Below are 72,089 nucleotides of genomic sequence, written 5' to 3' on the forward strand. Positions count from 1 at the left end.
TAGCTGCTGTGGAGCTAGGTAGCGCTCAAACTTGTTGTTTCAGTATAAATTTGACACACTATATATTTTTATCTTTTATGAATAATTTTAATTAAACATTAAGTATTACATAAACATTATTTATATTGTTTTGTTTATTGTTACGTATAATTTTAATCTAACGCGGCATAATCAAAATAAGAATAAATGTCTATATTTGAATTAGGTTGAAGTGTTTTCTTTAGGAAATATCAAGTTTAATTCAAAATTTGTAAGAGTAAAAGCAATATTGAGGGTTTTATCTTTATCTATCATGTAAATTTATTTTAAATATAATATGATTAAAAAAGATAATGTTTTAAATGAATTTTAACTCATTGTTTTAATTAGCCGCTGAGACAGTTGCACTAATCCAAGATGCTTTTTCGTTGGCGTCTCTTTCGCGGCTCGTTTCTTGATTTCTCCTCGGTTAACAATAGTCGATTTCCCTCATGGGACTTGAACTAACGCTTCACTGGTTCTTTTATGCTTTTCGTTGACGATTCCGAGCATTTGCTGAGTTTGCAGCAGCTGGCATCGGATTTATTGTTCCTTCTGGATATGTAGGCATATAACTTAGTGCATTATTAATTTAAGTGCAGCACTTTGAATTATCTAATTATTGATAAGTGTTTATTATTTTCGATAGTAACCTATTTCGGAATGTGAGTATTAGACCAGTAACTAAGAATCATATTAAAGACACTATTACAAATTGTCTTTAGAGTGTTTGCCATAACTTAATAATATGCTTCAAAGAAATTATCTCTCCCAGTTTTGATTTACTTAAAAATAAAAAAATATAATTTTTAAAGTGAAAAAGCGGCCTTCCCAAAATCCGTAAGCAAAACATTCCTATTTGTCCTGTAGTGTCTTACAGTTCTTCTTTATGTGATAAACTCACACAGAATCAATTTTACTTACTAACTTTAAAAGTTCCTTTTTATAAAAAAATTTTTCACAATTAGTGGATGAATTAAAAGATCTGACTTTACGACCCGCAACCTTTCTAGTCTGTCCAAGTATGTCCTTATATCCTCCAAATGATTGTGTATCGTTGGTAAGAGATCTGTTTAAGAACTGTGCCAGTATTTCCCAAATTCGTATTGATAATCTATGTCTTTTAGTTGAGTACATAGGGTGAGATGACGCAAAGATAAGAAAAAAATAAATTTGGATTTTTGCCAACATGAAATCTTATTGTCAATTTCTTGCTTTCTAATAAAAAACTAATACTTTTCTTCACAAAAATCCGAATTTGTTTTTTAGTTTTTTTTAATTTTAAAATCCAGACTATTTTGAAAAAAAGTGCGTCATCTCTCCTCTATTTACCCTAAATGTGTGTAAATAGTTTTGAGAAAAAATTTCAACTTGACTGAGCCTCGCCTCACTATGGAGACAGTATAACAAGAAAATTGCACGTCATGTTGGATGATAGATGATTTAGGCGTATGGCATTATGGGATTGGCCGGCGAGATTGCCAGATCTGACACTCCTTGATTTTTATTTGAGGGGATATATAAAGGAATAAATTAATAATATTTTTCCTTTTTTTTAAATTTAGTTTATTATGAAACATAATGGTAATACTATAACTAAAACCATCACTGTTATAACTAAAAAAGTCATTGTTATTTACGAAACCATTGTGATATTTTCATAGGTTACTAAGTAATAAGTGTTATTATAAGTAATACGAAATAAAAATATTTTAAATTATTAAATTTCACGAAAATAAGTATTTATTTATGAAACACGACTACTTAAGTATAGGAATAATATGTTATATAAACTTTAAGGTATTTTAAGTTCCTATTAGAATAAAAAATAAAATAAAGGAGGTTCCATTTAAAAAAATAGACTTTTCGCCATTTTAGTAAATGAAGAATTTTAATTTAATTTTCAATGACTCTATATAATTCTGACTAAATTGGGCTATGAAAAGTTAAACAAGGTTATCTTCTAAAGTGATTTTTAAAATTTGAGCTTTTTAGGTACCTAAATGGTTGAGAAATAAACAATTAGTGTTCCCTTAGTTTTTAACAAAAAATATGCATTTTTTTCTCGAAAACCACTAGAGATAGAAAAGTATGATAAGGAAAGTATAAGAAAAATGATCAAAACGAAACAGGGAATTAAAATATCTAAAAAAATAAAGAGTGTTCCATTTAAAGAATCAAAGGTGTTGCCATTTTTTTCATTTTTATTTTATTGTAATTTTTTTATTTTTTATTGGCCATTTATTTTAAGCGCCCGTTGCAGTGCTTAAAATATTTTGTACCGATAGAGGGTTGTCTATTACCATGGCTACCAAATTTTGAGGAAAATGGTACTTTTCGTTTTTCATATACGGCTATCGTACCATCATTCTGAATACTTTATAGTTGTTATATAACAAGAAGCGAGACCTAATTTATATGGCTGTGATTTACTGATATACTGGAATTTATCTATTTCTACTACCATGCGTAAAGTTCTTCCAAGATTTATAAGGTTTGCTTATTTTTTACAATACCTAAAGTAAGTCTGACATTTACTTTTTAATTTCTCAAAACATTAGCGAATTCTGCGAAGATTATGCTTACGTTGAACAAAGAAGTAGAACAACAAATATAATTATACAAATAACCCTTATAAAGTTTCAAATTACAAAGTCATTTAACTCGAGTCTCTAGCCGAAAACATCATTAAACGAACAAGAATTTCTTAGATAAAATTAAATAAATAAACTGAAACTAACGAGCAAAACAGAAAATTTAATAAACGTATATTTATAAAATATGGTGCATCATCTTCGATTTATATAATAGCCAATTACGATTTTTCTATGGCTACAGGTCTGTAAACAAAGTTGTTAGCTTTGCCGAGTGCACTCGTTTTTATAATGTCTGCTTTCGCAGGTAAATAATAATCTAATCAGTGAGCCGATAAATTGAAACTTCAAAGTTATACGTTAAAATCATTTTACGAAAATCGCAGGTTTTAAAGCATTCAATTTCATTTTAATTCATTTTTAGTTTACTCCAACGACATACATTTACCAGATTTATTTTACGAAATTTTCTTTTTGTATTTATAAGTTTACGAAACACGAAAATGTATTCATAAAAACTCGTTCTTGTTGAGTAAATTATGCTAGTAAAACCATGGCATGTAAACCTAAATTTATTTGTACTCCCGAAAAACTATCATTTTTTCCTATGAGGTAAACTTCAGAACTGATAATCGTAGTTAGTTCTTAAAATTTACGTTACTGGTTTGGTTGGCGAATTAGTAAAAGATGAACGTTTGGTGTTCATTTACGTAAAATGGAATAATTAGATAATATTTTTGAAGGAAAATATACAGAGTGTCCCAAAAAAGAGTGTCAAGCGAGCGCCCAGAGATAGAGTAACCCTAGGGGAATCCGAATCACCCCCATGTATATGATCCGATTTTTTTTAGTTTAGGAGTTATTGCATTTTTTGTGACTTTTTAGTATTATTCGACTTTTATGCTTATTTCTGCTATATTCGTAGTAAATAGGTAAGGCGAATGCCTGATTTTTATTTTATTATTTAGATAAAAATTGACTCTGACAAGAACAAAGATAATTTGATCCAGAAATTAAAATATTGCTTACAAAAATTTTAATTCTAATCTATTTAAATTTTTTAACAGAAAATCTCCATGAGCTGTTAGAAGATGTTGATTTGGAGACAAAGAGAGACATGTTTTTTCAGAACGATGGGGCTCCTTGCCATTATGCGATAATTATAACCCGGTGTTTTCGTAATCTAGGTGACCCAAATAAGACGCTGGTATACTTAGTTTGATTTCGAAAAAAAACAATTTTTGGTGAAAAAATTCGATACGGTATACCCGAAAAATGAAAAATTCCAAACTTTAAAGGTCGATATCTCGGCTTCTATAAGAGCTATCGTAAAAATTCCAACGGGTTTGTCTTAGTTTTGTCGTTTTGAATCGTAGCTCTTCTAATAGCTGAGAAATAGCATTTTTGATGCCCATTTTTGGCCTCAAAAACGGACGTCGAAAACGACTTTTTCAGGATTTTCAAGGTGCTCTCATTCCCTTAGTTCTGCTCGGATCCTGTTATAACCCGGTGTTTTCGTAATCTAGGTGACCCAAATAAGACGCTGGTATACTTAGTTTGATTTCGAAAAAAATCAATTTTTGGTGAAAAAATTCGATACGGGGGGGTATACCTGAAAAATGAAAAATTCCAAACTTTGAAGGTCGATATCTCGGTTCTATTAAAGTTATCGGGAAAATTCCAATGGTTTTGTCTTAGTTTCGTCGTTCTGAATCCAACGAGACCATCCGCAAGGTTGTAGCTCTTCTAATAGCTGAGATATGGCATTTTTGATGCCCCTTTTTGGCCTCAAAAACGGACGTCAAAAACGACTTTTTCAGGATTTTCAAAGTGCTCTCATTCCCTTAGTTGTGCTCGGATCCTGTTATAACCCGGTGTTTTCGTAATCTAGGTGACCCAAATAAGACGCTGGTATACTTAGTTTAATTTCGAAAAAAATCAATTTTTGGTGAAAAAATTCGATACGGGGGGGTATACCCGAAAAATGAAAAATTCCAAACTTTGAAAGTCGATATCTCGGCTTCTATGGGAGCTATCGGAAAAAATTCCAACGGGTTTGTCTTAGTTTCGTCGTTTTGAATCCAACGAGACCATCCGCAAGGTCGTAGCTCTTCTAATAGCTGAGATATGGCATTTTTGATGCCCATTTTTGGCCTCAAAAACGGACGTCGAAAACGACTTTTTCAGGATTTTTAAAGTGCTCTCATTCCATTAGTTCTGCTCGGATCCTGTTATAACCCGGTGTGTTCGTAATCTAGCTGACCCAAATAAGACGCTGGTATAGTTAGTTTGATTTCGAAAAAAAAACAATTTTTGCTGAACAAATTCGATACGGGGGGTATACCCGAAAAATGAAAAATTCCAAACTTTGAAGGTCGATATCTCGGCTTCTATTAAAGCTATCGGGAAAATTCCAACGGTTTTGTCTTAGATTCGTCGTTCTGAATTCAACGAGATTATCCGCAAGGTCGTAGCTCTTCTAATAGCTGAGATATGGCATTTTTGATGCCCATTTTTGGCCTCAAAAACGGACGTCGAAAACGACTTTTTCAGGATTTTCAAAGTGCTCTCATTCCCTTAGTTCTGCTCGGATCCTGTTATAACCCGGTGTTTTCGTAATCTAGGTGACCCAAATAAGACGCTGGTATACTTAGTTTGATTTCGAAAAAAAACAATTTTTGCTGAACAAATTCGATACGGGGGGGTATACCCGAAAAATGAAAAATTCCAAACTTTGAAGGTCGATATCTCGGCTTCTATTAAAGCTATCGGGAAAATTCCAACGGTTTTGTCTTAGATTCGTCGTTCTGAATCCAACGAGATTATCCGCAAGGTCGTAGCTCTTCTAATAGCTGAGATATGGCATTTTTGATGCCCATTTTTGGCCTCAAAAACGGACGTCGAAAACGACTTTTTCAGGATTTTCAAAGTGCTCCCGTTCCCTTAATTCTGCTCGGATCCTGTTATAACCCGGTGTTTTCGTAATCTAGGTGACCCAAATAAGACGCTGGTATACTATGTTCGAGAATATCTGAATAGGCGATTTAGACACAAGTGGATCGGTCGAGGTGGACCAATTCAGTGGCCCCCCAGGTCACCGGACTTTTTGTTTCGGGTTTCTACAAGGAGGTCGTGTACGCTTAAGGGTCAAGAAACTTGGAGGAACTAAGAATAAAAATTAATGAAGCAAAACAAACCGTAAAAAATAACAGATTAGCATTTAGACAGTTAAAAGTTAATTTTTTTCGCCGATGCCGTATTTGTATTGAACAACAAGGTCGTCATTTTGAAAACTTTATGTAATAATTAAAGATAAATAGATTAAAACACTTTTTGCTTTATTTCATTTATTAGTAAACCTTTTTTTGTTTTCCTTTTAACTGTTATTTAGATAAGATGCGATAAGGGTAGCCCAATGAATTTTTTATAGTGAAAAGCTGATAGACCGATAAGGTTTCTTAAATAATTATGTTTTGAAAAAAAAAATGCTGTAATTTTTAAAACGCCTTTAACTTTGTTGAACTTTTTTTACTTTTGTTTTTTATGTCACAATTTATTTATTTTTAATATTGCGGAGGGTTGTTGGGTGCGGTCAGAAATAAAACAGAAACCTGTTTACCTAAATGTCAACGTTTCGACTTATAATTAGTCATCCTCAGGACACTAAGTCTAGGTTTCTTAAGTTATAATTAAAATAGGAACCCACCCAACAACCCTCCACAATATTGAAGATATTGGGTCACAAACACGAAATTATTTATTTTTGTAAGCAATATTTTAATTTCTGGATCAAATTATCTTTGTTCTTGTCAAAGTCAACTTTTATCTAAATACTAATATAAAAATCAGGCATTCGCCTTACCTATTTACTATGAATATAGCAGAAATAAGCATAAAAGTCGAATAATACTAAAAAATCACAAAAAATGTAATAACTCCTAAACTAAAAAAAATTAGATCATATACATGGGGGTGATTCGGATTCCCCTAGGGTTGCTCTATCTCTGGGCGCTAGCTTGACACTCTTCTTTGGGACACCCTGCATAATAGTTAAATAAATATAGCATTTATTAAATATTTATTATACATACTCAAACAAAAAAAATTAACCAGGGTATGTTATGTCGGGAAGTTTAGTCATATATTGTTACATACAAAAAACCAAAAATATCATAAGCAGTAGCCAAATAAAAGAATGAATATAACTATATATATAATACACACATAAATATTATAAGCATATAGGGCATAGAACAAACAAAATAAACAAAAATATTTATTTTCATCAGTCAAAGTACAATTAGTCGCATCTAACATACAATGTTTCTTTTGAAATGTTAGTGTGTTATATGTTTTGTTTTAATTACATATGTAATTTTTCTTATATTTTACCAAGAAAAGAAAAAAAACATTCTTTAGGTTTTTTAAAAAATATACTTTAAATGCTGTTTGAGTATAAAATTATAGTGGTGTATGACACCTAAATTACGAGTATGACTAACAAAACTTAATAATAATATTCATGTTATCACCTAGACATTTTAATTGGTTACACTTTCCAACATAAATAACCATCAGTTAAGTTGTATTAAAAACAAGGTTTTGGGCTTTTAAAAGCTTTTATAGTATTTTAGGATCATTAAGTTTTCTATAGCTAAATGTATTTTTTACAGTCAAAACGATAGTATATCGTCTGAATATGCTTGTATTTCAACATTTGATTTAATATTAACCTCATTGGAATAGATACTGTTTAATTATTAGTTACGATTTAAAAAATAGAATTTAACCAGATTTATCAATTTTTTATTTAAATACTTAGTAATGCACTTTATCATAAAGCAACTTTTGATTTATTCTGTTAAATGTCTGGGAATAATGCGACATAATTAGCACACTTTTGATCATGTACAGGAGTTATTTAGAAATATAATATATTATTTAAGTAAATATATTATTCCGAACATTAATGAATTTTAGTATTAGACCCCTTACGGAGGCCATACTCATTATCAGGGAAATGTTTGTTTAAACAGTGAAAATTAGGAATTTAGTTGTACAAAATTCGTTCAAATTTTCAATATTGAAAATAAGATGCTTGTAAGGTGGACTTCTTCCCCCATAATTAATATTATTAGAAAACATTTAAGTGACCTATATAATTTTAGTTGTCCTAAATCTAATTAATTTAGTATTTTACAGGAATTGTTAAGAAAATTTGAGAAAAAGTTATTTATATCTTTAGGGTCTGCTAAGTTACCGGAAATATCATTATTTTTAATAGTTCTGATATTTAAATATGTTAAAATTAACAATTTGTTGATAATTTTTTCTTATATTTTTCTAAAGCCACAGAGTCTTTATCTATAAGCACACATTTTTTCCTCTTAAAGCGAACCATTGAGATAACAATGTTTCTTAATTTTCTGTATACTTCCCAGTCCCTAGCAAATTATATTTTTTAACATTTTTGCACAGCTTTATTTGTTAAAACGAGTGTGTATCAGTTGTACGCTGTATTTGAATAATAAATAAAACACACTACTTATATTTGGCATATAATAAATTAATTGCTGCCTAGCGCTTTCGGCCGTAGGCCATCATCAGGGCCTAAGACACTTTAAAAAGATACATTAAATTAGCACTGCAAGGAGCATTTTAGAATTAGGCCAAAATCGTAAAAATACAAATCGTAATAAGTCATAAAGATAAAAAGGTCATTCATAAAATGGGACAAATATACATGATTAAAGACATGTCTTTTCTCATGATACAAATAAATTGTCAGATGAAGAAGAAGTTGAAGAAGAAGAAGAAGCGTGAGACTTTCTAGTTGAATTACTCGTGCTTAAATTGAACAAATGAACAAACAAATTAAAAATAAAATAGCTAGTCAGTAGCTTAAGTAAAATTAATTAACCGTCGAAACGTGAATTATTAGTTTTAATTTTGGTGATTAAATCGATGTCAGGCTGACCTTTAAATGTCTTTGAATTGTTGTTTTATGCATGCCAGTTGCTAAAAATTTATAAATTTGTCATTACTAGGTACAGTATAAAATATCATATTATAAAAGCAAAATAAATTAAACATTATAGATGAGATAAGGACATAAATGTCTTTATTTAGCAAAAGTGTTATAAATTCTTTGTTCATATAATGGAAAAAAAAATTATGCTTAAATCAATACAGTATATTACATCAACATCATTTGTTTTCTTGACAATTTTTTTTATTTATTTAGCAAAATTATGAATATTATGATTGATTAACATTTCTGAAATTTATCAAAAGTTTATTAAAACATTTGTCTTCCTAGTAATTATTTAGAAATATGGCAGAATAATTATTTGTGTTGGAATTTATTTAGAAATATAAGGAAACTTTTCTTGGGCATTTTCTGGAAATCTGCAATTTTTCCTGTCAATTGTTCAGTAATTTGAAACAATTATTTATTTTACTTGTCAAAATTCAAAAAAAAAAATTTTCAATGTTTAATTTATTTTTTTAATTAAAAAAAAAATTAATTTTCCTGTCAATGTTGAGAATTTTTTAAAAATTTAAAAATTCATTCGCTTTGTTTGACAATTTTTTGAAAACTAGTTTTCCTAGCAATTATTTGGAAATTAATACAATCTTAATGTTAACTTACTTTTCTCTTTTTGAATAGTGTCGTTGCGTTGAAAAGTAAGTCGGCCATTTTGTGACTGACCTTTTTATTTTTATGACTTATTACGATTTGTATTTTAACGATTGTGCTAATTTAATATATTTTTTATAGTGTCTTAAGCCCTGATGATGGCCTATAGTCGAAAGAGCTAGGCAGCAATTTTTAATTTATTATACGCTGAATAAAAGTAGTGTGTTTTATTTATTTATTTGTTAAGTTCATTTGCACTATGAGATTTTAATTTAAGAGGCGGCTTTGCAATTTTAATTTTTGTTATTGCAGCATGTTTAGAAAATAAGACATAAAATCATTTAACAATTCTATTTTTATGTCAATATCCGACTTATAGGTAATATTGTGCCTGTGCAATGGCAGCTTCATTTACAAATAAATTATAATTACAAGTTTTAAAACAACGCTATTGCATAAGTTAAAGAATGTTATTATATATGGAAGTCTGAATTTTTAGCTTAGAAAACTCTAATTTATGGTCAGATATATTATGGGATTTCATAGACCACCCCCTTTAATAATAAAAATCGGACCCAACAATATACTTATCCTATCCGTCAGTCTGGAGGGGCTAAATAATTAATTGACTAAAGTTAAAAATTTCAAAGCAATATACTAGAGAAATCTTTAAATGAAATAAATTTACATTGGAATCTCCCACACATAAAATAATTTTATCGAAAATTGGAAAAATAAAAGAAATACTTTGTGAACCTATTTAAGAAAAATTAAATTGAGAAGATCTTTAAAAAAATCCAAAACTACTAAATTTATTTTAATTTTTATTTTCAAAAATATAAACTTAACCTGCTTATCTACAGCAATATCAAAATTAATAATTTTCAATCTATAACAATTTTTTATATATGTCATGACTTTATCATTCCTACTCTCAGTGCTTTTATCTTTACGTAAAAAATTTTACCCAGTTATGCCAAACCGGAACAATTTGTAAGCCATTAATTAAAAATTAATAGCACCAAATAGTTTTTTAAAAAACACAACTTTTATTGAATATAAAAAATTCGTAAAAATACATATAAATTTAAAATAGATCTAGACGAAGATGCGTTATGGATTTACCTGAATGGTTACGAAAAGCATAACGAATACTATAAAAAGCAAAATCAAGTGCAAACTAAGCTGAAAATAAAAAGGGTAACGTTATTAATTATTACAGCGTGACTAGTATATAACTCATATCATAGTTAAAAAATGTATTTTAAATTATTTTTCTTCAACCCACTCTTATATGCTAATAAATAAACCCAGTAAATATTGGCCTTACGTTAAAGTGATATTCAGAATCACTTTTGCTCTCAATTCTACGTAGTTGGGAGTTAAATACGAATTAACTACCTATCTTTAATAAAATTGTTATTGCTACATCAAAAATTATGTAAACCCAAAGAAAAAAAACATTATCAATTTCTACAACAATATCTTATGATAAAAAAATAGATTATGCATATATATAAATTGTGCAATATGCCATGTGTTAAGTATTTTTGACACTGCATAGTACCATATTAACAATAGAAAAAATATAAAAATTTCCACTGTATTCGAGATGAAGTGACGTAATCCTATGAGTGTTTGAACCGCTTTTCAAATAAATAATATCATTAAAACACCCGGCATTTCTTACATCGAATTTAAGTTAAATTAAACGAACTAAATGCAATAAATTAAATGAACTTGAATACCAGAACTTTTTAACTTATTCCGATTTTTGAGTGGTGGTGCAATAGCAATTTTAGGCATTAAAGTCTAATAGATTAATGTTTTATTTGCTCTCAAATAAATTCAATATGTATGTTATAATATTTTCATCTCTACTGGTCAAAATTGCAAATATACAAATATTAGGTGACCGTGAAATTGTTCTTGGTTGTCTAGTGCCATCTTTAGTTAGTGATTTTAACTTTTAAGGGTATTAATTTTTTCTTCCAGGAACTTGAGACATAACTGTAGGGCTATGATATTTTCATTTACTGTTTTATTAATAGCCTTTATGACTGCTAAAATAGCATCATCCAACTTATTGCTGATCATTAATTTAATTTTCCTTAAGCTCGTCAAAAGCATGATGGTTTATTGAAACTATCGCAGAATATACAGCACTTAAATGCAACTCCCCATATTAATAGAAATTTTAACAACATTTAAAAGCACGAAACTTAGACAGCAAAGCGTCAACAAACCTCGAGCGCCATCCATAAGTCTATTATTTAAAAGTTAACTTAGTATATTCAATAAGATTCATTCTGAGCATTCTACAGTTATTATAAAGGAGCGGCTTAATCGGAAATATTCCAAGTCCAATCGGATTGGGCTATGTGGATTATTTTAATACCAAAGAGTCTTGATCTAACAATAATAAACTTTTACTTGTAAAGCTACTAACACACAAGGCAACTAATCTCAATAGTTTTAAAAACAAAATTAAAAAAGCGATTCAAGGTAACTTATTGCCAGAGGTCCGAAACCCTTATAAAAGATTAATTAAACGGATTCAACGACACAACAAAAAAATGGCTTATTTACAAGAAAACCCTTTTTAAAGGTATATTTTTTGTACTTTCCTCTACATTCAGGTACTTTAGGAATTTGAACCTGTGAAATCCAAAAATTGAATTAATTAATTTTTTCGCGAGTCGTTTGTCTACAAGGAGTTTTATGGAGCATTATTTTTTTGTCAACTTATAAATAAATAAGTAAACGGTATGTTGGGATGTAACAATTATTCTTATATTATATTTTTAACATGTTATTCATTAATTTTTTTAATTTAGGAAAATCGGGCATCTTAAGTGACAAAGTGTGTGGTAAAATAGTGGTTTTGCTGTATTTGTGAAATAAACCAAAAATAAATGTTACGGTATTAAATCGGTAATGATGCTTCACTGCCCTGATGTGGACCATCTTCAGTCAGTTATTTTATATTTTACTTAATATCTTGGACACACAAATTGCAGCTATTTGTATAGCTAAAAACATACTTTAAAAAATCCTGAGCAATAGACAATTAACAGAGAATCAAACAGCACTTTCAAGTTATAAAACTCGATTCGTTTCCGCATAGGAAGTTTGCTCTAGGAAGTTTGATCGGTTATCACCAATTCAAATTGAGAACGCAAGATATATTGGGTGCGAAAAATTAAAATGTGTCTAAGTTCTAAAACTACTACGCCAACGCCATAAAGGTAATCGCTAATAACTCTACCATAAGGCAAAATATTTGTTAATATCATTTTAATATATCAGTAACCATTCCATGATATGTCCCCGTATTAAATTGAGTGACGACTGTAAAATAGTAATAGGTTATGGTATTATTTTTCTAAAACTCGATTTTTATTAAAATTTACGTAATAATACCTATAATGATTGTTTAAGAATTCTCAAAAAACATATAATTCGTGTTAAAAGATCAGATCCATTTAAGTTATGCATTAATAAGCAAATTTCAACGTTATTATACTTGTCAAACTAAACCTTCTTGACAGTTAACTGCAAATATCTTAATTAAATAAATAAAAGTTTAATGAATGACAAATTACGTTACTTTAAAGATGTATAAGTTGAAATAACGAGTTAAGGTAATAAATGTGGACAAAAATTTAATTAGCAGAGCTTCAGTTCTTCATATAACCCCTTTTTAAATGTGTGCAAATCGTGCCAGTGTTATGTTTTAAAAAAGATCCGCAGCTTTTTACAAAACAAATATTAGCTTGAAAACTGGAGCTTTTTTGCATTTGCCTAAACATTTAAAATCCGAGAGTTCACTTATAAAAGCGTTTATTTTACAATTGAAACATGTTTGTTTTATAGGAATAAGCCAATTTAATCTCTTAATAAGATTTTTATCAAATGTATTGATAAAATTTCATGATGGTGTTTTCTGAGCATAAAAATTAAACTTAATGCCAAAATATTTTAGTAAAATTTAATAAAGTTTGTTTAAATTTGTGAATACATTTAAGTTTTGTCTGCATGATCATTTAAAAGAAGTATAGTATGTAAATTGTATAAGCTTCTATCAAATTACTTTGCAAGACGTTAAGAGAGTTCGAACTGTTCTAGAAATTCCAGTAGATTGATAGATATTATAGTTGAATAGATATTTTGGAATTTAGAAATCAGAATTCAATATGTCTAAAACAAGTGAAAATACAGTTAACTTTTAGATCTTCTTAAAAGCATCTAACTTTGTCTTCTATTTGTGAAATATAATTTACATGGGTAATAAATTGTTATTTCCAAGTTACTTAGGTGCAGAATGTAAAGCATAAAATGTAATAACATATAATAAATCTATGCGGAGCGTCGTTTTGGCAAGTCGAGAAATGTCCGGATTCAAGAAAATTAATTAATTCTGTAAAGTTTGCATTGGTTGAAAATTGTTGCGGTTGTCCGCAAGTTATGCAGTTATGCATATTCTAACTGTAACTAAGTAAACAGAAACTCAATTAAAGGTTATTAACAACGGTTAGAACTATGCGCACGGCAAAGACGTGAAAATTAATTGTTATTACGCTGGGATGATTCGATGAAGTGGATATGGGTAAACAAGTATTCAAAACTTGTGTTATGGTTTTTTAAACTTAAATTTAATGTTAAAATATAAATTATAATTTGACAAATTAAAGTTGCCAAATACATTATGTACATAATTTTAAAAACATAGAGAAAAAACACTTGTAATTTTAAATTCTAGTTGTAAAATTTTGTTCAGTTTAGCAAGTAAATATATTGATTTCAAATATAATTAAATTAGTATGATTATTTAACATAAATATTTAATATATAAAATTAATGATTTTAAACGATCGATCGTCGAGTGTATGTACATTCCTGTTTATTGAGCTCCATAAATAGTAGCATTTTAGAGATAAATACTAAATCAAAATCCGTGAAAATTTTACAATGGACTCATTAATATATCCTAAAAGTTAATATATGTCTTGAAATTTTTTCTTGGTTTTTTTATACAATAAATGATAATACGAGTGTGCGTAGGCTGTACAAGCAGTTTCATAAAGGTCTTAGTCATGATGCATTTTCAAGGTGAAACTATTTGTAAATGGGTTGTTTAACATATCTCGTTGCGAAAGGCTAAGTTGGACTAATCGTGCTTAGTCCAAAGAAAAGATTAGCGTATTAACTAGCGAAAACAAGTCTCTAAGGCAAGATCAAGCCCTGCTTAAGGCTAGGATCTATCTTAAAAACTTTTGGGTCACATCAAGGACCTGCTAAGTGACTTTTAATTTTAGTTGTCGGACTGAAAAATGATAATTGTCGCAAAACTAAAATTATAGAAATCTGTAACGCTTTTAAAGACCAAGTTACACCTGACCAAGTAACTATTTTACTTCTTAGACAGTAAGCATATGCTTAAAAAAAATAAGTATCAAAGAATATTTTAATTTTTTGGAATAATTACTAAATAGTTAAACACGTCTTATATTTTCTGGCAATTCATTAAAGACCTTAAAAGCTTTTGCAATAAGATTTCCTAAGCCTATGTTAGTTCTTGTATAGTTCTGATAAATGTTATTTACATTTCATGTTAGATAATTATGTATCGTATTCGTAAAAGTAATGTTAATATTAGATTTTTGCTTTTTTTGGATAATTTTATATACTAGTTTACATTGTTCTATTTTTAGTATTTTTAGTATTTAACTTATTAAGATGTTATTCTTGATAAAGTGTATCTGTATGAGTAAGCCTATCGTAATTAAAAAGAACTTTAATAAATTTATTTTCAAGAGTTTCAATAGTAGTAAAATTAGTTTGAGCACGAACTCCCCAAACAGGGAGTAAATACTTAATCAGTCATATATCAAGAAAGCATTATAGATATTATTTTTAGTTTTTGCAGTTAAATAATCACGATATATATAGATAACTGCAATCATTAGCATTACTCTTTTAACAACACTGCAGATATGTTCTCGTCAAGTTAATGCTTCATCAATTATTAAGCCCAAATAGCAAATTTTTTCAATTTTTTGAATGTGAAAATCATATAAAGCAATATTGAAGTCATCGACTTGTGTATTATTTGCTTAAATACCATGTATTTTGTTTTATTAGAATTAATTTTTAATTTATTAAAATGCAACCAGTCCATATGTATTTTGAGATCGGCATTGATGTTATTCTCTAGAACAACCTTGCTACTACATGTCTAAACTAACACAGTATTGTCGGCAAAAATGAAATAACGCGCAATGAGATTAGCAAGCGTCAACTTTAATACATATAAGGAATAAAACAATGGTCCGAGTACGGAACCTTGTGGGACGCCATAAGAATTAACTAACACTGAACTATGTGTATCATTTAATTTTACATATTGTTTTATTTTTTCGAGATATGTTTTTGGAAAATCAAAAAGTATGTACTCACCTGAATTCCATTTTTTCGAGATTATTTAAAAGTATATCGGTACTCACAATATCAAATGCTTTTTGCAAGTCGACAAATACGGCCACAACTAATTCTTTTTTATCCAATGCTCGCAATATGTAATCTGCAAAATCAACTGTTGCGCTAAGAGTATTACTATTTTCAACAAACCCATATTGGTAATTATCAAGTGGTAAATATTTATTAATAAAAGACGTCATCCTTTTTTTAATTATTTTCTCAATAATTTTAGAAAAAAAACTTATTACCGAAATTGGTCTGTAGTTATTCATCGAAGACTTATTACCTTACTTGAAGATTGGAGAAATTCTAGTTATTTTTAGTTTTTCTTGAAAGGTTCCAGTAGTTAAAATATTATTTATTAATCTTACCACAGCCCCAGTAATATTCTTTTTCAGAATAATAATGTCGTATGCTATCATGTCCCGCCGCAAAATTTTTCTTTAATGTTAGTATGATTTCATTTACTTCGAATTCAGTTGTTAATCCTACAAAAACAGTATTATTACCGTCAATCTTAGGAAATGAAATGTTTTTTCGTAAATACTCGTAAACAAACGTCATTTTCATTTTTTTTACAATACCCACACCGACATGGGCAAAATGGGCATTCAATTTATTTGCTACTATAACGATGTTAGTTATTTCTAATGAACCAATATAAACTTTGTTAGGACCTTTACGAAAAAAATTATTAATAAATTTCTATTGCTTTTTAACATATTTCCCTGTTCTGTCCCATACCTTTAAGCCCACATATCTAAAGCCCAAGGAATTAAAATAATTCGGATACAAATATTTTAGTGTAAAAAGGAAGAATCGCTGTACCCAAATAAAAGAAGGTGAATCTGTTATGGAACTATTTTTTTTGCTGTATATAACTTTTAAAAAAAAAAAAAACTTTTTCTTTCCTTTTTTTGTTTTAGCACTTACAATACAAATAATTTCTTTATTTTCTTTGGCTAAATAAAAAAGCCCTTTAGTTCAATTTAATTGTATGTTCCAGCACAACTAATTTAAATTGAACTTTATAATAATTAATTTATTGATCGCGCTAAAAGTTACCCAGATTTATTACCACTGGCCGCCTGGTATATGGCCAGCGCGCAAGTAAAGTACTAAGCAGCGCGACCCAGCTATTTTTGGGTCGCGCGTCATTTGTTGAGCGTAATACATATAGCCATTAAAATTACATGATCGAACTACAACCTAAAATCTATAAACCCAACAAAATTGTGGAATTGAGGAGTGATACTGTGGTGGTTGGCAGCAAATAAGGAGGTACCTCCAGAAGCGAAGGGAAGGAGATCAAGGTAGGCCTTATATTTTCATATCTCTGGGTATTCTCGCTTTTTTATTATCTTTTTTTTGGGTGTTGCGAAATAAAGCGGTCCACTATCGAAGGAATTAACTTAGAACTAAAACTATTATTATTTTTAATCTATTTTCGCCACATTTTTGGTCACTTCTAGCGCGGATTGAGCAGGAAAATAAGATTTACATAAAATTTTTAATTCTAAAATTAAGCCAATTTTTTAAAAAAATTCTCTTAAAACACAAAAAAAGCATAAAATAGAAGAAAGAGATATATATAGTAAGAATAGTAAGAAAGTAGTTAGCATCTAAATAGTACACTGTTAACAGTAGTTAGCATCAGCAGGCACAACATTTCCCTCTTCCAAAGTCGAAACTTATCAGAGTACCGATAGCGCATCCGACCACGAATAGTATTTATTCATTTATTTATTTCGTTCACTAAATAAATAATATACAGGGTGGCCATTTGAAAACGAAATAGAGTCTATTTTGGGTCCCTCAGAACATTTGCGAAAAAATCCTCGGACCCGTCAATTTTTGATTCAAGGGGGAACCATTTTTTTGCTAGTTTCGCCCCCCTGAGGGCAAAGCCCTAGCGGGGGTGACAAGGGCCCCCAAAATTTAAAATGGAACGGGGGTCGAGTGATATCTTATTTTGAAGGTATTTTTATGTGGATTATAACCCTAAAGTTTTAAATCGTTACTGTTTGCCTAGTCGATACAGCGGCTAATAAAAGTTACAAAAACATGTCAACATTTTTTATGAAAAAAAATGCTTGTAAATTTAGCAATTAAATAAATACAAAAAATTTTGTTCTCCTTCATTATGAACCGTAATTTCTGTTGTTTTTTTTTTAATACCCGTAGGTATCTATGCTAATTCTGCAAGGGAACTCTTGGTTATTGTTGAGACTGTTATTATAGCAACATTTTGAAGTTTAATAGTGGTTGTCAATTACTGCTGTCAGATCATAGTGTGTCAAACAAATAGCTCTTTAAAGGTAGTTAGTTACAACATTAAGTGTGATAATGGTTTATTCACTTGCTGAAAGAGTTAAAATAATTTCTCTTTTTTTTGCGAATAATGAAAATGCTAATAGAACTGCCCAGCTCTTTAACACACTACAACACCCTAATCGACAGGTCTATCGCAAGTACATTTTGGAATTGGTTCAAAAATTTAGGGAAACTGGGTCTGTGGCTAATAAAAAGCGCAAAATGGATAATCCAGTGGTGAATGAAGCTTCAGAAGTAGCTATTTTAGGCCATATTGTGCAAGATCCTACACTGAGCACAAGGAAGTTATCAACCATGTCTGGTATTAAGAGAAGCAGCATTTAGAAGATATTAAAAAAAACAAGTTTTATCCGTACAAAATGCATCTCGTACAAGAACTAAACGAAGACGATTTTGATGGGCGAGTAAAATTTTGTGAAACTATATCTGAACAAGCCGCCAACGATCCACACTTTCTATTTAATGTATGTTTTTCTGACGAATGCTCCTTTCCCCTTGAATCAAAAATTGACGGGTCCGAGGATTTTTTCGCAAATGTTCTGAGAGACCCAAAAAAGGCTCTGTTTCGTTTTCAAATGGCCACCCTGTATATATAAGGTATAGTAGGTTTACCGGCTTTACCGAAAATAAAATCAAGGCTACATGCATTAAGTGGATTCATCGTCTATTTGGTTGTTTTGTTTGCCGCGCAAATTGCTTTGATTTTTAAACATATGTAAATAATAATTAATTTTGAGATTATTCGCTTGTAGTCACGAACTTAATAAATATACCTGGACTGCCAATGCATATGAACACGATACCCAAAAATTACCACTGCTAGGTGGCCGCCATTTTTATAATGCTTGTGTCCTTTTGATGTTGGCCACTCTGAACATTTTTAGTGTTGCCAACAAAAAATATATTAAATAACGATAATGAAGTTGACGACGCTGACGTCTGACGTGTAAGTATAGCGGATTGCCTAGTTTTTGGCGATTTGTAAGCGGCGCTTGGGTATATCGTCTGCAACAGGCGATATAGCTTTCTTCTCATTTAAACGTATTTGATTCACTGTTTCTCAAAACCGAATTACTGTTAATTGTCTGTCTGTGTTTATGATACAATAATATATAGAGTTGTTTATTTTTACTATATAAACCCTTGCTAATTACAAACCCTCAAAAAACCATCTATATTTTGATTTATATAGATGATTTTAATGTGGAGACACTGTACATAGACGGAAAGTAAAAGTCGTAACAGTAAAAATAGAAAAAAAAAGTGTTTTTAACTGAATTTGTTAAGTAAATACAAGCAAAAATTGAAATAAATATCATCATTTTCATGGTATTAGCATTTATAAGATTCAAGTTTATCAGAATAATAAAACAAATATTTTAAATTAATTGAAACTTTCTTTCATAAATTTAAGAAAAATTCTTAAGATCTAACGCAACTATCTTAAATTCTTAACTAAGCATAATGTCCAACTTTCTATTTTGTATTTGTAAACATAACTTTTCAAAAACTTTAATTGTTTTGTAGGGAAAATTGGCATAACCGAAATTTTTCAGTGGCCAACATCGAAAGGACATAATCACGCAAAATAGCGGCCCCCTAGTAGTGGTTATTTACTTTTCATTGAATTGGCAGTTCAGGTTTATTTATTAAGTTCGTGCTTGTAGTCGATTGGAATATATTATATACAGTGTGGTGACTTTAACTGAAATAAATTCAGTTAAAACTAATCAAAATTTATCTCGCAAAATTCCTGGGACCCGTCGATTTTTGTTTATTTTTTTTTTTTCACATTTTAAGATAGTTTTTATATTTTTTCACCTATAGGGGGGGTCCAAATTAACCCCAACATTTTTTTTCAAATGGAAAGCCACTTTTTTAAACTCTCATTGAAAAGAGCCCTTTTTCTTGATTAAATTGCCCTATTTACTTTTGTGATTATCTAAAGGAGAAATACGAAAAAAAAACCATTAAATTATTAAAAGTTGCGTTTAATGTATAAGATGCTCAAAATGAGCACCATTTACTTGTTGGCAAAGCCCAAGACGATAATAAAATTCGTTTCTGACATTTTCTAACACTTCTGGAGATACTTGTTGATAATTTCTTGCCTAATACGTTCTTTGAGTTCGTCTAGGTTTCCTGGTTTGCTCATATAAACTTGACTTTTCAAATGTCCCCACAGAAAAAAATCAAGTGGGGTGAGATCGGGAGAACGTGCCGGCCACTCGATTGCACCCCTTCTACCAATCCATCTGTTTGGAAAATTGTCATCTAAATACTGGCGTACATTACGGGCATAATGTGGGGGAGCACCATCTGGTTGCATCCAGATTCTTTCATCATACAAATCTGGATCGAACTGACTCGGATATAAGGCACGTAATACTGGAACTAGTTCATGTTCAAGAAGTTCTAGGTATCTTTTCCCAGTTAAAGTATCATTAAAGAATATGGGCCCTATAACTTGCCTGCCAATTATGCCAGCCCAAACATTAGTTTTTTGGGGATATTGTGTATTAGTTTCCCTTACCCAGTGTGGATTCTCGTCAGACCAGTAGCGACAGTTCTGCTTATTAACATGGCCATTTAGGGTGAATGTAGCCTCATCAGAAAAAAGGATCCACTCCGAAGATATGCAATTTTCGTCAATGGCGTTCATTATTAATTCACAGAACTGAACTCTGCGATCTAGATCGTCTTCCAATAACTCTTGAACGGGTTGCATTTTATCAGGTCGTTTGTTTGCACTTTTTAAAATTTTTAGCACAGATTTATGATGAATAGAGTATTCGCGAGCTACTCTTCTGGTTGCAGTTACCGGATTTTCTTCCATCGCTAACAATACATTTAATTGGGTGTTTTCATCGATTTTAGAAGACCTTTGTCTTGAACATCTTTCACGTGCCCAACTTCTCGAAATCTGCTTTCGATTTTACTAATCGTACCTTGGTTAATAGGTGGCAAATCTGGATATTTCTGCCTGAATAAGTGGACAACCTCTAGCTGAGTACGACTTCTGTCCCCATAACCAATCATCATTAAGATTTCAATCTTGTGGGATTCGGATAAATAAGGCATTTTTTCAATATAAGTTAACTTATTTAACAACTGGTTGAAATTCACTTTAACAGTGACACTACAACAATGGCAGGAAATGTCTCGATACCAATAAAATAAACAAACACGCCAAAAATTTACCAACACAAAATATTTCTAGACTTTTAATAATTTAATGGTTTTTATTTTTTTTTCGTATTTCTCCTTTAGATAATCACAAAAGTAAATAGGGCAAAAATTTAATCAGGAAAAAGGGCTCTTTTCAATAAGAGTTTAAAAAAAGTGGCTTTCTATTTGAAAAAAAAAAGTTTGGGTTAATTTGGACTCCCTCTGTAGGTGAAAAAATACAAAAACTATCTTGAAATGTGAAAAAAAAATAAACAAAAATCGACGGGTCTCAGGAATTTTGCGAGATAAAATTTGATTAGTTTTAACTGAATTTATTCCAGCTAAAGTCACCAGACTGTATATTAAATAATTTACGACATATATACAGTTTATAAAGTTTAATAGCTTTTTAGCTTATATCACGGCTCCAACAAACAACTCTGAAGTTTGACAATAATGAGAATAATAAAAAATTATAAATAAAAGGTACAGCTACATGATAGCTCCAAGAGAGGTTTGAAATTTGTAATTATTGAATTACATATTAATTTATTTATTCTATAACCACTCTTTGAGACTTTGTACAGGGGGTCTTAGTTACGTTTAAACGCTTATCAGCGAAAACAATTTGCTTTTTAGCATTCACCATACATAAAATAAAATAAAGTACAAACTTTATTTTCCTCCTTTTTAGCCATCTTACAGTAATACACTTAAACCACAAAGGCATTTTATTATTTACAAAAAAAATGGCTTTGGACAGAATTAATAAATGTGCCCTAAAAAGAAAGGCTGGGCTAAACAGTATTTTAGAATTACATGATGAGATGCAAAAGCTTGATAAAGCTGGTGAGGGTTATTTTCTAGCTCGGTGTGAAGGATTATTAGAACTTTATGACAATTTTCAAACGATTCAAAATCAAATAATAGGGTTGATTGACAATGAAGGATTTGAAGCTCACGATGCAATTCGAAAAAAAAAGGTAGGTTCAACTTATTGTAAATTGCAAGCCGAAAAAAATGAATTAACTTCAGTTTTGTCCAGCACGGCTGTTTCTGCGCAACAGGGTCAACAGCAGCAAGCTATATCTCGGCCGGTTTTGGATCGCTTATCCACCTATCTTTAACGGTCATTTAAAATCCTGGCCAACTTTTTTAGATATTTTTAATACCTTAGTGCACAATAATTTACATATTTTAGATGTAGAAAAATTGTCGCATTTAAGGGCTTCTTTAAAAGGTGAAGCAGGCCATCTAATTTCTGATTTAATGTTAACGGATGCAAATTATAAAATAGCTTATAATAAAATTTCTAATGCCCCTCAAGTAAAATGCCCCGCAGCTAAGAAATTAAGAGGTTTGGTTGACACTTTTAATTCAAATGTGGCAGATCTCAAAGCAATTTTCAAAAACAAAATTACTCTACTGGCATTGCATGCAATACAATCAAGAATTTATACCTTCGGAATACAGGATTTTCTTCTAAAGATTTCCAATCAGAAAGTCAAAAAGTACAAGGTGGCCAGATAAGAATGCAAAGTGCTATATTTTGGAAACTATTCGTCGTAGAAACGTGAGGATTGAATTCCACGTATGCTAAGACATTAATAATATTCTTTTCCCTTGTTCTAGCCGAGTGTCATCGCAACTGAGGTCGAAAGCTACCAGTATTACGTAAATTTCGCATTAAACGCGGAAAAATTCTTGCATCGCGTAAACGCCAATTTGTATACCCTTTGAGTCAATGCCGCATTTTGAAGACATTCAAAATATACCGCAATCATATCGACAGCTTCATCATTTGTAAAAGGCATTTTAATAGTTTTAACGCTTAACTTATGTGTGCAACAAACACAAATTGGACTGCCTAACTTTAATATTTGTTGACAAGTTGATTTTAGGCATTTGTTTTTTCCTCCATGGCCTATACTCTTCAATATTCTGCCTACCTTGCACTTGCATTTCATATGCATTGATTATTATGCCCCTACGCGTTTTTTTTTCATAAATTTTTTGAACAAAGAATATTTTAATTATTTAAAAATTATTAAATTAAGACATTTTATCATTGAACCTTGAAAAAAGACAAATAAATAACAATAAATATCGGTGTAATATCGTCTTATTAAAATTATATGATAACTAAATATTCTTTCTTCGATATTTCAGGCTATGAATAAGATATCGAGATACGGTTTTCACTGGTCTATTTAGCTATCGTTTGACTTCCTTTTTATGAAAAAAAGTTATATTATTGCATTTAATTTCTTAGAGAATTGTGCAATTTTCTGTTTTTAGATCAAAAAACGCGCTCTAGCGGCATGAATAAGAACTAGACATATCACAGATAAGACGAATTTCACGGAACAATAAATGTTTTTTCGAACGAGACCAAGTTTGTTAAAATCCGTTTAGTCGTTTAGGAGTTACAGCTGTTTATTTAAAAAAACATTGAATTACCCCCCACCACTTTATTTTAATAGATACGTCACAAAGTGTTAAACAAAAATTACTTGCGTAAAGCTGAGCTTTAAAGAGCATATATTTTTTCGTAACATTTACTGAGTAGATTTCAGTAAAAACTCACTTAAATAGTTTAAAATGGCGGTTATGCCTCCTGGCGACCATCTTGGAAATCTAAAAATATTTTCCACGTTATTCTTTTAGCCACTTTAGTCATAACATTTTTTACCGCAAGTCTCTACGACGAATAGTTTCCAAAATACAGCACTTTGCATTCTTATCTGGCCACACTGTACAAAACTCTGCGTATCCAACGTTAATGCTTTTCTGGTTAAGACTTTTTAAGATGCTTTGCAGAACTGCTCTTTCTCTTTACAAGATTATCCAAAAGTAAGAGCCTACTATAGTTTGGGGCAACTTTGAAGGTTTATACGATTAATATTTTTTTAAATAATTTCCTGCAGGCAATATTACAATTACAAATAAAGTACCAAGTTTTGTTAAACCCAATACTTCTAAATTAAATACACTCCAAATGCGTTCAATAACTTTTAAAACAGGAAGTCACACTGGCCAATCCATAATATTAGCATCTAAGATATTTTTAATACCTGACTGTAAAGTAATTAAAAGTTATAGAAGCTATTTATTAGCTTTGTTAATTTAATAATACTTTTTATTAAAAGAATTTTAAATTTCCTATTTAGGTAATTAAAAGTTTTGGCTATAACGAAGTCGTAAATATTTTCTGTTATAAAGTGCGAGTTAAAACGATAATTTATAGAGGATTCGCACAAAATGCAAAGTGTTTTCGTCGCATTTGTACTTACCTATAATTATAACACCAGGAAATGAAAATGTATGCAGGTAAGTGTATAATTTAGGGGCCTGTACGTCTTCTCTTTATTAGTATGTATTTATTCTATAGTGCATTTAATGCAAGTACAGTAATTTTATTTTTGTTAGGCCTTTATAAAATAGAGTAGTTTTAGCTTAACATATAAAAAAATTTACAAAACTTTAGGACAATAGTGTAGTATAATTATAAGAGTGGAAGACCCCATAAAGCAAACTTCTTAAGAAAATTCAACTATTTAAATGTATGGTAAAATATTCATGATTTAAACACATTCGTGTTAGCAGGCGTTACAACTAGCATAATTTAGGGCGTTAAATTGCAACCTTTAAATCAGATTTTGCCGCTGTTAGAATATCACCCTGATTTGGGTGTAAAAGGGAGCGATTATTATGTAGTATGATAATGGATACTTGTCAAATACGAGTACACCGATCCGTTTTTAGAATATTCTGAGTAAGCATTGTTTTTGTTATACGAGTTTTGTCAGTAACGTCTTTTAAATATGTTTTAGTATGAACTAACCATAGCCGTCATAAGGAAAAATAGCTTTTATCAGCTAATTTCTTCGTTTTTAATATTCCAGCGCACGTCTGGAAGTGCAGTATTCCCGCGCACTTGGTTCAAATATTTAGCAAATATTTTTGTCAGCGACAGAATTTGCTGAGTTTGTAGAGTTTTTAAAGTTTTTTTAGCGGCATAATATTCCACAGACCACAACGCCTTATTGACTTTTAGTAATCGGCCGCCTAAATGCCCGTTGTCCCCAAAATTCAAATCCAAAGGTATTATTTTAATTTTGTATAGAAAAATTATGAAACTTATTTGTTTATATTAAAATATTTGTGAACCAAAAAAAAATGTATGATACTCGAATCTTTTTTATCAAAATACTTAAATATTTGATAATAAATATATAAATGTTATATGCATTTGAAGTATGATTACAGTTTATATAAAAGGCATAGCCTATTTAGAAATATTGCTCACAATGTAAACCAGATTTTTTTTTATGATACTCGAATCTATTTAATCGAAATACTTAAATATTTGATAATAAATTTATAAATGATATATGCATTTGAAGTATGATTATACTTTATATAAAAGGTAAAGCCTATTTAGAAAAACTGCTCACAAGCTAAACCAATCAAGGTAAGTTCAGTTTATTATTTTGTATATTTCGAGAAACATTTTCATTTGTTTTTATGTACTTTTATTTTACATTTGTTTATCGACTTTTCGTCGTTATAGTTCCTTGATGCAATAATAGCTCTTATTAGTTGACTCTGTATATAATTTGTAGTACAAATATTTTGTGGTAAACGTGAAAAATTTTATGGATTTTTTGATGTTTTAATGACAGTTATACTACTAGTAGCTTTAGCAAATTGAAAAGACTCGCTTCTTAATAACATAATAGCTATTGTCACTTTTCCATGAGAGCTTCCACAATATTTTCAGATTTCTTAATGACAATCGATCTATTAAAGGCTTTAGGTATTGCCAAATAGATTTATTGATATTCAATTCGGAACTTCCAACATAAGATTTCCCAGTCTTGTTTTTCAGTCTTATGAGATAATTTTCTTAAAAAACTCATTTAGAGTTTTGTCCAGCAATATCTTTATCATGAATAAGTTAAAATTATATTTTGCATAATTTGGATTACAGTAAGTTAATGTTATTACATTATTATCCCTTATGATACTTGCCTCTAAAATAGGTTCTAACGTCGAACATTTAAGTCTAAGGCCAATTATTATTTTATTGCAATCCTACATAATACGTGAATTTAAGATTTAAGATAAAGATCGTTTTTTAAAAGTTTCATAAAAAATACATTATCTCACGTAATCATTGAATTTTATGAAAATTTAATATTTATTTTATTGATTTTTTAAATTTGTTTTTATTTTTAGCCTCAATCTTACAATAATATTTGTCTGACATGATGGTTTACGAAATATCATATATGATTTGCATCATGAACAATTTTTTTTATCTATTTTTGTTGACAGATTTATCACACAAGTTTTATAAATAAACATTTTTTGTGTGCCTTTTTTGTTGCTAATTTGTAAATTAATTTCATTCAAATTGTTTTAACCTAACCTATGGTTAGAGAGTGGTTGGAAAATGTTTTTAACATTTTTTTTGAGGGGGAACAACACAAACAATTTCGTAGAATCAATTCAATACGCAGATAGACATCGTTTTACAACGATGCAAAGCATTTAATATGTGAGCCTTGGTTGATTTTATAGTCAATGTTTTTAAGTCATACCACAAAATACACATCTTATTATTTGCCAATAATCGATCAACGAAAAATAATTTTCAGTACATGAAATTTTGTGGCAAAATTCAAAATATGAATGTAGAAAAAATTAATGAATACATGTATTCAGTAAGTAGTAATGCAGACCAATCTTTAATATACACAGTCGATATCGATTTAACAATGTGCGACTGTCCTTATGGCTCTAGCGGTAAGTTTTGTAAACACCTTTGTGCTGTTCAAGAAAAATGTGGTATAGTTTTTAAAAATGCTCCGTTATTAACTACAAATGATAAAAAAACACTTGCTAAGCTAAGTCTCGGATATGACGTTTCTAAAGATTTCTTTGAAAATATGGATGCTAGCTCTAAGGAATGTGATATCAAAAATAATAACAGCAATAAAGAAGAAAGTCATCATGAGATATCTTCAATAACCATTATGCAAACGGAAGATGGCGAAGTTATTGAAAAGAAACATTTGTCCGCTATTGAAGAGCTAAATTTAAATTTCATAAGGCTTACAAAAATGGCTACAGAAAATAGATCTGTTGATTTAACAAATTCAATTATAAAATTGAATGGCGTTAGAAAAACGCGATATTCCGCAAATATAGGAGTGCAACCTGGATCAATTAGCAGGCGTAAAAAAAGACCAGGCCTTACTTCTGGAGCCAAAAGAGTTCAGTCGGGAAGACCCTCAACTCAGAAAGGAGCAATTACTAAAAAACGTAAACGAAACTCTCGTTTATTCTCGTATTACTCTTTATCACAGAAAATATCCCAAATGCTAAATCACACGGTAGACATTAACTAAAATTTTAAATGACATTTATAGATTTTTAAACGTAACAAGATAATATACAGACTATCCTCGGCGGATAGGGTTAAAAGAGCACAAATGAACCAAAAATTTCATTTCTCGGCAAGAAGTCATTCTTGATAAAAAAATTTTGCTTGTAAAATAAATACGATTCACAAAGAAAAAATTTTGATTTTTTTGTACAGGGTTTACAAAAATAACAAAAACATGATTTTCAGAAATATTAATTTTTAATTTTACAAATAAAGTAATATTACTGAAGCTTAAAATAGCAATAAATAAGAATAAAATCTAATAATTTACTCTTCAAACGCTGCCTCTCCATATTCAGTATTTCTTGTTTTCCCAAAATGTTGACAGCCTTTAAAATTTTAAAATAACATTATTTTAGTGAAAGTGTTGTTCTAAATACATTTTTCTATGACGTTTTGCTTTAAAACAAAAAAATAATGGTACTTTATTCGGGAAAAAAATCACGTTTTTGAAGTTTTTGCGAGCCCTGTACAAATAAACCAAATTTTCTTTTTGTGAATCATATTTGTTTTGCAAGCAAACATTTTTATAAAATATGACTTTTTGCCGAAAAATGAAATTTTTGGTTCATTTGTCCTCTTGTAAATCTTATCTGTGACAGTCTGTATACTATAAGCGTGTTGTTTTAAAAAGTTGATTTTTTCACGATCGATAACTGTGACATATAGTCTTAAACCAAAGGACCCCACGAGAAAACAGCTCTAAACTTATAAAAAATATGTTAAAATTATTTTTATTTAGACTTTTAGTTTATTTAATATTTTGTTTATAATTAACGATATTTCAAATATGTACGTATTTCTTTGAAAAATAAATTTTCTTATTTTGGTAGTCTCATTATTATTTACAAAAAAATAGATATTATATTTCATTATAAAATGTTTACTGTTGTATGTGCTATTTTATTTTGGATTATCATGCATCATTTTTCTTTAATGACGACTGCAGAAAGCAAATTGAAATATCCGTTCGTTAAAGTGATACAGTAAAAATATTCTAACTTATAAAATTTAATTAAGTGGCTGGGGTGCATTAAAAATTGGTATTTAAATACCGCGACTATATTACTTCCAAATTTTACTACGATTGAGAGTATTACGATTTGGGCGATGTGCTGAATCGCAGTAAATAATGGCATTTAAGCATACGCATATTTGCTAAGCCATTCTCCACTGCGTTTCGGAGCACAGTTGCTCTGTATAATAGCACAGATTTAACCAGCTAACGCAAGTTGCTTGCGTTAGCTAGTTAAATCTGTGATAATAGTAAAGAATGGTAATACGCGTACCGGATACTTTGGCCAGCCAGGTCACCTGATCTTTCACCGAATGACTTCTTTTTGTGGGGTCATTTAAAAAGTGTCATTTATAAAAGTGTAAAATTTGAGAATCTAAACCAGTTACAAAACGCTATTTCGTTAGAATGTAATAAAATTTCCCAATATCAACTTAGTAACGTTAGAAATGAATTTTATGATCGGTTAGGATATTGTTTAGCTGTTAATGGGGGGTTGTTTGTACATTTGATTAATTGATGTTTTTATGTAATTCTCTATTATTTTTAAAAAAGTTATTGTATTTTATTTTATTTTTCCACACTTAGTTCAATATTAAGTGTTCTGTTCTCTCTTTTCTCGGATCTATTTTCGATCTTCTGAGTTAAACATTTACAATTATTTATTGCAATGTCTTTGGACTCGAATTTACTAACAATAGATTTAATGGTTGAAATGGACCAGATAGGCTTGATGGGAAAATAAATTGAAGATATTTCAGATACTGCCATTGGTTTAATTAAATTCTAAATATGATAAAATTATTTTTTAATAATCGATAATAATAACAATTATTGTTATTGGATTAACTTCATCGTTATATTAAATAAAAGTTTAGATAAAAAAGTAATGTTAACGTGTCTTACTTTGAATATATGGTTGTGAGATTGATAAAACGAAAAAAAACACATTTTTTGTATTCGGCTGTACGTCAGATTTGACAAACCCTTATAACAAATTGTTTGCTGGTGGCTGGTGTCTGGTTTTACCTGAACCGAAAATTTGGTAATTTTGCAATTACATTCAATTAAATAATTCAAGATTCGCTTATTAAAAATTTTTTTAAACTTTGCACGAGGGTTTGCCAGATTGGTCTCTTCAAATGTTATCTTACATTTTTTCTGTAAAATGTACAGGGAAGCCAATAATTGACCCCCTTAAAATTTACATGGGATTTCCTATGTTCCGCTCGGCGACGCACCACCTGGTATAAAGCTTTTTGCAACAATTATATAGCTTTTATGTCTGCTCCAAGATCTATTAATTTATTCCAAAATAAATTTTATATACAATATAATTTTTTTTTTAATATTTTATATTATTGCAAGCAAGATTCTAGGTGCCCCTTCTAACAATTAAAATCTCTGTATGAATTTTTAAAATTAATTTTTACTGTCAATTCTTTTTTATTCTGATCAATGTGTAACTAATATTTTCAAATGTAAGTAGACCATTTTCAATAAAAAGGGTAAATATTATATCGGTCACTCGTATTTACATTAATCACCACTCCGCCAATCATTCTTGTTTACCAATAATTAATAATGCACTTCTTTGAACTGATACAAAAATTTTAAAACATACATTATTATGTTTAGTGATTATTTATAATATCCTTAAATATATATATTAAAAATGTTTTTGATTTTTCACTAAAAACCTTTATTATAGCTAATAAAAGACTAATCTTAATATCTTTGCACTTAGAAAAACGTATATTATGATAAATAATTAGCAAGTATTGTTTCTAGACATAATGTTGCACCAAGCATTGTTAGCTATTCTGCTGGTATCAGCCACTTACGGCAGCCATCAAACTTACCCCGGAACAACAACCAGGCCAATACTATCAGACGCTGAGGCAGCACTTTATACGAAAGAAATATTTTTGAACGGATGGTCTCCTGGTAATATCCAAACCACTAAATATGATTATCTAGTAGGTTCTGACGGATATAGTACCATTCAAGAAGCTGTCAATGCTGCTATTAATGTATGCCTTACCGCCTTTTAAATAGTATCGTGTAAAAGTGGTTAATTTTTAATCTATTCAAGGATGGAGGTACTACAAGGAAATATATAAAAGTTGAAAAAGGTACATACAAGCAGGCGGTTCTTATTCCAAAAACAACAGTTCCAATTACAATTTATGGTACTCCAAATACTCCTACCGATGTTCACATTATTTTGTCACAGTCTGCTGCTATGACAGGTAGTGATTATGCCACACAAGTGAATCCTGATGGTACTCGTTATCAAAGCGGAGATCCAGCTTGGTCTATGTATAACTATTGTGCTTCTAAAGAAACTATTGGTACGAATATTTATTATAACTTATAATTTTAAATTAATTATCAAAAATTATATTACTTAAGGATATGAACTTTATATATTTACCTTTTTGTAGGCACAACAAGGTGCATCGTGCTGTACAATCACTTCTATCGCAGATGTTGTTTTTGCTTTTCATATGCTTCTTCTTCTCAGGCTGTTAATGTCAACGAATGGAAATTTGGGAATCGAATAATAATTATTATATGTGTTGAATGGAAGATTAATGAAATGTCTTAGAACATTAGCCCCCTTTAGTACTTTAGCTTTCTAATCTTAAATGAGTTTCCAGTTATCTTCTTGGTCTTTCCTTTATCTTCCATTAAATTATTAACTGTGAAGGCAATTTAGTTAATACAGTTACTAGTTCAAATACATTTTAGAGATTTTAGAGACATTACAACGCTTATTTGCAATGGTATCTCATAAGGGTTTTTAGTCGTCTTCTTCATCTCTCCTTTAGCTTTCATTAAATTATTTTAGGAATAATGTACATTTCAATATTGCGAATTCTGAATCAAATTTATTTTAACGTTTTGAGAAAAAAAACTTATTAAGATAAGGCTCTTGCTTTCTTCATCTAAATTTCATTCTTGGCATATATCTTGAATTATTTTTATAAATGTCGATTTTTATTAGTACGACACGAACATCACTTTAACATTATTTTGGCAGCCACATTGTAATTTTTTTAAATTTTATTTTATTTCACTGTAACTTCTCTTTTAAAGCTTTCGTTTTGATCTTTTAATAGTTTCTCTACTTACAAGCTTTGTGACAAAGGGTTTCCAGAATTAATATTCTTATACTAATCTTTGTCGCGCTATTCACTATATTGTTGAATGAAATTTCTATAATATTTTCATTGAATCTAAATTCACACTTTGCTTTATCCACTCCCCTTGATACAAGAATTCCATGTTCTCAAGTTCTCTCGATTGTTTTTTATTCTACTTTGATGGCCCCACATTTCCCAATAATATTGCCTTTAGCTTACTTACATTTTAAATGGCTCAGAGAACAAGCGGATCATATAATAATTATTTTCACTGCAGTTTATTTACACAATATGAAAAAGTTCCTAATATACAGGGTGTTTCAGAATTGTGAGATCAAATTTGTGGGGTTGTTCAGTGCAACAGAAGAATCTATTGGAGTATAGGAACCCATGTCCGGAAATGCGTCACTACGACCCTAAGACGCGTTAAAATTTATAAAAAACATTAATTACCTAAATAGGATCTGCTGCATTTATTTTTATCTTTTGTACATGATACTATACCAACAATTGCTTAAAATCAACGCTTATCAATGTCAATTCTCAATGTCATGTTTAAAAATTTGATAGCTTACAATTTTTAAACATTTATTGCTAGTGGAAAACTTTACCAATCAAGAATTGCCGGATATGCATTTGGCATACGGAGCAACAAACTGCAATGCACTAGCAGCATCGAGGTTGTATTATGAACGTTATCCCGAATAACAGCATCCTGGATACAAAAAGTTTATTGCGGTTCATCGGCGGCTCGCTGAGACAGGCATGTTTAAGACCAAGTTGCATGATACTGGTGTTGTTCGAACCGTAAGAATGGTCGAATTTGAAGAGGAGGTGCTTCAGCGAGTTGCCGATGAACCATCAAATAGCACACGTGACGTCGCTAAGAATATGAATACGACTAACGCTTCTGTCTGGCGGGTACTACACGAGCAACAACTCCATCTTTATACCACTTTCAGAAAGTTCAAGGTATGACGGCAGCCGATTATCATCCTAGAGTTCAATTTTGTCGCTGGCTTCTGGATCACATCATTGCACAACCAAATTTTTTACGATATATTTTGTGGACCGATGAAGCCTCTTTCACAAGAGACAGTATTTTTAATAGTAGGAATAACCATGTTTGGGACGAAGAAAATCCTTATGTAATTTTTCCAAGAAAACATCAGAATCGTTGGTCTGTCAACGTATGGGCAGGCACTGTTGATTATTATTTAATTGGACCATACCTTTTACCGGATCGGTTAACAGGACCTATTTGTCTGCATTTCTTGGAGAAAGTTCTCCCAGAACTCCTTGAAAATGTTCCACTAAACGTTAGACAGCCAATGTGGTTTCAGCATGATGGAGCGCCAGCTCACTTTGCTGTACAAGTACGCGAGTATTTGGCTCAGCGGTTTGGACACCAATGGATTGCCAGAGGTGGAGCAGTTTCTTGGCCTCCTAGGTCACCCGATTTAACGTCGCTCGATTTTTTCTTGTGGGGACATGTAAAGTCTTTAGTCTACGAAACTCCAGTAGAATCAGAGCTAAACTTATTTGGACGAATAACAGCAGCATTTGAAATCATTCAAAACGAGGATCAAATCGGTGTATTGAGGTTGGAGGAAGACATTTTGAACAATTGTTGTGATGGTATCATATACAATAGGTTAAAAAAATGCATCATATCCTATTTAGGTTATTAATATTTTTTCTAAATTTAAACGCATCTTAGGGCCGTAATGGCGTAGTGACACATTTCCGGACATGGGTTCCTATACTCAAATGGATTCTACTGTTGCACTGAACAACCCCTAGAAGTTTGATCCCATAGTTCTGAAACACCCTGTATAGGGTAACGTTTCTTTATCGTGTAATTGGAAACAAAATCTTATGCAGTATTTTCTTGGGAGTAAAACATCCCTATCGAATTTTTCTATGACCCTAAATGTACCAATTTATTTGCCTTAGTTGCTTCCATGGATATAAGAAGTATATCATAGATGTCAGTTATCTTTTCTCCTATAAAAATTAAGCTAAGTATAGTTTTAAATTAAGCAAATAATAGTAGACATTGTTGAAGCCTTTGCAGCAGTTAAAGTTGCCGCCAAACATAATTTATTTTACTTTCCTGTCAAAGAACTTGCTTAAATCCTTCAAAAAATCTGACAAACAATGTAAATAGCAGTTGGCAGGTAAATATTAGGAGTTTTTCCCAAAATAAACTCTGTCTGGCGGCGACTATACTTCTGTTTTTGATATTAAGGTATTAGCTACAAGTATAAATCAACCAATTTAATTGTTGATGTTGTTACTTACTCTTAAATATTTAATCTTAGGTACCGCTTGTTCTGCCGTATTTTACTCTCAAAATGATCTCTTGGAAGTAGCCTACATAACCGTAGAAAATCCTAGTATTGCCGCTCAAGCTGTAGCTGTTTCTACTTCAGGTGATAAAGTTCACTGGGATAACGTATATTTGTATGGATTTCAGGTATATATTATCTTTTTATTATACAAAGTTATTTTACGTTTAAAATATACTTGATACTTTGTGATATAATGAAACGTCTAAATGTAAAGACCGCTGGCCTGAGAAAATATGATATTGGCAGTGTTAGATACGGAGCTATGAAAAAATGGCCAGTTTTTAATATTAAGTACGGCACTGAATCAAATATCGGAAAATTTGTTTTCAGCAAGAATTGAGTAGCTGAACAAGAAAATAATTTAAATAATCTAATGATTGCAAAGTATTTTAAAAAAATTAAAATTCAAAAGCTTTTTATTAATTTAGAAACATGCAAGTACAGAGTATGAATGCACTTAAGCTCCAAAGAACTTGTCTTTGCTAGTTGTTTAGCGTACTAAGTAAATAATTAATTTTCAAATTTAAATGCGCCTCCTTAAAAATACTTAATAATGCTAAATCGAAATATATTTAAAACAAAACTAATTAATTAAAAATTGATAAAATTTTAAATTTGTCTAGCTATAATGTTGAAGATAATAAAAGGGTAGAAATAGATATTATACCTGCAGTTTTATATGTATATATTTTTTCATCCTACTATAACCAGCAATTCTTTAAAAGTATCTGAATTGTCTTTGTTCACTGGAATATGTTTTTGATTTTTTATAAATAATTTTTAATATGCATTTTTATATTATGATTAATTTTTTTGTGTCATAAGCAAAACTCCATATAAGCAAACTATATCTAATTAGTGACTCGATCAAAGAGCGATAAACTTGTATTAAAGTGTTTTTACAAAAAAGTTTTGAGTTTTTAGTTGATACAATTTATAAAGCAATTTACGAATTTTGTTTACTATAACATCGTTATGAATATCCCACTTTTAATGCTGATCTATTTGTACCTCTAGGTACATAATACTGGAAGTTATGTTTATATCTGTATTGCAATTTCTATTGCAGTTCTTTGATTATGTATTATTAGTTATGTATTGACTGCTTTTTATAGTGTCAGAGACTAAATAATAATGTACCGTTTACCCTGAATGTGATGACTTGGGATTTTAAGTCGCTAAAAAAAATCAAATGGAGTGAAATATGGAAACCTTGCTGGCCAGTGAGTGAATAATTTGTTTATTTTAGGTACTGAGTAATTATCTGATCATCCACAGTACTCACCCAAATGTTTAGTGCATCACTCGTATTGGTTGTATCAGAGAAAACTTCTAAAATTCATTCGCAACCTTAATCCGTTCATTGCAATTTTGCATTTCCATTTACTTATTTTCTCCCAACTGGTAATGATGAGAGACTCTATATATATATATATATAGTTAGGGCGGTTTTGGAAATCTTAGCTAAATACGTGAAAATTTCGAATATTACTGCATGGGTTAAGTGAATTCCAATTCTTACTGCAGAGAACTATGTTCACGTGATTATATGACACAGGTTACAAAATGCCATGAACAAAAAGCTTTATCTTGCCCAGCACAATTCTATGTTCGACTGTATCACACGCTTTTCTCAAGTCCAGTATCTCTGATCTTACAAAACCATATTTGAATTATAGATATAGAGATATTTAGGGCAATACAGAAAAAGATTAATTATTGCGTGTTGAGTCTCTGTTACTTTCTTTATATATACTTTGCTATTTTTATTCTTACAGAAATCTTTTCGTTCCATAAAAAGCTCCATGCTGTAATTCTGGTAATCTTACAGAATACAAAAACTAAACTATAGCAATTTATCTTGAACCAGGAGTTGATTTTAAAATTAATATAGTTATAAACAAAAAAATCCATTGAAGTAATCTTCAAAGACATCCGACATTACGTCTAAATCGGATACCTTTAAAAGCATATAATATGTAACAAGTATCATAAAAATTCCATCTTTTTTAGCAATTCTATATTCGACTTTCTGAAACTCTTGCCTCAAGCCCGGGGATGATGCTATCACTTTTTTATGTAAAGTGTGTATACCCCTTACTACTCGTTATTTCATGATTATTTTAAATAGAGGGAACACTAATATTACCTCCAGTCGCTTTGGTTCATATTTGAGTAACCTTTGATTCCTCTATGTCCAAGAAAAACATACTAATTCCCTGGACAATTTACGTGCTCATAAAGATCCAATGTCAACAAAATATTTGTTCATATATTTACCGATTTTCTCGTTATTTTGTATTATTAAGGTTTCGACAGATCGATTTTATTTAAGTAATTAACTTTCCCTGATAAACGGCGTGACAGGTTTATAACTCCTGTATTCAAAAATGGTGACAGGGATGATATAAAAAATTACAGGCCCATTGTTATGTTATCTGCTATCCCTAAGCTTTTTGAGCTTATCCTCAACAAATATTTTACTTGGCGTTGTAGAGGTCTCTTGATCATCGAGCAACATGGGTTTTGGCAGAGTAAATCTACTTCTACAAACCTTGTATTATATCATGACTTCATTGCCAGGGCTTTCCAGAAGGGTCATCAGGTTGACTCCATCTATACTGATATCTTGAAGGCCTTTGACACAGTTATCCACTCATTACTTGTTTTTAAATTAAGATTCTATGGTTTCCCTAAGTAGTTTCTTTCTTGGCTAAATAGTTACCTATATAAAAGGATACAATTTATTAATGTAAGGGGTTCACTTTCAGTTCCTATTTTGGTCACTTCAGGGTTGCCTCAGGGGTCACATTTGGGGCCTCTACTCTTTAATTTATTTATTAACGATATTTTTAGTATTATCAAATTTTGCCAATTCCTATTATAGGCAGACGACCTGAAGCTATTTTTACTTATTTTAAACTTGTCTGATTGCCTGATATGCCATAGATTCTCCATATTATTGGTATGTCTCTAATGGCTTACATCTTAATAAGGATAAGTGTTTTATCATTTCTTGTACTACATCTTGAAAAGTTGTGCCATTTGACTACCACATAAATATTAATATACCTTTAAGAGTATTGCTAATTAAAGATTTGGAGGTGTTGTTTGACAGTTCCCTGACTTTCATACCCTATATAGATAGTTTTTCTAGTAAAGCCCTTCGTACTCTTGGTTTTATAACTAGAAATACTCAAGACTTTTCAGTGAGTTTCACAACTTTTCACTCTTTTCAAGAGTTTCACAACTCTGAAGGCAGCTTTCAGAGTTTTATATCTTACACTTATTCGTAGTGTCATGTCTTATTCTTCCATAGTCTGCTCCCCTTATTATGCTAACCCTATTTGCAGTCTTGATAAGGTCTAAAATAAATTTTTCAGGACTTGTGCCTTTACTCAACTGTGCCTGTACTTTACTCAACTGGGGAAAACTATATATTATTGTATTAATTTTTTTTTGGCCAAGGTTAGTTGATGGTTGAATAATTATATACATTTAGGGTTAGGGTATTATTTATTTTGTCATTTTGTTAGGATGGGGACATCCTGTAAATAAATAAATTTTTTGTCATTTTAGGATACTCTATATGTTGGTGGTTCTGGCAGAATCTACGTAAACAAAGCCACCATTAAGGGAGATGTCGATTTTATTTTTGGATCGGCCATCGCTATTTTCGAGAGCGCACAAATTATATCCAGAGATGACAGACCTCGTACTACTTCTGTTGTATTCGCACCCAATACTCCATATAATCAGAAGTATGGTATGTTGGTAATAAATAGCAATATAACGGCAGACAGTGGCATCGAGGCGAAAAAAGGATGCAGTTTGGCCAGGGGATGGGTTTCAAGTTCAAGTAAGAAAAATGTGATTTTTGTGGTTGGGAGTTACTTTTAGAAAGCAATTACCTCCTTGTTATTATTACAGAGTAATTTGCTTGTAAAGAGCGCTTGGCAAATGGTTAAATAAAGATGAGCAGCAATTTCTCCATTTGTCAAACACATATAGATTAGGAGTTCTTAATAGAATCACTGACTCTCAAATTTCATACATTTCAACATATTTTTTAGCTGCTAATGGTCAAGTAATAATCAGAGAAACAGAAATCGCTGATGTCATTAATGTGGATGCCCCCTATACTACCGATACTGGTGGAAATTCCTTTTCTGGTAATATTGATGAAAACAGGAACCTGGATGATACTTCCTATAACAGATTTTGGGAATACAAGAATACTGGAAGTGGAGCTTAATTGTTTATCTTTGCAATAAATTTTTTGTTTGGAAACCACATTTTAATTTGAATTTCCATGATTCCTTATGTTGCTATTTTTATTTACAACACAATAAAAGAAAATAAACCGTTTTTCGATATTGGCATGGCCCATAAAAGAAATAAAAATCGCGATATATGTAATATGACCCTATATTTCAAACTTTTCATTTAACTACCATATTGCATGCGCTGCCATTACCGCGGAAATAGAATCATATATTTTCTAAGAAATATAAACTTACACCTTTGTCATGTTTTAATGCTTCATATTAAGATATGAAAAAGCATAAAATGAAATGCAGCATTTTGAGAAAATAATAGTCAATTTTATTATGTTAAGTTAACAACCATTCTAAAAATTAATCCTATGGTATATCCAAGTGACAATTAATTTTAATAATTTATTTATTAGGGTATGAAATCACTATTTATTTTCGTAGATGTTTCGTGCGAAAATTATTATTCTATTTATGTTAAAATGGAGCGCATGCTTATTTACCCGATTATTCCTATGCTGATTTCTATTTTATTAAGTACTTCGTTTTAAATAATAGTTTTATACTAAGGTAGGCTTATTAAATTTACGATATAGCACATCCATGCGGTTTGTCTGCCGCCGCTTATTCCATATTAGAATATTTGTTACCCATACGAATTATCTGAGACAACTTTTTCGAGATCATAGGAGCTGAATCCTTTTGAATTTGAGAGTATTTGGTTTAACACCTAATTGATGAAGTTCCTAGAAACCTTATAGAAATGGTCGTAATGTCGCCTATAAGAATTTCTTAATATTCCAATATTTCTTTCTGCAAAGAATTGACGTTAGCTTTTTAATTATTCTGGCTTTCTGACCAAGCATTCTCTCTGGTCCAACTTCCAAAAGATGTTCTGTTTCACAAAAATAAGAGTCTGCACACTTTTAATTTGCATATTTTTATCTGTATATTTCTGCGTTGGCATTGAGATCTACATTATTGTTACATGCAGTTAATATGCCCTGATACAGTATTCCAATTCAACATCATTTGGGATAAAAATGAAATCGGTCTGAGGGACTTCCTTTTTTACACAAACCCTTTTTGACATTTACGATCCCTGAACTTAAATATCTCGCCCTCTACATAGTAGAGAAAGGTTAAAGTCTAATACTAAAATGCTTTAAAAATATTTACTAGTTTTAAACATTAAAAAAAAGAACATATAACTAATATACATAATAAAAGAAATGTTCGGAATTCTTGGAGAGAAAGTAGTAAGAAGTATTTCATGGTTAAAAAATTTTACCACCAAAGATGCTATAATGCTGCATATGTCACAAACTCATATTTTTATTAAACAGAGTAGAATATTAACTCTTAATAGAATATTTACCGTACCTGTTTTTTCTAATATTGCTAATGCTAAAATTTTTAAAAAATGTCTATGAGGGTATCGCGCATCGGAAGAAAGGTTTATGGAACATTGGAAGAAATTTCGGAATCTGACTGTGCAGAAATTGTTAACCTAAACCATTAAATATAATAAGTAATATTGAAGAACCACTCTTGCAGTGCAATCATGATAGATATTATTATATTAGCTAACTCCTGTTTGATCAACATTTACTAATTCAATCTAACTCTATTTATAATTATTAAGACATACACTTTTAAAGTCTTAAAAGAAGCTCATGTTTAAAAGCTTGCAAAAGTTAACGGTCTAAATAAGCTCGTTTAAAGAATAAGAATTTTTTTTATATTTAATGAAATTATTAATAGAAATATGATATGATGACGACATAAATAAAGATAATACTCATTTTCTTTACGTGAGCTTAATCTAGGATTTGCTCGGTTTGTCAAGATTTTTCATTTGAGTCAAAATTTCCAAATTTTGCTTATTACCGATATAAGAATGCCAAAATCCCGTGAGAATAACAGCTCGATTATCAATATAACAATCATAGAGTGTAGTTGGTTCAAGTTACACCTGCGATTTTTAGAATTGCGTAAATTTTTGTGTTGTGGTATTTTCCAAAGGTATGTATTATATTTTGGTGATTTATAGTATTAATTAATTGCTTTCAAATGATAAAAAATATGGAAATATGCTTAGTTGTAAAAATCTTAGTGCGTGGTTTTGCATATATATATTTACGAATTATTTGACCGCGCCAAGTGCATTGCTGGGCACCCACAAACGGCAAGTGAATTTTCGACACCAGGTCAGGTCATATATTGAGCTAATACTAGTAATGTTAATAAAATATCCAATTCCCAATCATGTGAATCATTTCATTCGGAGTTTAATTCTTCTTTTTATTCAACACATTCTGTAAACTTTAGTGGCCAATAGTGACAACCTGTGACAGAAAATTCTGGTCTCCATTTTCATAGGAATACCCATTGAATAGAAGGGGCTACCTATTTGGTGTCGTTTCCTCCGCACCTTACAAGCATATTACAATCAAAAATAATTATATTTCATTATTTTGTTACAGTTTGTCATGGAACCGAAGCCTGGAACATCAAAGGACAGTGATGATCCCCCAAAGAAAAAGTTGAAATACGATCAGAAAAAACCATTGTTTTGATTTTTCATTTGTTTGACGACGAACTTCTTATGTTTCTTGAAGAATCAGATGAAGAAGACCCCTTTGTTAACGATAGTGACGACGATCCCGAATATAATCCTAGCTCCGACTCTGAAGAGGAGCAAAAACCACCCTTAATATCTCCTACACGAGTCGCTCCTAATTCACCATTGACGATGCCAGTAGCTACGACCTCGGATACGATGAAGTACAAAGCCACATATTCCTTTTATTGGTGTTCCCGGTATCCAAGTCAATATGAATCGAAGAGAGCCCATTGATTACTTTAACTTATTAGTAACAGAAGACCTATATGACATATTGTGTGCCAAGGCTAATGCGCATGCAGTGGAGTTGCTTTTCAAGAGTGAAGGCACCCAATCACGAATTAGTCGTTGGAAGGATATTACCAGAAATGAAATGAAAACATTTCTTGGAGTTTTGTTTCACATAGGCACAATTTGTTTAAATAGGATTAACGATTACTGGAAAAAACATTACTTATTTAACATAAAAGTTTTTTCAACCTTTATGAGCCGAAATCGGTTTCTGCAAATATTACGGTCATTGCATTTTGAAGATCTGGACAATCAAGCAGCTAGAACACAACTGGGCAAAATACTTCCACTTGTTAACTTTTTCAATAATAGGTTGCAGGTTATATATTATCCAGACAAACAATTATCATTAGACGAATCAATGGTGCTATGGCGGAGAAGATTAAAATTCCGCCAATAGATTAAAGGCAAACGACACAAATTCGGGATCAAGCTGTACGTCCTTAGTGAACCAAATGGATTAACTTTTAAATTAATTGTATATTCAGGATCTGCTGATGCTCAGTTATCTGGCTCTCTACATACTGAAAAAGTAGTAATGTCTCTTATGCAAAAAAAACTTGGTGTTGGACACTCAATATATATGGATAATTTTTACAATAGCGTAAAATTAACCAAAGAATTGTTAGATCATAGAACATACGTCACAGGAACCCTCTGAGCCAACAGGAAAGAAAATCCTTCTGAAGTTTTGTGTAAAAAGTTTAAAAAAATGTGATCTGGTTATGCAATTCAATCCAAGTGGAATTTGTGTTATAAAATAGAAGGACCGCAAGGAACTTCTAGCAATTTCTAGCGAATTTAATGGACAAATGGAAGAAGTTACTACACAACGTGGTCAAGTAGTGATGAAACCAAAGTTAATCAATGAATATAACCAATTTATGGCAGGAGTTGATCACTGCGATCAAATGTTATCGTATTATCCTTGCGAACCCAAGACCCTAATATGGTACAAAAAGCTGGCTATCCACATATTCCAGATAATGCTTTTGGACTCATATTATTTGTACAAAAAAGGTACTGGAAGCCGCAAAGCTTTGTATGAATATAGATTAGACGTGATCGGAGCCCTGCTACCACCCCCGCCAGATCCAATACCTAAGTTAAATGAGTGACAACAAAAAAAGAAAAGAGTCAGTGTACTATTGCCCTCAATGTCCTGGTGGCCCTGGACTTTGTCTAATGCCATGTTTTAGATTTTTTTTATGCATAACAAAGGTCCTTCTATTACATTTGACTAACATTTTTACTTTGTTTCATTTGTTTTGGTGTATATAATTCAATTTATTAGGCATTTTATTATGTGCAATTTTTATGCATGAACTTTGAATAAAATGATTATCAACATTTTGCATTGTTTGTACATTTTCCTCTTATGTCCATAAGAACGCGCCGAGCGCGGTCATGGGCACCTAATCTAGAATAATATGAACTAGTGCCCACAACGCGTCTAGAGCGTTTTTGTTTTTTTCCTATATAAAATTTGATAAAAAATATTCTTAGGTACTTTTTAAATCACAACTTATTCATATTTTGCCATATCTGTAAAAAAAATATCTACCACATTGCAAGACTCCTTTTATATGGGCAGTGAATGTGTTAAGCATTGAATTTAATTTAGCATGATATTTTAGAATTTAGTATTTAAAAGATATATATAATTAAATATTTATAAAAATCGTAATGAGTTATAGTAAATCCCTTGCTTATTATTTCATTATTCGCGAAATACTATAAAATATTAAAATAAATGGAAAATGTAATAATTAATAATGCATACATTTTACAATGGATTTTGTAAAATATAATGCATGTTGCTAGCCGATAGTTTATTTTTGCTTTTTTACTGGGTGTTTTAAAAGTTACCTTGGTTTAAGTTTTCGTAGTATAATAATAATGACAATTTAACGTACTTTTGAAATGGAAGTTAATAGGTATATGTCGTATTTTGACAATGTTTGATCAAAAAGCAGCATAACACAACGACTAATTATAAAAATTTGGGTTTTTATGTAGTAAACAGCTATAAATGCGGAATTAAACAATACCTCCCTAATTATATTAGGCCTGACCTAATACACTAGCACCTACTAGGAGAATCAATACTAACAGCACCACAAATTTTTTTTACAACGTGCTGAGTTTGTGAAAAGTTAGTTTAATTGATGTTTTGGCTTAATTTGCTTAAAACTAAAAGTAAAGCTATCCACGATACAAACCTAAAGCTCAACAATAAATGAATGTTTATTGACTACGTTGTTAACAAAACTTAATGACAAACAAAACTAGATGCATTAAGAGAGTTTCCAACTTTAATTTCGCTTCGGCAAAGCGCATTAAATTCAAAACCAGAATGAGAAACCTAAAATATCAGTGGTTGCTGTTATTCAGCGTTACATTATGTTAAAGTAAAGTAAAATTTTGTGCTGAGCTTGCTAAGTAAATATTACAGGTAGGTATTGGTAATTTAATATTGCCTACTTTATAAAGACTAAATTCACATTTTTTACTTAGGATTAAATAGATATGTGCTCTTTGACCGACTTTTAAGCTTTACTTTTCTATACATATAAAGGTTTAATTAAGATCGTTGATATTTACAAAAGATTCTAAATTGAAATAAAAAATTCATTTTTCATGAAAGTAAACAAAAATGCAAAAAATATCAGTGTATATCTTGTAGTGATTTTAAACAGATCTTTATTTCTGAAGAGCGCAATTATCGAAAAATAACAGCCGGAAGTGCACCACATAAATCGGAAATTGCATCGGAAGTTAATATTATGTATGTAACTATAGTATTCTTATTCTTGTTATCATTGGTTAACGGATACAATAAAGTCAGTTATGAAAGATAAGACAAACTTGTAATCGAATTGACATTAGTACATACAAACAACTTATATCGCTATTAAGGTGTGAAAAAAATACATTTTTGGAATATTGTGAGACTAACAAAGATATGAAACAGCTCTGAAAAAATTTTAAAAGTATGGATATTTAAAATTAAAAATAAGAATGAAATTCCTGTCAATTTAAAAAAACCTAATGATATAAATCAAGATTTCTCCTTAGTCTTGAGTAACTCTAAAAACTGTACAGAGCATGCCTCGTTTGTTAGGACTAATAAATCAAATGAAAAATTTACTTTTCACTTTCAACTTACGTCGTTGGACTAAATTGTTAAAATAGTTAGCATTCTTAAAAGTAACGCTGTTGGTTGTGATAATATAAACGCAAAAATGCCTTAATACTATCTACCTGCTAGATATAAGTATATAACCCATATTATTAACTGTTTTTATTATAAATTTATAATTAGTTGTTTGGAAAGTGGTTTCTTTTCAGACTTGTAGGAAATCTCGCATATAACTCATTTACCTAAGGAGTTATATGCGATCAATAATCACGATATCAATAATCCCGAAGCATATTCAGATTTAAGACCCATTAGCATACTTCCTACAATTTCCAAAATACTAGAAAGGGTAGTATAAATTCAGCTTTATGAATATGCTTCCAAATATATTTTAAGTCCTCTGCAGTATGGCTTTCAAAAAGAACATACCTAGTACAATGTCCGCATTATTAAATCTAATAGGCGATATTTATAGGTCTCGCGATGTAAACAAAGCTTCAGTCTTAATTCTTTTGGATTTTTCGAAAGCTTTCGACACTCTGGATCATGATTTGCTTTGTGCCAAGCTCGAATACTATGGCCTTGATCCGACTTGCATTAAGTTTTTTATTAATTATTTGAGTGACCGGTATCAGAGAGTCGTGATTGGGGATATGGTGTCGGATTTGGTGCGCATCACTTCTGGAGTGCCATACTTTTTATAGAATAAATAAAGATTTCGAAATATATCAATATTCAAAGAGAAATAGCCTTGTGCTTAATGCAAAAACATGTTTAGCTTTAACTTTTTGTCATCCAAAGCACCGAGAAATGATAGCGAGCATTACAAATCTAAACATAAATTCTGAAAAGCTTCCATATGTGAGCAGTGCTAGAAATCTTGGGCTTATAGTTGATAATAACCTAAATTTCCGCGAACATATCTCTTTTGTTACTAAAAGATGCTATTTCATTTTAAGACCACTATATAGCAATATTCACATAAATAACCATCCAATCATTGATTACTGCTATTTAGTATATTATGCCTCTTTAGACTTACTAAAACCAGATTGCAGAAAATTAAAAATACTTGTTGTAGATTTGTTTGCGGAATAAGAAAGTAAGATCATGTTTCTAAAAAATTGGTTGAGCTGGAATGGCTTAAAGTTGATAAATTGCATATCTATGCCTATTCAATTTTTATATACCGACTACTTCTTTCTACATCACCCCAATATCTCTACGATATACTTAAATATCGCTATAATTCCCACAACGTTGCCTTAAGATATAGTCATAGATTTAGTATACCTCGTTTTCGTCACGCATTTTTTAAGAATAGTTTCTCATACATCGCCCCGTCTACCTATAACTCACTAAATGATAACTTTAAGAATATGAGCCTATTGAAGTTCAAGAAATCGATTAAATCCTTTCTTCTATCTAGTGAGTGGTTACTACCTGCTATGTGTGTTGTATTTCTTTTAATTGGCTGTTTTAGATATGTGACTCTCGAATATCGGTCACTTTTAGCTAAAAATATTATTTACCTGCTTAATATTTTATTTAATAAGTGTGATCTAGAACCTACTATTCAGTGGACGAGGAAGTCAATAAGGATGATTTAACATTTTTAATACCATTAAAAAATGTAGCGCGTCGAGTACCACTCCTTGCAAAAGAACTAAGGGAGGAATTTCCAGAATTTTTCTTCACGAATGGTGCAGTTTCGTGGCAATCTGACTATGCTTAGAGAGAAGAAACTTAGAAAGAGTAATTATTTAATAATAATTTTATTTTAATAAGTCCCTTCCCATCAGAAATGAAAAGCTTCTAAAAGCAAACCAATTTGTTTTATATAACTGTAGCACCTACAATTAAAAAGATTTAAAAAAATATTAAATTTACTACATGTAACTACTTATTTTACTAAAGAGATAATAAAATCTAGTTCAATTATCAGATGACGTTTTATTTTATGAATTACTATACAGTTTCATACGATCAATAGAGCTATGATCTTGAAATATTTTAAAATTTGAACAACAAAATAAATAAAATTTGACGAAAATAGATCAAAATAAAACACAAGCACAGCACACATATTTATGGGAAGAAATGAAACATTTGCACTGCAAATATTTTTCTCAAATTCAAAATACAATATTCAACACACACATTTATTGATCTGGATGCGGCTTTAGAGACGTCCCACATGTTCTGAAAAAGACATGACTTTTAGACATTAGGCTGCTTATAATTAACTCGCATTTTCCTTTAACTTGTTAGTTCTCTTTTATTTAATTTGCTTTGTATTGACAATTTCTTTCACTTAAAATAATAAGGCATTAAAGATAACTTCATTGATTGATTGATGAAAAATGTTTTTGTTATAAAAAAAATTTGTAATAAAAGCAAAATAGTAGACGAAGGTCCTGTTCACAATCTTTATTTCAAAAATCCCGACGCGTTTTGGTTGTTAAACCATTGTCAAGGGAAAACTATGTAAGTAAAATATAAAAGGGTATTATAAAACTAATAAATTAATTAAAAACATGGTAAAACTTACACGAGATTATCAGAAAATGTCCATAAAAAGGTTAAATAAACGGCACACACATAACATTACAATACATTAATCTAAAAACATCTCATCACACCGTATTTACAAACAATAACAAATTTTAGTTTTAAAAAAATTCCATATGGGTATTACATTATACACAGATATTTAATACTAGTACGAATAGAGTCATCTAGAAAACAGTAAACTGACAGGAATGTGGTAAACTACTTAGTAAATAAATAAATTTACAATCTTAGCCGCTTCTCTTCCGCTTGGAGCCTGTCCAAATTAAAAAAATGTCATCCAGATCAACCGTCTCTGACATATTAAAATCTTGTTGATAAGATTCTATTGTGTGTTAAATAGTTTTTCTTCAAAATCTGATATAAAGATATCAACCAGTAGGGGAGACAAACCAGATCTCATTGGTAAACCATCCAACATTCTATAATATCTATCATTAAACCTAAAGAAATCTAAATTAAGGCACGCACGCAACAAAGAAATAATTCCTGTTTTAGTTCTGGGTGTTAAGTGTAGTTAAATTTATGGTAATCTTAAAAATTATATGAGCAGCAAGTCAACCTGTAAAATAAAAACCATTTTACAAAACAAAACAAACACTAATATTATAATTTAATTTTATTTATCGCCCTTTTAAGTGGCGTGTTTATGCTATAGGTGTTCGCCCTGTTTTGCACCAACAGTTTTATTTTCCTTGGGGTTTACAGCATGACCTAGCTTGTTTCATTGAAAAAGCCGCTTCACACCCGTGATATTTTAATAAAACCGCCTAGATTTCCACGACCCCCCTTTTTCCACAACATTTAGCAATCATAAGGAATTTTTTTATAATGCATGATGTATTTTATGCTGAGAAATGCTATGTAATATTTAATACTTACACAAGGTGTTTTGTAAGATTGCAACAAAGTTCTGAAACGTATTTCTTGGATAAAATAAAGCAAAAAAGTTCCTATGAACATATGTCCTAAACGTCTTTGAATTACAAGGTTGGAAAGTAGTGAGAAAAATAACATATTGTCTTTCGATTTATTTGGTACACCCTACTCAGGGATTTCTAAGCAATATCAAGAGGTGAAGGTGGCTTTGTTTTAAAACAAAGAAGAAAATACTACTAGAGCTCAAATTACCCTTTTCTGTTAAAGTCAATGCAGAAGCTGATTGATCAATACCTAAAAGAAAGCATCCTGGTTGAAAGACCAACTACATTTAAACCAATATGCCTACCAGAGTAGCATATCCACAGACCTGACCTATTATATAACCTTATGAAAAATTTGGTGGGTGGTTTGAGAAATAGATAGATTGAAAGCCATGGTTTCAAACCCTGTGTATTCAAATGGATAGAATCAATACACGAAACTGCCTGATACAATCGAAAAAGCCAATTGTATAGTTCACATCACATGAGTGATGCAATTTTTACACATGCACACAGACTCTTTAAAATGCATGAAAGGACGATTCTTTGGAGAAGAGGGGAAGTACCTGTGGGTGAAGAGGAATAACATCCATTGCTAGGCTCTCTGTCTTACCAAACTATTACTGCCGTCTCTGCTAAGAGATCGAGAATTTGGCTAGTAAGGGGTCTTTTAACGGGGCACTTAAGCATTCTTGTTTAAAAAAAATTAATGAAAATTTTTTACAAAGAATAGGAATCGAGATGTTGGACGGTTTTTTTTAATGTTGTACATTTTTTAATGTTGTAATGTTTTTTAATATGTATTAAAGTAACCTTTCACATTACATGGCCAGTGTTACTATGAGGAAACCATGAGGTTGAGGTTCGAACTTGACCTAAGACCATACCATTTGAAAAGAAAGCCAAAACGCAATTTATGGGTATAGTAAGTATTCTCAGTTTTACAAGAATTGACAGTACAACGTTGCACCGCTTAGATTTAAGTTGCAGCGAGTACGGAAATCAATCTAATCCCAAAAGGCAAAGTATTGAAATAACAGGAATAACAATGGCGACAACCGCCCAGTATCAAAAATGCCGATACCTAAAAAATTGATTCTTGAGCATGTCGTACATGACCAATGACAAAGGACAGACAGATAGAAAAATCACTTTAGTCAGAGAGCGAGAGAAAAACAACCTGATTCCAATAAATTGCTTAAAATTCAAAACGAAGAACAGCTAATGCCATCTAGGAATTTTTAATTTTCTATATTCTCTTTCTATATTCTCTCTATTTTCATATAACATTAAATTATTACATTATAAAATCAACCAAAAAAATAAAACGCTACGGTATTTCGGGAACACATCTTTTTTACTTCAGAAAAAGAATTTTCCCATTAAAAGTTTTTCAATATCGCAATTTTAGAAAAGTCAATTTTTTCCTGAAAGAAACGCTAATTGGACTCTGATTACTCATCATCATCTGATCATTTCAAAAGGTGGACGCTACTTTTACGAATTTTATGATATTTTAAGCAGTGTCAATCAATAATGCTAGTATTCCCAATGAGGTAGAGAGAAAAAGCGTTTTCCTTCATGGTTTGACAAGAATATTATCAAAAAGCTTACAAAGACTTTTAAGTCCTTTTTTATTTAAATATATTCAGAGTATACCTTAGCAACATCAACAGTTTTTTGTCTTTGGCAATATACTTGTATTGAGATCCTTCTGTCCTACTAATTTCTGGAGCTTCCAAAGTTTAATTGGTGTTGAGTCATCCGCATACCGCTATTCTGGTTTTCCTTTGGAGATGATAGATATCGGTCTTAGTTCATCCTGCAGTAAGAAAATAATAAATGAATGCAGTAAATCTGTGTATGGACTTAACAATGCCTGCTAGTAAGATTTGTTTTTAGAAAGCATCTAGTTTTTTCAGTTAACTTAATTGTTTCGTATAATTTAGTGAACTTTTCTTTGGGTTTGTTTTGTTTCTAAGTGTTTATAAGCCTCGTTGCCCGTGCGAGCAATCTTTTAATGATTTGAAAATTGCTTGGCTGCAATTTGCTTCCTTTTTTCCTTGGTGATCTAATTGATTGATCTAATCCGAAGGTTAATCTTTTGTCGCCAGAAAACTCTTTCAGTATTTGGCATTCAACCATTTAGTCTAATTGGTTTCACGTAGTCTTGACTAGCAACTTATTGTTGACAGTGGAGAGCGAGAAGTTGATATTTATTTCTTTTAGACCTGCTTCCAAAATTTGATTTTTGCCTCAAGGAATTAAAACCTAACGTTATAATAATATAAGTCTACTTCTTATTATTATTTCTTTTCTTTTTTGTTTTTATTGTTAATTGTTAGTTTTTCTTCTTATTAAGCTTCTGAAGATTGGAGGAGAAAAGTGTCTAAGTCTAATTTTGAAAAATAATTACCTAAAATAATTATTAATTAACTACTCATTTTATTAAACATGAGAATCTTTATACAATGCTTTAATAAACCTGCAGTTAATTTAAAAAATACTATTACTAACGATAAAACATCACAAACAGCACGTTAAGAGTTCAATCAAGTTTAATAAAAAAATCAAGAGGTGAAAGACCGGTTAAAGTTAATCTTGGTAACATTTCCTAATTGGCAACGGTAATTGAAAGCCTGTTGATAGAGTGAGATCGATTTAACATTTTCTTGGCTTAATTTGCTAGAAAAAGATTGAAAGTTAATCCAATCTTTCTTCTAATGTAATTAAATAAACGAGACGCTGAAGCTTGGCGGAACTTTATGGGAACATTTAGATTTAAAGGCATTATACACGCTGTATAAATGTAAATTAAAGGCTGAAATATAATTATGATGTATACTGGAATATTCATAATGGTGTAGTTTATGACTTTGCTAAGATCTTAATTATAAGATATGAATGGCGTTATTCGTAGTAACCCTGTACCCTATTATACGTTTTTTTCTAATTTATTTATACGTACGCATCTATTAAAATTCTGTCAAAGATATTTCATTTAGTCACAAGTATTGAGTATTTTCATTTAGTCCAAAAGATATTTGTATCATATAATAAAAAAAGCTCAATTTTTTTCTAGTATTTGGTGGTCTAGAAAGTATAAGATCCAATCCAAGAAATCTTTCCTAAAAATATTTTTAAATTTAACTGAGAATTGGCTTTGCCTCATCTGACTAATGAGGAGTTGGCAGCTAAACTAGAACATTTTTTACCCATGGAGGTAAGCTTGTCCCATTGACAAGCTTTTCTAATGATTTTATTAATGGTAAAGAGTTGTTTCATCAAGGAAGGTCTAATTCAAGGCTGGAATCTAGAACACAGATAGGTAGTAAAAATTGCTTTACATTTATACCTTCATATTTATTGTTAGTAATTTAGTCTTGTTCAGAACTTATAAAAGCTAAGCCTGATTGAATTTTTGAGAGATTTATCAAATAATGAAATATTAGGAATCTTAGTTTGCAGAATTGTAGCAAGAGAGTTAATAATGTCTAAGGTACTAGGAAACCATAAACTGGCATTGGTTTCAAAAAGTGAGGAGGTGATAAACTTAATAAAAACGGATCTATAAAATTCTTTATTAGTTTCTTATAAGAACAGCTCATTTCTTCCATTTATTCGTTCTGCAATAATGCGTCGATCATCCCTCGAGAGTATAGAATCAAAATATTATTCTTTTATGATAATCTAGAACCAACTAAGATCATTATGATTAGAAGTGATGTTTTTAATCAACCAATAGGCTCATTTCTAACAACGTGAAATTGTTAATACTTAAAAATCAAAATATTAAGTTTGTTCATTTGTACTTAAATTTAGTGAGGGGTTTTTAACTAAATTTTAGTTATTATTCCAACATATTTTCATCCATTAATAAACTAATGAAAATTAAATATATTTAGGAGTACTTTGCGAATTTTGTTTAACTTATGCCTCGCTGGCAGAACAACTTCTGGTAAGTTTTGCAGCAGCTAAACTATTTTAATTTAACATTAATATCTATCAGACCAAATAAGGCTAGACTGGAACTTTACTTGAGTAAGCTTTGAGAATTTAATAATTTCTTAATTTTTTGTTGCTAATTACTTATTATTTCTTTCTCAATAATTTTAATTTTTTTAATGAAAATTCAGTTTTATATATATATTAATTTTTTCTCCTTTAAATAAATAAGACTTGTATGAAATTAAGTTATAAATAAATTTAGCAAGATGTGGCTGAAACACTATTTATTTACGGACAAACTCTACCAGAGAAAAAAATTAAGTTAAAAGTAGAATTTGTAGATCTGTAAATTTTTTAGTGTTTACAAAAAGCCTGCAAATTATAGTGAAAGTAGAATACAGTTACAACCAGTTATATACATGGTGACAATTTAAAAATTTGAAATGGCCATATGTATTAAGAACGAAAAACCGAATAAAAAAACGCTGAAAACAGTTTATATGAAATGAAGGGATAGTAAAAAGCATATTATAGATTTCTAAATGGGGAAGTCTTTATCTGCAAGAAAAAATGCATGTAAATCATAAGTCAATAGTTAAATGTATTATGCATTTCGGCTATGTAAATAGCCATTCTCAGATATAGAAAATCATAAAAACATAAGTGATATTGATAATATGTTCTCTATAATATAGATATCTGCTTCTATCAATTATTTTAATATATGTGCTTATAATACTCATTTACTTTATTTATTTTTATATATCTACTACCTAATAGGGAAAAATAGGACATCTTATGAAAATTTTAGACAAGGTCACTCGCTTCTCGCCTTGGAGTCCAAGCAAGGCATTTTTTTAATTTAAAGCGATACAAGGTGATTCGGATAGGTAGGAAAATTACACTAGGAAAAACATAGGGAGTGTTTTTAACTAATTTATATTTTACATCTTATGTCCAATTGTATCTATCTTATTCTAGACTAGCATAGTATAGTATCATAACTTTACTATTCATTATTGCAAGTCTAGTTTTTATGTATTTAGAAATCTATATATACACAAAGCAAAATAATAGACGAAGGGTCCTGTTTACTTCACAATCTTTATTTCAAAAATCCCGACGCGTTCCCATGAATTCAAAAACTCCTTTATTATATGGTATGGAAAAAATTCACAAAAATAACTTTCCAATTAAACCAGTTGTTAGTTTTATAAACTCAGCTGCCTATTATTTAGCTATTTGGCTAAAAGATTGCTTAAAAAATGTATTGTCGTTTTCTAGTAAATTTAGCATTAAAAACACTTATGAACTAATTGACGATCTTAAAACAATTTCTTTGCCAGACAATTATCATAATTCATTAGGTTTAATGATAGATATTATAGAATGTTGGATGGTTTACCAATGGGTTCTGGTTTGTCTCCCCTACTGGCTGATATCTTTATGTCAGATTTTGAAGAAAAACTATTTAACACACAATACAATCTTATCAACAAGATTTTAATATGGACACGGTTTGTGGATAATTTTTTTTTTTAATTTGGACAGGTTCCAAACCGGAATTGCAGAAATTCCACGTTTTTCTCAACCCTTTAAATCCGAAAATTCAATTTACGGTCGAAATAGAGTGCAATAATAAATTAAATTTTTTATATCTAACTACTAATAGGATAAGTAAGAGCTTATAATACTCCATATATAGAAAACCAACACAAACCAACAATGTCATTCCTGCAAAACTAAACCATTTCTTTGGACATAAACTGGCAGCTTTTCACGCATTAATTCATAGACTCTTTACGATCCCTCTTTCACCTTTGGAATTAGTCTTAAAAGAACAGAATACTATCTATCAGATTGCAATTAACAATGGATACAAAAAGTATTTAATAGATAATTTGATTAGAAAAAAATTCAATAAAATATTATTTCAGTCCCTCTCTAGTGAGCCCCTTGATCAAATCAGCCATCCTTACCAACCTCCGAAATATGTAAAAATTTCCTTTATTGGTCCGATTTCTTTAAGAATAGGTAATTTACTTAAGTCCTTAGACAACAATATAAAAATTGTGTATAAGTTCTTTCAAAATATAAGAAATCTTTGTTCAAGATTAAAAGACTTTGTAAGCCCATTAAAAGGCAGTGGCGTTTACCTCTTATCATGCGACTCTTGTCCAGCCAAATATGCTGGTCAAACCGGCAGAAATTTCAAATTAAGAATTAAAGAACATTTAAATTCTCAGAAGTCGCCTAATGATAAAAGATCTGCTTTTGGATTGCACCTAAGAGAAACAGGTCATTCATTTAATACAGACGACAATTTCAAAGTTTTGCACAACCTAAATAAAAGCAAAAAATTAAATATATTAGAAAATCTAGAAATAACAAAACTAGAAATAAATACACAAGTTAATTTTCTGAACGAACGCCCACTACCGAGAAGCGGCCAAAATTGAAAATTTATTTAAGTAGTTTCCACATTCCTGTGAATTTACTGTTTTTTAAAATGTTCTGTTAACAGCATTTAATCCTAGATGTCCCTATTAGTAATAGTATTAAATATCTGTGTACCCATGTAAATTTTTAAAAAACCAAAATCCGTTATTGTTTGAAAATACGGTGTGATGACATGTTTTTAGATTGATGTATTGTCATGTTGTGTGTGTGCCGTTTTTTGAACTTTTTATGGACATTTTGTAATAATATCATGTAAGTTTTACTATGTTTTTAATTAATTAGTTTAATAACAACCTTTTATATTCTACTTACATAGTTTTCCCTTGACAATGCTTTAACAACCGAAACGCGTCGGGATTTTTGAAATAAAGATTGTGAAGTAAACAGGACCCTTCGTCTATTATTTTGCTTTGCATAATGGTACTTCACCCTTAAGAAATTTATAGTAATCTATATATACACATTCTCCTCCTCTAGGCAATTAACGTGTTATACATATAAAATGAAACCATGGATTAGTATGCTAGATTCGAATAAGAGAAAAACTTAAAAAGACTGTCCTTAATAATCAGTACAACATATTGGAATAAATTAACTCAACTTATAAAATTTTCCACAAATAATTATTATTCGGATCCGTTTAATGAAAATATATTTAATATAAAAAAACATTAATGACAAACTCGAATCAAATTAACTCTAATACTAAATATAATTTAATGGATGAAAGTAGTGAATCAATTTTCAAAATCAGTATTTATTAAAAGCGTTAGCTTTTTCTCGCTGCAAACATTTCAAAAACCTTTCAATAAATACTCTTAATAGCATGTTTTTTACATCTCTCATGCAATAAAATATATAATTTTTTGTAAAAAATTACATGCCAACCGGAGCAGATCATATACCTGCAAAAGTACTGAGAATTAGTATTTCATATTTAAAAACGTCACTTCTTTATATTATAAATTCTAAATTTACAACTGGTTATATTCCTTTGAAATTCAAGACATCTATTGTAACACCTTCGGTTCGAAATCAGAATTGTTCAACTACAGGCCTATATCATAATTTTACAATTTTTTTTTAGGAAAGTTCAAAAACAAGATTTGAAGAATTTATAAATTCACATACAATTCAATAAAAAAAAGATTTACAAGTAAACTGGAAGATATTAGAGCGAGACGGGACAAAAAACGTTGGTGTCCCATCTTTTTGCTAATTCTCATAGACAGAGAATAAATGGCAAAAACTGGTGAAGGCACTAGTATGGAATAGCAAATCTCAGCAGAGTACCTCAGGGTACAAATTTATACACCATTATTATTTAATATATACAGGGTGGCCAACTAAGAATGCGAGATACTGCAACTTGGAACCTGCTTATCGCAAAAGCTTGCAGTAAAAAATGTTATGAATAAAACGGCTCAGAGAAAAACGTAGAAAATATTTTTTAAGTTTCTTAAATGGCTGCTAGTAATTGCGATTTTGAATCTAAAAAAGTAAAGTTTTTGTGAACTTCGATATATTAACTTAACAAAAAAATCCTTGATCTTTAAAGTAGCGGCCCATCTGAAAAAAAAGATTATCAAGTAACGATCTACCATTTTAACTCAACAACTTGCGTAACATTCACCCCGAGTCTATTTAGCATAAGTTTCCTCCAGAGGGGATTCTAACTTATGGGTAACACCACAGATTATAAATAAAGGCAACGAGTTAAGAATTTAAACCGATTAGTCTCAAGAAATAATATTTCTTTAGCAAAGAGAAACTGTAGTGATAAAAAGATTCAAGCCTCGGATAATATAACAAATACTATTTTTTTATTATGCTGAACTTAATAGTACTGTTGTTTATCCAAAAAATACAAGAAAATATACCATTAAGTAAAATGACGAAAAATTGTACATGCTCTAGAAGTTGGATTGAACTTTTAAAAAAGAGAAATTGTATTACTGGGGGTCAGGGGGGGAGGGGAGAAACTATTGGAGAATCTTCGTTCATTAGTAATTATCACCCAAAAGGAGTAAGTTATTGGCCATATAATCTGTTTTCCGTAATTTACAGCAATAGCATTTTTAATCAAGTCGCCATGACCTACCTTTATAGATTCGAAACAGGCGCAAAGGAATTGAACATGGTGATTTCTGACCAGAAAACGAAGTCTCTGACCGAAATATAAAGAAAACCGAGAAGGTGCAAGTTAGCGATCTACAATAAAAGCGTAGAATAGATGTTTTGTCCTTTAAATAACTAGGTATTAATATCACAAGTAATAGAAACCTGAAACAAGATTCTAGCCTCGGATAATATAACAAATACTATTTTTTTTTTAATAGTTTCTAAATCTATGTTTAATATGCCAACGGTAATGCAATCTCTGATATTTTAAATATTACTAAAGGCGTTAACAAGTTCTTACAAAGAACTTTGTTCTAAAATTAACTGAAAACTTTATAGTACCAGCTAGTGATGTACAAGATTCTTGTTCTAGTCTTGCTTTTTCTTGTTCTTGCTAGCAAGAACAAGACAAGAAGTACTAGAGCAACAAGCAAGACAAGACAGAATTTACTTAAACAAGAAAACAAGAAATTTTGCAAGAAACAAGATTTCTTGCAATAGTTAGTGATCAAAAGAACTATACTGTCAAGTAAGTATTTTTTTTTAAATATTATTAAACAAAATGAGTTAAAAAAAAAACAAAATAAATAAACATTAGATTTATTTAAAAAAATAAATGAACAAAATGGGTAACAAAATAAAGGTTTATAAAACAAAAAAAAACATCAATATTAAGAATTAAACAACAAACGTTCAACTCTACCGTTATAATACATTTTTTTTTTAATAAACAACACTAGATTACTAGTAAATATATTTTTTATTATTTTTATGGTATTTAGGTACAGTGCTTTCACGATGAAAGAAACAAATTTATTTAAAATTCAGGATTTTGTTATTGTAAAAAATTTGACACAGGTTGACTTTTGGGTTTTATCAAGAGTTTTTTGCAGTTTAAAATTTGTATACAAAAAAATATGCAATTTTGAGCATCTTGTAGATATTTTGAAAATTTTGACAAAAATATGACATCAAAAAATACACATCAAAATTTTTAAAATTTGCGTAGAATTTAAAAATAAATTGATATTATAATCGTCTCACTAATAAACTTTAAGACTTTGTTATACCTTTTTTTGGACAACCAAATTGGTATACAAAATTTTAACTGCAAAAACGCGCAAAAAAAACTCGACGTGCCCAAATTTTAAATAAATTAGTTCCTCTCATCGTAAAAGCACTTTCTAATGAAAAACTAGATATTCTTCCATGAATTAAGGCACAAAAGACACCTGGCTGATTCAGAGTTTAGCCTATTTCGATGTTTTCTAATTACTAATGATGCCTTTGAGAAGAGTCTCTCTGCGGGAACTGATGTTGCCATAGTACTTAAAATGTCCTTTGCCATTTTTGATAAGTTGGCGTAAGAAAATTCGTGTTTATGCCACTATTCGAGAATATTTGTATTTTCTTCTGCCCTCTTAGAAGATGAATATTCGTCAATTTCCTGCCTCCAGATAGTTGGTAATAAAGATTAAAGAAAGAAAAATTTTTCCAAAATCCAAATCGTCATCATCATAATTATTACCTTGAATATATGTAGATGTACTAGGTTTTGAAAAATCTAGATTAATCCTCTTTAATTTGTCCTTGATTATAGTATAATAGTTATTTTTGTAAATTTCTTCAAATTGTTTCACAGCAGTTTCCCCTAAATCTTTGCCCCAATCTGCAAACGAAAAAGCTTCTTTTTTTAGACGCGGATCCAAAATAAGGGAAACGCAATATATCCAGTTGGTTTTTTTATAATGTTTTAAAATTTTGTCCCTGGCCTTTTGTAGAGCTAAAATAAATTTTTCATCCATGGGGCTTCGATCATTTTTATCATTAAGTTTAAATGCGCATTTTTCTAGTTTATCAACTAGTAGGTTTATACCAACTATAACCATTGATAAAGTGCAATATTGGTCTCCCCCAAGTTTATCAGATAAACTTTTAAAAGGCTTTAAGTATTTTACAAGATTTTCTATCAAAAGCCATGTTTGTTCGTCAATTTTATATTGAGCAAAATCTTTATTTGTATCACACATAATAGTTAAAGGAACCTTATATTTTAAAGCCCAGTTAAGCATTTCGTAAGTTGAGTTCCATCTCGTTTTCACATTAATTATTGGTGATGAGTTTTTTAAATTTACTGTGCTATAACATAAGTTAAATTTGTTTTGTTGTTGTTCAGATTTTTTAATTTTTTTTAGCATAATTCTAAGGTTATTTGTAATGTTGCAATTTATGATTATATTATCGCTTTTTAGTAAATCTGATTGTTCATCTGTGTTAAATTCGTCCTCACTATTGGACTCATTGTCTATGCAATTATTGCCATTATTTATAACTTTTATTAAGTCTTGAACAGCTAAATTTAAAACATGAGCAAAACAGATAAACTGTATATTTTGTTGCTCTAGACCCTCAGTACCACTTATTAAGAGCGATCGTGTTTTTAATCACTGAATAAAATAAGTTAGTGAGTGATTCCCCGAAAAAAACAAGAACAAGAAGTGCAAGAAGTCTTGCCAGCAAGACAAGAAATTAATATGCAAGAAGTTTGCAAGGCAAGAAGTAGTTTTACTTCTTGTTTTGTTTAGCAGGACAAGACAAGAAGTTGCCGAGCAAGACAAGAAATCTTGCATTTTACATCACTAGTACCAGCGAAAATCAATATGGTTTGCAATAGCTCATTACAATCTATTTTCTTTTTTCCTCTCACTAAAAGTGAAATCCTTGCTCTTTTTAAATATGTTCCTATAAAAAAGGGGTGCTGTCGACATTCTATATTATTTATTGTAATAGTATTTTGATGGAATTCTTAGAGCTTTTACCTATCTTATTAACTAGTCGTCCAGTATTATATCTCTTGATAAAAAAGGCGAAAACTCCCAAGACGTTGTATTTTCAATGTTTTGTGTAGTCCCCAATTTGGATAACCAAAGATGCAATAATATCTATGTATACCACGATTTTAAACGACTTTAAATAAAAATCTGTTGGCATTTTTTAAATTATATCAAAGCCTTTGATACCATAACCCAGACCATTCTTTTGAATAGAATATTTTATTTTGGTATTAGAAACTTGAGAGCTAGGATCGTATTTACTAATAGGAACCAGGCTATTAGGATGGAAAATGGGCATTAAACTACACTCTCGAATTGGGCTTGGGTGGAATTATTGTTATCAAAGTCAATCAGGAAATTATTCTGGAGCTCAGACTTGACCTTTTTTGTTATGTAGCTTTATTTGTCCAGGATAAAACTCTCCACTATTAGGCCAGTAAGTGCAATGCAGCTTCTTGGTATTATCAAAAAGTTCTTTGTGCAAATAGCCTAAAAACAAACTTCATGGTCCTAATTAATTCCATGTTATCTAGGATAGGCGCCTAGTTGTAAGCAAAGGTTTTTATAATCTAATCCACCACAGCCAGCTAAGTTTGAATGACATTTATGATGGGCTGAGCAAGTGCATTCAATTTGCAATAAGTTGTGTCGATTCAGCTTTAACATTTTATATCTAAGGATTCTGGCAATTCCTTTACTAAAAAAACGTTTTACTAAGGACTAGTTTATTTCACGCTTGCATATGGTTTATCTGCTTTAAGAAACTAAGATTATATCAGAAAGGCATTATTTGTTCACGTTTAGGGTTCTATTTAAGGAATCGTGCAATGAAATATTTTGAAAGAAAAAAATCTAACCACTAGTAATATCTATATTTTGCAATGTACTTGTAAAGTCTTTGAACGTTCTATTGATTCGTTAATGCATAGCGGCCTAAACAAAGATACTATTCGCATTAGACATGCATGTTAACTCTGCATTCCGTTTGCTCGATTAGCTCAGTTACATGATGGTCCTATGAGAATATTCAATTATATGCTTGTAGTATCCTTTTCACTATTCTATATCCGTTTTTGCATTCAAAATTAATAATATCCAATTACCTTTTTTAGTATAATAAGGAATTTTTTAAATTAATATATTTTAGGTATTTGTATGTATTTTTTAACTCATAATTCCGATAAGAAATTTAATACATTTTATTATGTCTACAGAAATAAATATTTTGAGTATTGATTATACTATCAAGTGAGATCCCTGATGTACCCCAGAATTACCGTAAAAATTGTATTGGACAAAATACTTAAAAAGTATACAAGTGCAACCCTCCATATATAAATACGGTGAACAAGTAATTCCTATCCCCATATGATTTCATCAAAGACCAAAAACCTTTTAAATTATTAAGGATTGAGAACTCTGTCTAATTTATATAATCTTTATGATATTTCCTTCTCAACAACTTATAGCAAAGAAAAGGACTAACTAAGGCTTAAACTGTTGCATAAAATAATATTTCATAGAAACAAACTATTGAGTATAAGGGTAAAAACTGCGATAAAAGACATTTACCATTTAATTTAATTACTAGCCAGATAAAAATATACGTATGGGTTCTTTTCAGCTAGTCCGAGAGCATCGTAAAATAAAGTTTATTTTTTCAATAGGAAATGTTTTTAAAATTTTTATTCCATAACGAAAAAAAGGATTTTCATACGTGATCAAATTATTGATGAATATAGTATGTTGTGTATATAGTAAATATTTTGTTGAATTACCCAAAAGCATATTTTTTGTTGTTGTTTTGTTTTTGTTCATCCTTTCAGCAGTGGCGCTTAAATCAATAAAATGCCACCAATTTTTTTTAAATTTTTATATCACGATTCCTGGTTTAAGTGCTTTCCGATCGAATAAATAAAATAGTTATTTACGTAAAAAGTGTATAAAATGATCCTTTTTTATAAATGCGAAATTTGCCCCATGAAATTCCCACAATTTCCATGAATAAAAAAAGGGGATTTTACTTACGTGTAACATACGAAAATTTGTCTACTACTAAAGAAATCATAAAAAAAATCAATAGTATCAAATTGCTTTATGCCCTAGTGGGTAAAAAACTTATTTTACGCACTAATGCTGTAAAGTGAATACTTTATGCCCTATAACTAAAAAATTGTCCGGAAGAAAAAGAAAAATCCTGATAAGACACAATATCTAAAACCGTCTAATTGATTAATGATTGGCAGCAGTTGCATAATAACTGTTTTCTTTTTTTATTAATTTAATAAGATGCGACATTAGCATGTTTTATTTTACCATATTTTTCCACTTAATTTTTATATTGTTCGTTTGATTTAGTAACTATATAAGTTAACAGAAAGCTGTTAAATGTAAAATTATAGGACTTACTTTTGGTATTTTTAACTCTAGATTACAAAAGCTCTAGCTTTTGAAAATATTTCAATTAATAGAAAACAATTAATAAAAAAATTATAAAAAATAATAGAAAGCGATTGTGAGCAAATGCGAGGTAATCGTTAATATTTGGAGGTTAAAATATTAATATACCTGTGAATCTCTAATTATAATTTGTTATCGTTTTATAGAATTTTATTATCAAAATTTCAACTGTCTTTATTTTTTTGCTCTAGTGGAACTTCTTTTCATTTTGAGACGATAAAATAGAACTAGTTCCTGTAAAGTAGTTTTTTTTTAAGACATATAAACATATAGACTTTTTCATAAGACATTTGATATAAGCAAAAATAAACAAGACAGGTGAAGTCAACGAACATTTATAGACAAAAATGTATCTCAAAATAAAAACTATAACTGAATAAAACTGCAAAGCTCTATAGATATTTCCACAATACTTAATAATTTAAACCTCCACATTAGTTACAACGATAGCAAACTATAAAGTAAAAGCGACTAAACTAAACTATAAAGAAAGAAGTTTTAATCGTATCTAACGTAAGCAAAGTAATATTTATAGGGCATTTAGTTTGAGAAAACAGGAATAAAATTTACGACAAAAGTTTGCTAGTAAAGTAAAACACCAGTGGTTTGAATTAGATTATTTTGTCAGAACTTTTTTAGAATTATTTTATAAATATATTTGTTTAATGTTAGGAATTAATTATTAATATTTTTATGTATTTATATTTCAATATTTAAATATGCCTAAAATTATTTACTAGTTCAACAATTTTATATTCAATTATTTACATCAAAACAAACATTAATTCAAATAATTTTCCACTTTAGAAGTCAAAACCATGTTGAAGTAACGTTAATTAAATTAGATGCTTGACATCTAATTTGTGTGCAATGATTTTCTCTTCCGTCCTGGTTCTACAGTGAATCATAAATATTTGTTTAATCTAGATTCGTTTTGTGTTAATTTACTTGACACAATAATTTGCTAACTATACCACTTTTGCTACATCAAAATAAAATTTATACGTAATATTTGAGAGTATGCATAGTATTTGAGTGTATTTTACTGCAAAAATATTTATGAAAATATCATATATGAGAATTGTGTTCCTATGGTGTGACACTAAAATCAATTGGACCTCTATCCCTGTTAAGAATAGTTTCTCGATTGTTATTAATTGGTTTTAGTAATTTCAGGTTGTCTACTCCTACAAAGCGACCAGTATTTAAAGGCTACTTGACTTTGAACTCTTGTATATTTCACATGAGCTACATGTTCTTTAAATCTGGCATTAATTGATCTTTTTGTTTACCCTATGTATTTCTTATAAATAATTTAGTTTTCATTTTATCTCTTAGGTTTCTTAAAAGAACTTGGTGCTAAATGTGCTGAACCAATAAAAAACATTTTAAAAAAATTCTCGTTATTCATAAAAAAAGTTCTCGTATTTATTCAAATCATTAGTTTCCAAATGTACAACCAGATAGTACAAAGTTTCTGGTAATGGAATGCTTGGAAACTGTTTTCCATCTATTAAATTTACCTTTAAACAAGAACCAAATAATAAGCTTCATTTCTTAGATACTCTTTTAATCAAAAATAATAATAAATAAAAGATAAGAATTTGATAGTGAAACTAACGGCATAGGGTATTTTGAACCCTACTATTAAGCAAGCTTGGAAATTCTTATCAGCAAAAATTGCCCTAATTTGTGAACAATAAAAACTTCAGCTTTCACCTCTTCAATTTTTTCTGCTTTAAAATCGAGTTTAATTTTTCGGTTCTGTTTTTTGTCAAAAGTTTGTTCTTATAACCATTTTAAAATCTCTTGCCAGTTGTACTTATTATACCTTACAGATGTTAGTAAGATTTTGACTTTTTTTTAATTTTTTCAAATGAGTTTTATGGAGCGACTGGAAGAAATAAAAATTGATTTACGTTGAGCAATAAAACAGCTTTTAGACTTTTTTTGGAGCCGTCAATTAAAAACTGTAGAACATATATTTTCTATTATTAAATTATCTTAGGATCACATCCCTTAACACTTAAAAAAGCAGTGCTAACGCTTAAAAAAGCAGTGCTAATACCTATATCATAATCTTTTTTTGGATTATCGTAGATTTTCCTATTATAGATCTAGTGTACATGATCACTACATAACTTATACTTGAAATATACTATAGTTTAAGTTTTCTATATTTATGTAGATTTACTTCGTTTATAACGTAATACCTAATTTATAGTAATTTATAGATAAAAAAGTGAGATTGTTTTATTCCCTATTCACCCATTCAGATATAATAAACTGGAAATTTTGTGACTAAATAATATTCCATAACAATGTTATTGGTGTAACTCAAACAACCTAAATCAGAATAATTACATTGAAATTCTGCCTTGGTTTATTATAAAACCAGTAGTATGGGAGTACAGATGCTTCCAATCTTTATCAAGTGGACACTCTGGAGATGGCTTGATAAAAGATATTAAACTCACATTTGAATTTACTTATAAGATTATGTCGAATAGGCAGTACAGCTACAGTACAGCTGATGTCTTATTAAAAATCAGCATAAATCATCTTTTGCTTTTAGTTGTACTTATCAAGAAAACTTGATACAGTATGGCCTAAATTTTTATATTTGTTACGTCTAATACATCCCTAAATAAATCAATACTTAATGTAATTAATTAATTTTAATAATTTTACCCAATATTTTATCCTAATCAAAAAAATGGAAATCTCCAAATCAACCTCTGGAAGTCTTAGTGGTTCTTATGTATACGTTCAGCTATCACTGCGATCTATAACTGTAACTCTATGACTAATATTAGAATAGTGTGTTGAACCATAGCTTCTGCTTCACTGGTTCATTGCTTTACTACCAATATTTACTCTCTGGATGATATTTTCCAGGATCATCATGAAAATTTTCCCCTGTTTTTTTTATTCACCGAATCCTGCGAGAGTGCTTAAGAACACTTTATATTTCCAAAACGTGTTAATAAAAAAGCATGAAGATAACGGTTTATTTGTTTATTATCACCTGATGATATGGTTTACTGGTAATCAGATGACTACCAAATCTTCAACACAAATCCCCTTGATGTGGAACTGGCTACTAAATGTAATAGATTCAGATGGCTCAGGAATTTATATAGGTTGTTCCTGCTACGTATTTACAAATGTGTTGTTAACAGATCAGATTTATGTCAACCAGTCTTCCCTAAATGCGTTTTCTATTTTTGAGCTTAGGAATACTTATTACAACGGCTTGAAGTATTCTGAGGAAGTAGTTTATCATGCTATAATAAGAAAATTGTTTTAAAAACATATCATTACATTTCTTTCTGACTTTCTACTATCACACTCCATTTTTTCTCAGGCGCTTGTTTCTCTTCGTTACTGACAGCAGATAATGACTGCTACATTCAACGACTTTGGCTGAAGGTTGTGCCTAAAACCTGATTGAGGTGATTGAAATAGATAAGACAAAGCAATAGAATGCAACTTTTATCTCATATCAAAATCTTTACGCTTTTGGTGTTTATCTTTTACCATGAATGCAATACAATCCTCATACTTGCAGAATCGCTACTTATAACTCGCTGACGTATCGTAAAAAATATTTTTATCTTCTTTATTAACTATATTAACATAAGAACCACTATGATGTGCTTAACCCATTTGATTAGTTCAGTTTTTTATCTTGGTAATTTTTTCTCATCAATCTGAATTGAATTTTTTTGTCATTTCATGAATCCTGCTAATTGATTTCTTTAAGTAATTGGATGGCTACCACTAATAAAGCTTTTCATTTTTTTAAAATGGAAAAAGTAGACAAAAAAATACTTTTTTTGTTCTCTCGATTGTAATCTAAACACTAGAATGAGTTGGATTCAAAAATAATTTTGTATATTACGTTCATGTTTCCAAACTGAATACAGAAAACTGACGAAGCTGAAAAGTTGATGATTTGGTGATTTTTTGACTGATTATATAAAATCTGTTACCTTCTTTAATAGTTTGCAAAGACTTTTTTCAAATTTTGATCGTTTTCATTTTAATTTAATAAGCAAAACCTACATTAATGTTATTCGTGTGATGGTGCAAAACAACTTGATTAAATATATATTCAAAGAAAACCAATTTAAGATAAGTAATGACTAAAATAGTTCATAGTTTAGTAGTAAATCGAAATATAAGCTGCGGTATGTGGCAACGTAGATGGAATAATCATAAAACTCGGAAAACATGATATTGCCTACTAAATTATATTATATTCTCCAGTACCTAATTATAGCATGGATGTAATGGAGAATTGAAATACATATCGGGTCAGAATGTTCGCATCTGGGCAGGAGTAACTTGTGGTTTTTCCTAACTGATTTCTGCAAACTTGTAAGTGTTTTAATAATTTCTATTTTTATGGAAGATATAATAAGCGATAATTAAGCTTGAAAGACTTGATGACTTGAAAGGAGCAGTTGGACTAATATACTATATCCAATGCAAACCATCTCCATAATGAGCTGGCTATAAGAGATTAACCAGGAAATTCTTTATAAAAACATTACGTAAACACCATATTTAAATAAACTTAGAAACAATTAAAAAAGCATCAAAATCACGATTTTAAATTTATGTACTTAAGGCCTATTTCTAAAGTGATTTCCAAAAGAAAACTTTGTTAGCCGAACAATTATACCATAAACGCGCTTAGGCCATTAAAATTTTTATGATAAATTGAAGTTTTTTTCTTTAAAAATTTCTAATTTTTACTGCAAAAGTAGAAGTGTAGGATCGTTAGGGTGATTTATTATTGGCCTAGCGTCACTACTGCTTGCGAAAATTGCAACTGGCACCTGGAATAATTAAAGTTGTCGGTAATTAATTACTTTAAGAGTTTCAGAAATAGTACGGCAACTAGCATTTACTTGATTTTAATAAATATTCAGGCTATTTATACTTGAAATTTACATAAATAAGCTCTCTATTGTATGCACCATAATAATATTAATAGTGATTTAAATAGAGTTCATAATTTTAAGTGATTCAAAGATCTTACCGGCTTACGAGGCTTTGCGAGTTGCTCGTTGAAATATTTGATTTAAATATATTTGAATATTCACCATACTGGTTGGTGTTGATTTTTTTATTAATAACTGATAAGGTTAGTTTGAAACGTAAATAAACGATTTCTTCCCTTGAAGAAAATAATAATTGTATACCTAAATATTTACCAAATAATTGTTCAATTAAGTCAGTTTTCATTGGTAGAAAAATAAAAGCGATGCTAACATCGCAACCTCAAAATTGTTTCATAATTTAAATAAAAAAAAGATGTTACTTCACATATAGCAGCAATTTGGATCAATCATGTACCTAGCATAAATTTCAGACTAGAATTTATTAAATGAGAATTGCGAAAACTGAAAAGTTGATGAAATTATTTCCATTGATAATTGGAACAAATCATAAAACAGCAACGTACGAATTGATAAAATTACCAAAACCAGGATACCGTAAAAATATCGCGTGAATGGAAAAACAAGAACTATTGAGTTAACAAAATTTAAAAAAAAGTTATTTGATTACAAATATTGCCACGCGAAAAAAATTACGTACGATATTAAATATATTTTTCAATACTGCTTTAGTTTATGTTCAACATAGGTTAACAATTGATAGAATCCTTCCTCTATTTTACCCTTCTGTATTCTTTCATTTCACTTTCTTCAATCTACTCGTTGATGTATAAAGAAATCATCGGTCAGTTTTGCTGATATTGTAACAATTTATAATATAAGAGTATTTGAGTGAGCATGATTTTCAAGAAAAGATCTAAAAGATGTATAAAGTCTTAGAGCGGTTTTCGAAAGCCCGACTTTTTTAGAATTAAGTTACATGTAGTGAGAAAATTATAAATTCATGGTTAAAGGAACTTTTCCAAAGTAGATAAGTCGCAACAGTTTTTATAAATTTTATTGATACTTAAAATTACTATATAACCCAGGCGAATCTTGTAAAATATATGAATAGTAATAAAATTATATATTTTGTAATAAATAAATCGTATCGTGAATATAATGCAGATGTACGTGTACACATGTGACCAGAGATAATTCTCATAAATCCACCAATGCCAGAACGCAAGTCCGTTTATTTCATTCCATAAATTATTGCGTCTTCCTGCGTTACTGTTGTTACTACTACCACTACATACATATACCAAAACGAAACGAAATGGAAATAGTGGCCGAATTTCACGCATCCGAAACCTGGTTTTATGCATTTCCACTGACTCGTAAGACTCGGCGACGCGTGAACAATAAAAAAATCTGTTTTGGGAGTTTATGAAATTTGATTAGGAAAAATGATTTAACCAAAAGAAAAAACATAATTAATAATTGAATTTTATAAATGCAAAGTGCTGAAAAGCACAGTTATTCAACATTCAATTCTTTTGGCGACATATATTGCAGACAACCTATAAAAAAAAGAAAAATACTTAACCTGCCGGATACGGCACTTGCAGTAAGTACTCAATTAATATTTTATGAAGATATGGGTATATTTTTTAATTCTCGAACAACATTAAAAGTTATAACAATACATAAATAAGCAAGCCTTGATGGTTTACATAACTTTTGACAATGTTCTGTTAACTAACAATCTTTAGAAAGGTACATGTTTTCTTCGTAAAATAAATGCCAGTCCTATATTAAGAGTTATGTATTTCGATAAGATAACTCATTATCATCGGATCCTAAAATGTATTTATAATCAAAGTGTCACAAAGATTTACAGTTAATACAAAGGTGAAACTAAGGATTGAAAATACAAAACTACAAATAAACTTTTAAAAAACTTACGAGCGCTTAGTCTTTATTGAAAACAATTAAGAACCAAAAGACTAGATTTGCGCAAAAGCATGATATCTAGTAATTCATTTATCGCCTCATTTAGTTTTCACAACCTCCAAAAGATCCGACAGCACGTTGGTATCCGCTTTAGTTTCAAACTTCTATCCAATTTCAATGATATGATAAGTATTTGTAATAAGCCTCGTTAAGTTTTTTTCTAGTAATTTAGTACGTTCTTTTATACTTTTTAATTCCTCTACCGCTTTGACTGACTTAGCACACATTACCATTAGGATAAGAAGGAATGCTTTGATAAATAGTTTGAGTTCCTGAAACAAGCACTTAATTTTTAACTACAATTTCTTTGGCCACCAGATTTAATATTTTATAATAAAATGTGTTACTACGGTATTCGACTTCTCTTGTGTCTTCACTTATTTTGAATACATTTTATTGCTAGTGTTATCAGAATATCTGTTATTTCTAGCTATCTGATAAATTATATCAAGTTCTTTCTGACTTTTAAGACAAATAAATGTAAAAAAATTTATGAAAGGATAATATCAATAAATCAAGAAAGGGTATAATGAACCTTCGTTTTCTTTTTCTTATGTAAACTTTAGGAAAAATGATTATACTATTTGCTTAGCACTGGAAGTTTTCTCCAAAGCAACAAATAAGAAAAAAGACGATGGCTATCAGATGTCCTTAAAAAAAGCACATTTACAACGAAAATGTCAATACTAAAGAGACCCTATCTATAAAACCCAGACATTTCATTAAAATAGAACACTTGTGAAGATAGCTAGTACTGAACAACCAGGAAATGCAAAGTATAATCATGAGCATAATACGGATCAGATCGAGAAATAAAAATGGATGACTCCGAAAATTGTAAAAAGACAGGAAACTATAATTTGTGTGGAAAATGTCAAAGACGCAAAGGAGACTAACGGCGTTAAAAACTGAAATAAAGAATTCTGATGAAGGGAAAAGATTTAAAAAATATTGTTTTAATTTAGTGAATGTCTATGTAGAGGAATATTTTAACTTAGCAATGTGTTAAACATGCTGTAGATTTGGACATGTGGCAAAATAATGTCACCAGCGGAAGGACTGCTGTAAAAAATTTTATTAATGCCCTAATCGCACCCAAGCTAAGTGAATCGTAATAACAATAAACATTTTGTGACTGTAAAGATTGTTCAATGTACCAAACCGATATAAAAACTATAACGATTTTTTTTATATGAAAGAAATTGAGGAAGTTAATACACTAAAGTAATGTATTTTACATGAAAATGTTCATTCGTTAGGGAATGCCATTATTAAGATTGTAAATATGTTAATAAGCAATAATTCGTGTAAAATATTATGCGTAACAGAACATATTGGCGCTAGTGACTAAAAACTAGTGACGAACTAAAACTATTAGCTATAGAAGATTATATACTAGGAAATACGTTTTCATGTTGAACCTGGGGAAATGCTGCCTAGGTGTATGTACATTATTACTGTATGCTTAATAGGTGCCTATTGTAGTCGTTTGTAAGCCAAAAAAACTTAACATCAGAAAACAACTTCTTCGGCTGCCGAAAGTGCCTTAAAATTTCGGAAATTATTATAGTTTTTATTAATTTAGTGAATTTTTTATTTCTTAAAATTTAACCACCCTGTATGTTTAAAAGGTGCCTGTTGTACTCTCAAGTGAGCTAAAAAAAACTAAACGTCCAAAAACAATATCTTCGGCTGCCGAAACCTTCTCAAAATTTCGATAATTAAAGATAGAATCCGACCAACCTAGGAAAGATACAGCCAGATGCAAAACAGCAGAGCAAAAGATTTGCGGGAGCCATTGGTAAGACCCTTAAATCGTGTGAAAATTTACCAGTCGTACAGTTTGAGAAAATTGAAACAATTTTACCATTAGTTGATCTAGAAACCGTAAGTACCGATGCAAAGTATTTATATGAGATGTGTCAAGGAATCTCTACTGGAGTTTTAAAAGACAATTGAGCTTTAAAAGCGCCAGGGAAAATGCCACACTCTAGATGGCTTACCACAGCCAATAGAGTCCTAAGGTTATACGTTGCTACCAATGAGCCCTCTCAAAACCCTAAAATGTTAACAGAGTTTATAGTAAAAGTGTATGCCGTATGCTGGTTTCAAATTAAATGCCATTGGTCTTGTAAGGATGGTGCTAGGCACTTGTTTAGCATTATAAATAAATCTCGTTACCTCCCTGAAGAAATAAAAAAAGGTATTGATCCCGTAATTGAGAGAAATGGATTTTTTGCGCACCCAGAAAATATTTTATTAGCCATGTTAGGAGATGATAGAAAACATATTCGAGAGTTAGCTTTAAGAAGGATTTTAAAATGCAGATCAACTGCAAAAACCGAGGATGTTAGAATATTTCGCGTGAATAAATTGAATTTTGATTGTCAAGATTATGTCGACTTAATTGACTGGCAAAATGTTGTTATAAGCGAGCCCCCATTAACAATGGAAATTTCGAACGAAGAACTAACTAACATAATTTCTTTGATTCCTGATGAAATAGGGTTTTGAATCAAGACCAATATTGGGTAAATAAGAACCCCGAAAGGCATCTTTTGCACACCCAGGCATATTCGTTTTCGAAAATTAGTTATTTTGATCCAGTTTTCGCTCCACCCTACATTACTCAGCTAAATTTCAGCCAAAAAGAAATCTCAACCAGTTATCTGTCAAAAATGTTTTTGAATGCTCCGCGATAGAATGTAAATTTGACAATAATCAATTTAAAGTGACTTCAATTTACAAACCATTAATAATTTCATGTTGAGGCCTTTTAGTGAACAGAAAAACATTGTATTGTCATCCTTTGGTATGTATCAAACAATTCTTGAAAACACATGAGTAATACAGGAGTCACAAAGCTGTATAGATAATTCAGTTGTAAACTGTATATATGTATATACTTTAGTTTTAGAATATTACAGAGCCGACCACAAAGCCCAATAATTAACATTCCCTATGTATAAACAAAACCAGCATACTACACTGCAATTCACAAGATTTTTTTCACAGGCAAATATTGACACATTTGTAAATCTGCTTAAAAAACAACAGGATTGGAATGATGTATATGCAAAGAATTAAAAAAAAAATATATGCTCAATATTTGAATATATTTTTCCTTTAAACGAGTCAATGCATATTAAAAGAAAATAAAACAATATTATTAAGATAATGGTAATATTATAATGCGTAAAAATCGACTGGAAACCTTTTTTAAAAAACAAGCTTAAACTCAATACAATCCAACTTTAAAACTGCGATACAAACATTTTAAAAAGGAATATAATAATTTGTCAATGAAGGCTAGATCTGATTCATATGC

At 30.2% G+C, this 72,089-nt stretch overlaps 1 protein-coding gene across 1 annotated transcript; it reads left to right on the forward strand.

Moving 5' to 3' along the window:
- The first annotated feature begins 25,540 nt into the window (after positions 1-25,540).
- LOC126737697 (pectinesterase-like) lies at positions 25,541-38,499 on the forward strand. Its single transcript, XM_050442697.1, has 6 exons — positions 25,541-25,708; positions 30,495-30,736; positions 30,799-31,057; positions 34,177-34,331; positions 37,786-38,065; positions 38,280-38,499. Exons 2-6 carry the CDS (start codon positions 30,500-30,502, stop codon positions 38,459-38,461), a joined length of 1,113 nt encoding a protein of 370 aa, XP_050298654.1. The 5' UTR covers positions 25,541-25,708; positions 30,495-30,499; the 3' UTR covers positions 38,462-38,499.
- The last annotated feature ends 33,590 nt before the right edge of the window (positions 38,500-72,089 follow it).

This window comes from Anthonomus grandis, chromosome 1 (assembly GCF_022605725.1).
Source record: "Anthonomus grandis grandis chromosome 1, icAntGran1.3, whole genome shotgun sequence".
NCBI lineage: Eukaryota > Metazoa > Arthropoda > Insecta > Coleoptera > Curculionidae > Anthonomus > Anthonomus grandis.

What these genes read in the sequence shown, in the direction of transcription:
- LOC126737697 (XM_050442697.1), top strand. Translation starts at nt 30,500, where the DNA reads ATGTTGCACCAAGCATTGTTAGCTATTCTGCTGGTATCAGCCACTTAC. An exon ending in CTGTCAATGCTGCTATTAAT is followed by an intron (nt 30,737 to 30,798) that starts GTATGCCTTACC and finishes AATCTATTCAAG; the next exon opens with GATGGAGGTACTACAAGGAA. An exon ending in TGCTTCTAAAGAAACTATTG is followed by an intron (nt 31,058 to 34,176) that starts GTACGAATATTT and finishes ATTTAATCTTAG; the next exon opens with GTACCGCTTGTTCTGCCGTA.